The 71255-nt window shown below is 44.0% G+C and overlaps 3 protein-coding genes across 7 annotated transcripts; 2 read left to right on the plus strand and 1 right to left on the minus strand.

Moving 5' to 3' along the window:
* The first annotated feature begins 2971 nt into the window (after positions 1–2971).
* Positions 2972–33596, plus strand: TAC3 (tachykinin precursor 3). Of its 2 annotated transcripts, XM_053372103.1 has the most exons (8): positions 2972–3115; positions 3182–3248; positions 13519–13656; positions 23898–24006; positions 25243–25272; positions 29156–29209; positions 30114–30188; positions 33227–33596. In XM_053372103.1, exons 3-7 carry the CDS (start codon positions 13543–13545, stop codon positions 30185–30187), a joined length of 381 nt encoding a protein of 126 aa, XP_053228078.1. In that variant the 5' UTR covers positions 2972–3115; positions 3182–3248; positions 13519–13542; the 3' UTR covers position 30188; positions 33227–33596. The 2 variants fall into 2 exon arrangements, with proteins under 2 accessions (XP_053228078.1, XP_053228068.1); XM_053372093.1 differs by lacking the exon at positions 2972–3115 and having other exon boundaries at positions 3150–3248.
* An 8946-nt stretch (positions 33597–42542) lies between these two features.
* On the plus strand, positions 42543–50797 carry ZBTB39 (zinc finger and BTB domain containing 39). 4 transcript variants are annotated; one of them, XM_053371953.1, is made up of 3 exons: positions 42548–42654; positions 44163–46044; positions 48802–50797. In XM_053371953.1, the coding sequence occupies exons 2-3, from the start codon at positions 44277–44279 to the stop codon at positions 48999–49001; spliced, it is 1968 nt and encodes a 655-aa protein (XP_053227928.1). In that variant the 5' UTR covers positions 42548–42654; positions 44163–44276; the 3' UTR covers positions 49002–50797. The 4 variants fall into 4 exon arrangements, with proteins under 4 accessions (XP_053227899.1, XP_053227928.1, XP_053227907.1 ...); XM_053371932.1 differs by having other exon boundaries at positions 44163–46411; positions 48802–48904; XM_053371924.1 differs by lacking the exon at positions 48802–50797 and having other exon boundaries at positions 42543–42654; positions 44166–47286.
* A 1947-nt stretch (positions 50798–52744) lies between these two features.
* GPR182 (G protein-coupled receptor 182) lies at positions 52745–59673 on the minus strand. The gene is made up of 2 exons (XM_053371965.1): positions 59546–59673; positions 52745–54106 (listed from the first exon to the last, which is right to left on the minus strand). Exon 2 carries the CDS (start codon positions 54086–54088, stop codon positions 53006–53008), a length of 1083 nt encoding a protein of 360 aa, XP_053227940.1. The 5' UTR covers positions 54089–54106; positions 59546–59673; the 3' UTR covers positions 52745–53005.
* Between the last annotated feature and the right edge of the window lie 11582 nt (positions 59674–71255).

Below are 71255 nucleotides of genomic sequence, written 5' to 3' on the forward strand. Positions count from 1 at the left end.
CAAGGGTGCCCTGTGTGACTCCAAAATTCACCTCCCCTCCCCTCTCACCTTCTGTTCTACATTCTTGTTTCAGTGTGCAGTGCAGGTAAACCGGTTTCACCCCCTTAAATCCACCTCAGATGGAAAACTGAGGGAGCTGGTTTGCTCCTGTGAGTGATCACTGTCAAAGCAGCACTTTTGTGATGTGTGAAACTGTGAGCAGGTGAGGGTGGGGGGGAGTCACTTCCACATGTATATAAGAACATTATAGCCGCTGGGTCACATGAGCGCAATAACCTTCTCCTGTTTATGTTCCCCAGAAACTGGTATTCTGAAGCATGGGAGTTAATATACCCACCATGACTAAGAGACACTGACAGCTTGAAATGGTGGAAACCCCCTTTAAAGCAGTCCAGATGGATGGCCATCACAACGTTGTGTGGTGTTGAATCCCACAGAAAGCCAGTGTAGCGTGGTCAGAGCACTGGACCAGGGATCAAATGCTCACTCATCCACCAGGTTCACTGAATGACCTTGGCCAGTCACAGACTCTCAGCCTAACCTACCTCACAGGGTTGTCGTGAAGACAGAAATGGAGAGGAGGGAAACCATGTCAGCCACCTGAAGCTTTACTTTGGAGGAAAAGTGGGATAGAAATGTCCCAAATAAGCAAATAATAGTTCAACCACGCGCTGTGTAAAGAACTGCTTTTTGTTTTTGTGTGCCTTCCAACATTAATAAAGGTAAAGGGACCCCTGACCATTAGGTCCAGTCGTGGCCGACTCTGGAGTTGCAGCACTCATCTCACTTTATTGGCCGAGGGAGCCGGCGTACAGCTTCCGGGTCATGTGGCCAGCATGACAAAGCCGCTTCTGGCGAACCAGAGCAGTGCATGGAAACACCGTTTACCTTACCACCGGAGCGGTACCTATTTATCTACTTGCACTTTGACGTGCTTTCGAACTGCTAGGTTGGCAGGAGTAGGGAGCGAGCAACGGGAGCTCGCCCCGTCACAAGGATTCGAACCGCCGACCTTCTGATCAGCAAGTCCTAGGCTCTGTGGTTTAACCCACAGCGCCACCCGCGCCCCAACATTAGGCTTCCTTTAATGGCCATGGGTCCTGCTAGCTTGTGTCAGGGCAGAGGGAGAAATGTTTATCTCTTGCCACTTGGGATCGCTCACTAGGTAGACACGAGATCCTTCGTCTCGGGGTTCCAGGGTTTGAGCCCCATGTTGGGCAAAACGATTCCTGCTTTGCAGGGGGTCGGACCAGATGATCCTCGTGGTCCTTTCCACCTCTACATAGCTGTCAACTTTTCCCTTTTTTAAAAAGGGAAATTCCCTTATTCCGAATAGGATTCCTCGCAAGAAAAGGGAAAAGTTGACAGCTATGCACCTCTACAATTCTATGATTCCTTTGTATGCCATGCGTTATCTTAACGCACCTCTTACCAGGTCCTCTCCTACGACGAGCCTTCTTCACAGGCCCTTGGTCACCTGCCCTTTTCTCCACTTCTACAAGATCGTATGGAAGTGAAAGCTGGACCATAAAGAAAGCTGATCGCCGAAGAATTGATGCTTTTGACTTATGGTGCTGGAGGAGACTCTTGAGAGTCCCATGGACTGCAAGAAGATCCAACCTCTCCATTCTGAAGGAAATCAGCCCTGAGTGCTCACTGGAAGGACAGATCCTGAAGCTGAGGCTCCAATGCTTTGGCCACATCATGAGAAGAGAAGACTCCCTGGAAAAGACCCTGATGTTGGGAAAGATGGAGGGCACAAGGAGAAGGGGACGACAGAGGACGAGATGGTGGGACAGTGTTCTCGAAGCTACCAGCATGAGTTTGACCAAACTGCGGGAGGCAGTGGAAGACAGGAGGGCCTGGCGTGCTCTGGTCCATGGGGTCACGAAGAGTCGGACACGACTAAATGACTAAACAACAACATGGTTTTCCCAGTAGTGATGTATGGAAGTGAGAGTGGACCATACAAAAGGCTGATCGCTGAAGAATGGATGCTTTTGAATTCTGGTGCTGGAGGAGACTCTTGAGAGTCCCATGGACTGCTAGAAGATCAAACCTATCCATTCTGAAGGAAATCAGCCCTGAGTGCTCACTGGAAGGACAGATCCTGAAGCTGAGGCTCCAAGACTTTGGCCACCTCATGAGAAGAGAAGACTCCCTGGAAAAGACCCTGATGTTGGGAAAGATGGAGGGCACAAGGAGAAGGGGACGACAGAGGACGAGATGGTGGGACAGTGTTCTCAAAGCTACCAGCATGAGTTTGACCAAACTGCGGGAGGCAGTGGAAGACAGGAGGGCCTGGCGTGCTCTGGTCCATGGGGTCACAAAGAGTCGGACACGACTAAATGACTAAACAACAACATGGTTTTCCCAGTAGTGATGTATGGAAGTGAGAGTGGACCATACAAAAGGCTGATCGCTGAAGAATTGATGCTTTTGACTTATGGTGCTGGAGGAGCCTCTTGAGAGTCCCATGGACTGCAAGAAGATCCAACCTCTCCATTCTGAAGGAAATCAGCCCTGAGTGCTCACTGGAAGGACAGATCGTGAAGCTGAGGCTCCAAGACTTTGGCCACCTCATGAGAAGAGAAGAGTCCCTGGAAAAGACCCTAATGTTGAGAAAGATGGAGGGCACAAGGAGAAGGGGATGACAGAGGACGAGATGGTGGGACAGTGTTCTCGAAGCTACCAGCATGAGTTTGACCAAACTGCGGGAGGCAGTGGAAGACAGGAGGGCCTGGCGTGCTCTGGCCCATGGGGTCACGAAGAGGCGGACACGACTAAACGACTCAACAACAACACAAGATCGTTTCAGAGGTGAGTTAACGGGGCAAAGTATCCCTGCGCATTCCCCCCCCCCCGCGCGCGCCCGCCTCCTTTCCGCGCCTGCGGTGGGGGTGGGGCGCGCGCGCAGGCGGCGCGTGGGCGGGAAGGGGGCGCCGCTCCCAGCCCCCTCCCCCGCCCTCCCCGAGAGGCGCTCTCCAATCCCCGCCAGCCAGCCTCTTCTTAAAGTGGCGCGGCGGCCGGGCGGCGAGGCACTCTTCGCCGCGGCTCCTCCGACTTTCAAGCGCGCTTGCTGCTTCTCCTCCTCCTCCTCCTCAAGCGAGCCGAGGCGGGGGCCGACAAGGCGCTCGGAGAGCAGCAGCGCCGTCCTTCGCTGCCGCTGCCCTCAGCCGAGGCAGCGCTTGCCGTCCGCACGAGAGCGCGCGCCGCGGACTTCCCGCCAAATCGCCCTCCTCCGCCAGGTGGGTGATTCTCACGGCCCCGTGGCTGGGAGGGGGGGCGGGGAGGGGGCGGCCGACCCCAAAGTGCGGGAAATGGGTTAGGTATATCTATAAAGTGCGGGGCAGGAAGTTTCAGAGCTCACCGAACTTCATGGATGACGATGCACCATCATTACACGGATGGGGGGGCAGGATCTTCTAAGACAGGGGTGGCCAACTCCCAAGAGACTGCGATCTACTCACAGACTTAAGAACTGGCAGTGATCTACCCCCTTTTGGGGGGTTCAAAGTTGTTGAGCTTTTCTTTAGGGAGGAGGAAAGCCCTTTTTAGGGGTGCCGGGCAAAGCTTTTTTTTAGGGGAGCCAAAGTTACTGAGCTTCGGGGGGGGGGGGGAGCCAGTGATCTATCACAAATGTCCAGTGAACTACCTGTTGGACATGCCTGTTCTAAGAGAACTGCCACTTTTCTCCTCCTGGCAAAGTTTTCGGGGCTTTGCAACCAATACTGTGTAGTAATAGTATTAATAATAATAATAATAATAATAATATACTGTGTAGAGCACAGGGCAAAAATTCAACAGAAGTTTCCCCATCACTGAGTTTCTGTCATGAGGGAAGCTCCACCTGTTGAATTTCCACTTGCAAAGAATGTGCTCAAGTCTGGGGGACATGTGTGTGTGTTTGTGGCAGGGTTTGCACCCATGCAACTCTTTGATCTCCCCGTCATATTCTCTGCTTCAGCATGCATTTGAGATCGCTGGGTGATGCTTAATAAAGGGAGATACACAAATTAGTCGCTTCCTAAAATCTGCTAGCCATCCTGTCGTATTCTCCATTAGAAGAGGTTTATGGTTGCTCCGAAGTGTGGGGAAATGTGGGTTCTAATTTGCGTCAGTGGCTCTGACTACACATTGAGGGCACATTTTCCCTCAAAGAATTCTGGGCACTGTAGTTTGCCCCTCACAGAGTTGCAATTCCCAGGAACCCTTACTAAACTACAGTGCCCAGAATTCTTTGAGGGAAAGAACATGCTTCAAATGTGCTTTAGAGATATAGTATGGAACCAGTGGGTGGGAATCAGTCATTTTGAATCAATTGCCACAGAGCATGAAGATGCCATATGCATATGTAACAGAGGGAATGGCATGTCCACGCAGATGTGTCCTTCTCATACACCTTGAGAAGTGAAGCTTTTAAATCCCCCCCCATGCTTATTTCCATGTGTATTACATACCAAAACCCCAAAACACCCCCCCCACACAACAACACTGGAGAAGAGAAGCTTAAGGGGAGACATGGTAACAGTCTTCTTCAAATACCTGAAGAACTGACACACAGAAGACCAAGCAGAATTTCTCTATCTCTTGGTTTGGGCTAGAATTCATTGGTGGAAATTGTAGGGAAACAGATTTCAGCTAAACTGTAGAAAAAATGACTGTATGGCTGGGGAGTGGATTGCCCTGGGAGGTGGTAGCCTGTCATTCACTGGAGGTATTTACATAGAGGTAAAAGATGCTGTAGCATCCAGGGTATATGAGGACCCCTTTGCTTTGCCCAAGAGACCCCCAGAACAGGCAATAACCCTGAGTCTTCAAGGAGAACCATGCACAGATATGGAAGATATACACGGCAAAGGTAAACATAGATTTGCTAATGGGTATATGGTCTAAACCACTGAGCCTAGGGCTTGCCAATCGGAAGGTCGGCAGTTCGAATCCCCATGATGGGGTGAGCTCCCGTTGCTCGGTCCCAGCTCCTGCCAACCTAGCAGTTCGAAAACACGTCAAAGTGCAAGTAGATAAATAGGTACCACTCCGGCGGGAAGGTAAATGGCGTTTCTGTGCACTGCTCTGGTTTCGCCAGAAGCGGCTTAGTCATGCTGGCCACATGACCTGGAAAAACTGTCTGCGGACAAAGGTCAGCTCCCTTCGCCAGTAAAGCGAGATGAGCGCCACAACCCCAGAGTCGTTCGTGACTGGACTTAACTGTCAGGGGTCCTTTACCTTTACCTGTATATACTCAGCAGGGAGGTGCAGCCTGTCCTGGCTCCCTGGCAAGTGAATCTGCATGATACATATGCTTGCAAAACACCTTTTTGTCACATTATTATGTACACATTTCAAACTTTTTACGTTAGCAGCCAAAACGTAATACAGAAGAGTAGCCAATTCAGTGCGGTGAATTGCTGTGCAAAGTACTGAAGAAGATTGATCTCTATTTTGGAGATTTTGCAGGCACAGACAATCCCATTTCTAAGCTTTTCAGAGCAACCACAAGATGGGGTATAGTTGACAGCATAGGGTCCCTGAGCAGTTGCCCCTTTTTCAGTGCCAGCCTGGTCATGCTGCCTACGGAATTTTTCTTATAAGGATGAATTATTTGGTAGGCAGGATCAAGTGCTGCTGAGTGCCCAGTTTACTAACTTGCATCTCTGGCAGGGCAGCTGCTGAAACTTTGTGCAAGTTAACTGTTTGCTAACAGACTGGCTGCATTTTAGAGGAGTAGTTTGTCTTTTGGTAGGAACTGCTTTTCAGTGTAAATGGCTGGGGTTGCTATTTTCAGGGTTATAGCAATTTTGCTCTAAGTGTGGGGAGGTGAACTGTTAGTTTACAAAATGATTTTCCTTTACTGGAAAAAAACACTTGGCATGAGACCAAGCAAGTAAGTTTTGGATACCGCCTTTAATCTGGTATATTTTGGGGTATTTCTCTATAGATTACAGTATCTCATTTCAGACATAACACACTTGTGCTTCAGGTATGTGTCTAAGCAAATGTGCAACTGGCACTGGATGGCTGACCAAGGCTGAGTTAGCATGAGGGTGGACATCAATATGCTGGAGTATAACTAGGAGCAAGCAGGAATATGGATGCAGGAAGGAGTGTGTCTGAGAGGGAAATTTTTTTATAGCAGTGTGTTTGTTCAGTGTGACATACACAATGCTTACAATAAGCAAGCATATGTATGCATCCGTGTAATGTGAATATATTGATAAGCATGGATTAAGATGTGTAAGAGCATCTATGTGATTGCACACTGCAGTTATGTAAAGACTGCAGTCCTCAAAGTTAGGCTCAGAATAACAGGATGGCAGCCAAAGTCACCAGCCCTTGCATGCTCTCTCCTCTCCAAGGATCTCATGACTATCAGCTATTTAGAATTAGGGTTGCATTTTTTAGGGACTGGTAAGAAGCAATTAGGGACGTGGGTGGTGCTGTGGGTTAAACCACAGAGCCTAGGGCTTGCCGATCAGAAGGTCGGCGGTTCGAATCCCTGCGACGGAGTGAGCTCCCGTTGCTCGGTCCCTGCTCCTGCCAACCTAGCAGTTCAAAAGCACATCAAAGTGCAAGTAGATAAATAGGTACCGCTCCAGCAGGAAGGTAAACGGCGTTTCCGTGCGCTGCTCTGGTTCGCCAGAAGTGGCTTAGTCATGCTGGCCACATGACCCGGAAGCTGTACGCCAGCTCCCTTGGCCAATAAAGCGAGATGAGCGCCACAACCCCAGAGTCGGTCACGACTGGACCTAATGGTCAGGGGTCCCTTTACCTTTAAGAAGCAATTGCTATGCATTATATGGGGCACATTCATAACACCTTTCCTATGATCAGTGCAGTGCACAAACTCAACACCAGCGAGCAGCCCAGTTGGGCACAGGCTAAGGACTCCAGAGGATCAGAAGGCCCAACACCAGCCTGCCCTGCCACCCACCACCCACCTTACTAGGGGTCTAGAACTGCTTTTGAATGGGAACAACCTTGGCTGCCCTCTGCAGTCACCACTCACTAAATTTAATAACCAAAAATGCACTGCCCTGGCCTGTAGAGCTATAAAATTCATTCCCAAACACCCCGGGGGCAGGAGGTGGGACTGGCAGGGAGGATGGTGAGTGGCAGCCCAGAATAAGGAGAAGTGGTGGTGCTGCTGTCCCCATGTGTGGTGGCAAGGAGGACAGGTGTCCTGTCCTGGTTAGGGACAGGGGCAATGTTGGGAGAATGAGGTGACCTAGTGAGAGAGGGGCATTGCTATCACTGCATGCAGAAATGGGAAAGAGTCCTGTCCTAGTCTGGAGCAGTGAGGGACTTGTCAGCAGCCCTGGGCTTAGAGCCCCCTTTAAGTCTGGCCCTGCTTTTGCATAGAAATGTACATATGTGGGGGAGGTAAGTTGTTTGCATGCATATGCTTGATTTAAAATATAGTTGTACAAGCCTTTTAATAAAAGAATACATTTATTTTTTCCAAAATAATTTAATATTTGTACAAAATAATTTAAGAGCATTAGTAAAAGCTGTCATTCCATCTCTCCTGTTACCCTGCTTAAGAAAATGGCCTGGAATTGTAAATGTATGAAATTGTCTTGTGTAGAGTCATAACATTCTGGCTGACATTAGCTCAAAGACTAAGGCAGAGGCTTTTTCAGGTTTTGCCAGAGATCCTTTAAATGGAGGCTCTAGAGGCTGAAGCCCAGACTACAAACTGCAATCCTTGTCTTAGCATCATGTCTGAAATAGGGATTGCTTGTGGGTTTTTGGCAAAGTTATCCTTATGTACATTTTGTCCCTTTAATGATGATGATATTTACACATTTCTATGTGCATCTATATCCATTACGTGGTGCTTAAATTAAAACACCATAGGTGTAAGTAAAGTTGATTGTGTGCATGCATATATGTTGTAGTTATTGCCTGCAATTTGGTGAATGACAGTATCCACATGTGAATATTAATAATCTGGCATCATTGTGCGTTTAATTTATAATTATTTTATAAATAAATAACTTATTTTATGCTGACAGTTTATGTGGTTGTTTATAACATCTCTTGATTTTTCATTCTGTATTGCTTTAATATGATTTTATGTTCCTGCACATCACCCTGGTGTTTTGCAAAAGGGCAGTATATAAATACTTCTATAAATAAATGAATAATTGTCAGTGTGTAATGTTGCATATTCACACTGGTCAGACGTACACAAGAGCAGGAGTCAGCCCACCTGGTACCGTCCAGATGGTATTGGACTCCAATGCCCATAAACCCTGAAAATTGGCCATCCTGCTGGTGCTGATGGGAGTTGTTGTCCAACATCAGCTGGAGGCCACCACATTGACTAACCCTGCATTAGAGAATGCTGATAATCTGATTTGGGTTACTATGAACCATTGCTACTGTACATCCAAGTTTTTGTAATCCACCTAGAGGTTCTTTTTACAATCAAGCAGTATATGTTGTTGTTGTTGTTGTTTAGTCGTTTAGTCGTGTCCGACTCTTCGTGACCCCCTGGACCAGAGCACGCCAGGCACCTCTGTCCTCCACTGCCTCCCGCAGTTTGGTCAAACTCATGCTGGTAACCTCGAAAACGCTATCCAACCATCTCGTCCTCTGTCGCCCCCTTCTCCTTGTGCCCTCCATCTTTCCCAACATCAGGGTCTTCTCCAGGGAGTCTTCTCTTCTCATGAGGTGGCCAAAGTACTGGAGCCTCAGCTTCACAATCTGTCCTTCCAGTGAGCACTCAGGGCTGATTTCCTTCAGAATGGAGAGGTTTGATCTTCTTGCAGTCCATGGGACTCTCAAGAGTCTCCTCCAGCACCATAATTCAAAAGCATCAATTCTTCGGCGATCAGCCTTCTTTATGGTCCAGCTCTCACTTCCATACATCACTACTGGGAAAATCATAGCTTTAACTATACGAACCTTTGTTGGCAAGGTGAACCTTTGTTGGCAAGCAGTATATACTTGTGGTTAAATAGCTAGCTAAATAAAGATATGGTACCTCACCAGTTTTAACCCTGCATTCTGATTTTCAAAGCATTATTTGTGTGTAAACTCACAGAAAAGTCTGTAATCCTGGTTGAGATGAGTTTAGAAAAGCTTTGAAACTGAAAATGGGTCTGGGAAAGTAAGAGTGATTAAAAGGAAACCATTCAGAAGGAAATGTAAAAACGATTAATTTTGTTTACAACTATTTAATTCCTATAAAACATTTTTAGCTGTATTCTCTGTCTGCTGCCTCCAAAATTGCAAACAGTTACAAATAACAAAATACTGAAATAATGTGTAACCATATAAAACCTGGCAGGAAAACAATAATAGTAGCCAGCAGATTTAAAAGATACTATTTGCAGCTGTTTAAAACAATAGCTTCCAGATTAGCTTTCTTTACAAACCATGTTTTTCCTTTTTTTTCCTGGAAGGCTGGCAGTGGTAGAGCTGAGTAGACTTAAAATGGGCAACGTATCATGTGGGTGCCATGGAGGAGACCAATGCCCTTGCTGGACGCTCTTGTCTAAAAAGATTGGTCCCAGATTGCAAAGGGCTTTAAGGGTTAAATACCACCACTTTGTAATTAGCCCCAGAAGGAAACAGGCAGCCACAGTGGTTGAACCAAACAGTGTTAGAAACTGAGATCTGAAAGCTAGGAGCTAAATGGCACCTTAAACCTAGGTTATGGGCACAACAATGGAATGTCTAGGCATGCTTTTTTATAACAAGAATACAAAGCTGAAAATGAATGAACTGCAGCTGAAATATTATGCTCATTTTTCACATGGTCTAGTCCTTCCCCTGCCCACCCCCCTAATATTCTTAAGAGGGTCTCTTCTCCAGTCTACAGAGAGCAGCTAGAAGTGGGGAGGCAGAAAAGGGTCCTCTTTTCCTTCCACTCTGCAGTTTTAATCTGAAATCTTAGGCGCAGCCAGAGCTCAGAAGCTACTTGCACTAATGAAATTCCCTGTCGCAAAATGCGCCTAGAGCAATGGGAGTTTCGAACACTGGAACCAAAATGAGAATAATACATGTGCCCTGGGACATGCCTCTCTCAGGCTGCTTCATTTTGCACCAGCGGCAACTTCAAAAAGACAGAGCACATTGCAGTCACCCAAGTGCATTTTAGGCACCCATCTATGTCTTAGAAAAGGGCAAAATGACCCATTTCCCTTCTTGAATTTTTTATTTTTAAATTATTTGTTTATTACTTTCCCCTTGCCATGCACAGGGATTCCCCCTCCCCCCAATTGTCGTTTGTTCAGGAGCACAATCAGTAAGGCAAAAAGCTTACCATAGTGCGTCCAAACTGAAATCATAAACTTCTCTCCTTGCTGGTGCTACAGTCCAGCTTTGGTGTTGTATAGTCGCCTCCAGCCAGTGATACCCTCTCAGCTAGGAACAATGGCATAAATTTCATCAGCTCATCAGCAAACCTGTATTTGCAAGCTACCACTAGCTTATCCAGGACTTTATTTTGAAGCTTAATTAGGAACACAATATTTTAAATCCACCAGAGAAGAAAACCTACTTCATATATTTTACATGAGGAACATAGAATCATAGAATCATAGAGTTGGAAGAGACCACAAGGGCCATCGAGTCCAACCCCCTGCCAAGCAGGAAACACCATCAGAGAACTCCTGACATATGGTTGTCAAGCCTCTGCTTAAAGACCTCCAAAGCAGGAGACTCCACCACACTCCTTGGCAGCAAATTCCACTGTCAAACAGCTCTTACTGTCAGGAAGTTCTTCCTAATGTTTAGGTGGAATCTTCTTTCTTGTAGTTTGGATCCATTGCTCCGTGTCCGCTTCTCTGGAGCAGCAGAAAACAACCTTTCTCCCTCCTCTATGTGACATCCTTTTATATATTTGAACATGGCTATCATATCACCCCTTAACCTCCTCTTCTCCAGGCTAAACATGCCCAGCTCCCTTAGCCGTTCCTCATAAGGCATCGTTTCCAGGCCTTTGACCATTTTGGTTGCCCTCCTCTGGACACGTTCCAGTTTGTCAGTGTCCTTCTTGAACTGTGGTGCCCAGAACTGGACACAGTACTCCAGGTGAGGTCTGACCAGAGCAGAGTACAGTGGCACTATTACTTCCCTTGAAGTAAGTCACCAGATGAGATTCTTGCAATGCCCCCTGTGTTGGCATACTCACGAGGTGCAGAATCTTGTTGCTTGACAAATATGAGCCTGTGGTTAAACAACTGAGGTGGTTACTAGTTTGCTTCCAATCCTTCTGTGGGCTGTCCATCCATTTGCCTCTTTAATGCAATTCCCTAAACAAGTGAAATGAATCTTGTTTCGCTGTCCTGTTGGAAGTTACTCCCTTTCCAATTTTCTGCTGTTGATGTTTTTGTATTGAATCTTGTTTCGCTTTAGTTTAGTTTATTATTTATATTCTAATTGCTTTTATATTATTGCTTGCATGTCACTTCAGAGCATAAGCTGAAAAGAAGCATATGCATCTTTTAAATAATTGCCAAACAATTGTGGCCAGTGTACCAAATGTTTCCTGCTACTGAGGAGGCCTTTTTTATCTTACTGTTACAAATGAGACTGTACTTCTTCATTAAATATCAGGGCAGACAGTGTTCTTGATCCATGGTGGTTCTATTAGATTGTGCCCACAATTAACCTAGGCTTGTTAATTCAGTGATGGGTTCCAAATTCTGACACATGGTCTGATTGGCTGGAGAAGTAATGCCCTTGTCTTCAGTAGAGAGGATATGTCTGACTGATAAAGGTTAATGCAAATATTATGTTGGGTTGTATCAAAGGCCGTAATCTGTGAGTCCAGATTGCATGCCACTAGGTAGGTAATTTCAGTTTGATTCGTTCTGTTCCTGAGTAGGAGACAGAAAGCAACATTTTGATTGTGTGCAAAGAGAGCAGCAGAGATGGAATTTAAGCCTAAGAATTCAAAAAAGGGAGGTAATAATAATAATAATAATAATAATTTATTATTTATACCCCGCCCATCTGGCTGAGTTTCCCCAGCCACTCTGGGCGGCTCCCAATCAGTGTTAAAAACAGTACAGCGTTACATATTAAAAACTTCCCTGAACAGGGCTGCCTTAAGATGTCTTCTGAATGTCAGGTAATTATTTATCTCTTTGACATCTGATGGGAGGGCGTTCCACAGGGCGGGCGCCACTACCGAGAAGGCCCTCTGTCTGGTTCCCTGTAGCTTCACTTCTCGCAATGAGGGAACCGCCAGAAGGCCCTCAGCGCTGGATCTCAGTGTCCGGGCTGAACGATGGGGGTGGAGACGCTCCTTCAGGTATACAGGACCGAGGCCGTTTAGGGCTTTAAAGGTCAGCACCAACACTTTGAATCGTGCTCGGAAACGTACTGGGAGCCAATGCAGATCTCTCAGAACCGGTGTTATGTGGTCCCGGCGGCCACTCCCAGTCACCAGTCTAGCTGCCGCATTCTGGATTAATTGCAGTTTCCGGGTCACATTCAAAGGTAGCCCCACGTAGAGCGCGTTGCAGTAGTCCAAGCGTGAGATAACTAGAGCATGCACCACTCTGGCGAGACAGTTCGCGGGCAGGTAGGGTCTTAGCCTGCGTACCAGGTGGAGCTGGTAGACAGCTGCCCTGGACACAGAGTTAACCTGCGCCTCCATGGACAGCTGTGAGTCCAAAATGACTCCCAGGCTGCGCACCTGGTCCTTCAGGGGCATAGTTACCCCATTCAAGACCAGGGAATCCCCCACACCAACCCGCTCCCTGTCCCCCAAAAACAGTACTTCTGTCTTGTCAGGATTCAACCTCAATCTGTTAGCCGCCATCCATCCTCCAACCGCCTCCAGGCACTCACACAGGACCTTCACCGCCTTCACTGGTTCTGATTTAAAGGAGAGGTAGAGCTAAGAAAGCATTGCTTTATTGTCTTCTAAGGCTGTGCAGAGAAATTATTTCTGTGGAGCAACAAGAGTAACTTCACATCACCACGGTCACACTAGCCAGATTCTATTTCGATAGATGATGATAGATAGATAGATGAAAGAGAATGGGAGCCTTTTTGTAGCTGGGGTTGCCTGATGCATGACATGTTCATTTAAAAGAAATTTAAACACTCACAAACGTCGTCCCCAGTTCATGTGTCTTGCTATAGAAAATAACCAGGTTTGCATATGAAATAAACATGTTTGACAGGTAATGTATGGTGGTGTTCTGTTTCTAGCTTTAGAGAGGATTCAGTATAATCTTTTTAAAAAACAAAGTGCTAGCTTTCCCAGAAATTAATTGGCCAGTCATTATGTAGTACTTATAAGGGAATAATAGGCAGTGACCTCTTGTTCCTCTTACAAATCTGGAGCGTGAAAATGGCAGTGTGCTAATTAAAGTTCCACATAAAATTGCTTGCTGTTATTTATCTGCTTTCTTTTTCTTCCCATGATGAAGGATGTGTATGTTGGTACTCCTGTGCTCCCTCCACACTTTGCAGTTTCCATTTTTCGCACTGATATTCTCCCGCTTTCTCTCTCTTTCTGAACCCTCTCCCACTGCTCCCCTTCCCAAGCTGTCGCTCCCTCAGGAAGAGAGAATGAAGAGTCCTCTTGTGCTGACAGTGCTGCTGTCCTTAATAGCAGCAAAACTGTGCCAGGCCTACTGTATTGAGTCCCAGGAGCAGCAGCTGCCCAGCGGAATGCAAACAAAGGTGAGAGTGGCTAGAATTTTGTTGGAAGAGGGGATAGGAGGTTGCTGGTGAGTGGAACGGCTTCTGTGCTGGAAAAGGATCTGCTCCAAATAAGTTCCTGCCATGGTACCAGTGCGGTTTTTAGAGCCTTGCATTTCAGGAGTTGAAACTGAACCCATCATCCACTTCGGAGAACCTGAGGACTCAAAATACTAAAGTTAATGCATAATTTTGTTTTACCCAGATAAGGTAAAGGTAAAGGGGGGGGACACCCCTGACCATTAGGTCCAGCCGTGGCTGACTCTGGGGTTGCGGCGCTCATCTTGCTTTATTGGCCGAGGGAGCCGGCATACAGCTTCCAGGTCATGTGGCCAGCATGACTAAGCCACTTCTGGCAAACCAGAGCAGCGCACAGAAACGCCGTTTACCTTCCTGCCGGAGCGGTACCTATTTATCTACTTGCACTGTGTGCTTTTGAACTGCAAGGTTGGCAGGAGCAGGGACCAAGCAACTGGAGCTCACTCCATCGTGGGGATTCGAACCGCCGACCTTCCGATCAGCAAGCCCAAGGCTCTGTGGATTAACTCACAGCGCCACCCGTGTCCCTTGATACCCAGATAGAAGCTAATTAAACAAAGATAATAATCACCAAACACTCCCCTGTTGTGACTTCTGCAACAGTAAATTGTCCAAGGCTTGGAAAAGTTATTCTGATGTTTCTCTATATTTCATGGGTTTCTTTCCAACATAGTTTTTCTTCTGACGTTTTGCAAACAGGATATATTTCAAGTTTTGACATACAACACAAAATTGGATTCTGCCCCCTGCCCCCAATTTCATTATTTTTACCTGATTTCCTACAGTGTAAAATGGAAATGAACAAACAAATAATGGAAAATTTATTATCAATGTACACTGTTTTAGAGAATCAGGAAATGTGACCATGCCTAGTCACTTTCTCAAGGCTAGAAACCTGAATCAATTAAAAAGAAATGTGGTACTGTGTAATTTATCTGTTAACTTTCATCTGCAGTTGCTACAGTTTGAAGGAGTATTGAGGTTTATAATATAGAGGAAGATCCTATTTCTTCCCTATAAAAATGTTAATTCGGTTCCCCCATAAACACACCCCATGGCAAGACATTCATACATCTTTCATCTAAGGCAGTGGTTCTTATCCTTTTTGAGGGTCACAAACGTCTTTGAGAATCTGATAAATGCTGGACCCTGCCCCCAGAAAAGTGCACATACACAAACATAAGTTTGCATATAATTTGGCTTGGTTCAGAAACCCCTGAAAGCCAGAGCAATGTACTTCAGTTGACTTCTCCTTTTATCCACAACAACCCTGTGGAGTAGGTTAGGCTGTGAAACAGCAATTGGCCAATGGGACTCGTGGCTCAATGTTGATTGAATCCTTGTATTCCCAGTCTTGAGTCCAAACTTCTAAAATGATAAACTGCCTTCCTGAACTAGTGAATTTCTCAAGAAAGTTCTGTAATGTTCAGACCACAGGAGAAAACCCAAGCAGCTGCTGAATTAATCTTGTTTGATGATAACATGTTGAGCAGGACCTCCATTACAAACCTGAAATTAAAAATAAATACTGATTCCCCTACTACTCGGTGTTTTCACCGTGACTCCTTTGGAACAGGGATTACCGTATTTTTCGCTCTATAACACGCAGCCGACCATAACACGCACATAGTTTTTAGAGGAGGAAAATCCGTAGGCATGCCACCCGTAGGCATTCCCTCCATAACACGCACAGACATTTCCCCTTACTTTCTAGGAGGAAAAAAGTGAGTGTTATGGTGCAAAAAATACGGTAACTCTCCTGAGCCTTCTTAGAGCCCAGAAGCATCTGCCTGGCCATGACTGGCTACAGAATGCTGTGCTAGATGGATGTTCATTCTGCTCCTGCAGGGCTCTTCAAACATTTCTGGCACAACTAGAACTTTGGGATTGCTTTGGCTCACAAATCTTACCAATCTATTTATTACACAAGAACAACAGGACTTAAACGCAGCAGGGGAGGTTTCCAAATTCCTTGTTAATGAGCCCTGCTTTACATGCAGTGATTTTGTACACAGATGTAACTTCTGTGTTGGAAAACCATAAGCATTCTCTGTGCGTGCCATCGTGTGAAGTCGATGTGAATCATACACATTCACTTTCTGCATTGGTGGGACTTGAGTGTACAGGGGTCTTCCTGGTGGTTTCCCATCTAGACACTGAGCAGATCCAGACCAACTTAGCTTCATGTTACTTAAGGCCTTTCCTTGGTGACCTTTTTGCTACACATGGACTCTGTATAATAGGGAACACTTGGCAAATGGCAGTTTAATTTGGTACATGCACACAATGATTCAGTGAACTAGCCACATGTGAACCCATCACAGGCAAATGTGTACATATGGTTTCCCAGCATGGATGTGGTATCTGTGTTTGTCACACATCTCCGACCCCCCCCCCAAATAAAATAAAATAATCCTGGGATCTGCAGTTCTTTAAGCTCCGTGAAGGGTAAACTTCAGTTCCCTGATTTCTTTGAGGGGAGCCATGTGCTTTAAATATGCTTAAATGTATGGTGTGGATGAGACTGAAGTAGCCATCCACCTGTTCTGTTATCTGTGATGGAACAATGGGACTCAAGTGTAAATTATGCTAGCTGAATCAGAGCAGTTATTGCATGGGTATGGAGGCTGGAAACTGTTCAATGAACAGACGAGAACAGAGAAGAAGTAAATGCAAAACTGGTGCCCTAGTTCAGGCATAGGCAAACTCGGCCCTCCAGATGTTTTGGGACTATCATTCCCATCATCCCTGACCACTGGTCCTGCTAATTGGGGATCATGGGAGTTGTAAGCCAAAAACATCTGGAGGGCCAAGTTTGCCTATGCCTGCACTAATTTATAAGAAAGAAAACGTGGCTTTGCTGGTGATTCTATCAGATGTGGACACCAGCAGTACAAAGAGAGATAACCCCAGACGTGTACCTACAACACAGGAAGCAGGCTTGACATCCCTCTGCCCCCCCCCAAACCCATAAGCGATCTTATCCATCAACTGCAGTGGTTCATAGCTTACATTTTAGTAAATAAATAACATCAAATTTCCTCTCCTGGGCACTCATTCACTTACTTTATATCAACATACTATTCAGGCATTAATATTGATTATAGTGTGCTTTATTTTGAATGGGGTGGGGAGCACTGTACTGTGATGGGAAGGGAAGCTCAAGTAAGTGAGAGAGAACGTGGCCATATGGATGGAAAAGCATGACTAGAGGCCAAGAGATTTGCAGGGTGGGGCAGACAGATTTGCAGGGCATGAAGCTCCCCATTATTGAATACTGGAGCCTTCTCCAGAAATGGCCCCTATGTTTCTAAAACAAATCATGTGCACCATAAACAGTATACAAGCTTCTTAATTATTTTATTTATTTAACAGTTTGTATACCACTTAATAACAGGGGTACCAACTTGAATAAAATATTTTTTTGGGGTGGTCAGGTAAGCCCTACCCCACATAATTGGTCACAAGACGTGGCACATGCACACCATTTGAATGGCAATGCACATCAACTTGGGGGGCGGCTCTCTCAAATATTTTATGGGGGGGTGAAGGGACCTCAGCCCCTAGGAATTGGCTCCTATGATCACAGTTATGTAGAAGAAGCCTAGCAAATTAGACTAAAATGACTCAAACTATAAAATCAGAGTTCAATTTAAAAAGCCCTGCTGAGATACAAAAAGGAATAAGTCTTCAGTAAGGACTAGGGTGTGGGTGGCACTGTGGTCTAATCCCCAGAGCCCTAGGGCTTGCCGATCAGAAGGTCGGCGGTTCGAATCCCTGCAACGGGGTGAGCTCCCGTTGTTCGTTCCCTGCTCCTGCCCACGTAGCAGTTCGAAAGCACATCAAAGTGCAAGTAGATAAATAGGTGCCACTGTGGCGGGAAGGTAAACAGCGTTTCCGTGCACTGCTCTGGTTCGCTAGAAGCAGCTTAGTCATGCTGGCCACATGACTCGGAAGCTGTCTGTGGACAAACACTGGCTCCCTCGGCCTATAGAGCGAGATGAGCGCCGCAACCCCAGAGTCGTCCACGACTGGACCTAACGGTCAGGGGTACCTTTAGCTTTAACTAAGGACTAGAAGTTCAACTGGAAGGGATTTCCAAAAAATTGCGCCCACATTACTGAATGTACGGGCTCCTTGTGGGTATGAGCTGTGCGTCCAAGTCATGGGGGGCCGCTAACAGCGACCCCCAAAGACCTCAAGGCTCAAAAGGAGAGATATACGGGGTCAGGCTCTTGGTCTGTATCCTGCTCTACTTTTGGTTCCTTGGAGTTAGTTGGGTATCTCTCAGTGTTAGGCTGTTGGTCCCTCATTGCTTTTTGTGATGGGGCCTTGTACATAATGAAACAAGTGGTTCAAAGAAGGCTCTTTGGTGCAGTTACAAAAAGTTGCTCTTTCTTTTCTTTTCTTTTCTTTTTTACTCAAAGCTGTTTCAATAACCTAAAAGCCTATACATCCTGTGGAGAATAAAATGTCGGTCTGCGATAATGACTACGCAGGAGGGAACATCTCTCCCACTGCAGTCTGAAATGAGAGCCAGTGGCGTAGCATGGGTTGTCAGCACCCGGGGCAAGGCAAGTAATTTGCGCCCCCTAACCCGTGGATTTTAGCACTCAAGTCTCTTCCGCGCCCCCCCCAGATGTTGCACCCGGTGCGGCCGGCCCCCCCCTGCACCCCCCACGCTACGCCACTGATGAGAGCTTCTATGAGCCAGTGGTCTCTTGGTAGCCAAGCGATGGCTTGAGAGCCAAGCACTTCAGTGCATCTGCATGTGCGAAGAGGTTGATTTCTACGTATTAGAGAAATTATTTAAAATAGCTTCACCGTGAAATGAAGCAAATATAAAACCATCCAAGATCCTGGCTTCAAAGGCTCATACTTTTGGCTTTGTTCACTTTTTTTTTTTGCAACTAATTTATATTGTTGAAATGTTTACCCCACAACTTTCCCCCATTTATAAAGATTTCAAAGGATTAAATCATTTGCCCAAGGTCATGAAGGCAGCCTTTAGTGGAACTCAAATCTCTCAGTCCTTAAAATACCGTAACCAAACAGCTCCAATCTAGTATAAAATTAGATGTCTGGCTAATGAGAGGTTGAGGGAGATCTGTGAACTTGATCATTAGCTGTCTTGTTTTCAAAGCTAAAGCAGAAAGTTTGGAGAGAACAATTTCTATCGCTGTCTTTCACACGCAGAGATAATGGCAGCTTCAGTATTGTATATCACCTAGATGTTATTGGACTACAGCTTCCACGATCCCTATTAGCCATGTTGGTTGGGGCTGATGGGAGTTGTAGTCCAAAAACATCTGGACAGTTCGGTGAAGGCTGATCTACTTGTGGTGCTGAATGCATAGAGCAAGCCACACAGTCTCCTGGCATTTGGAAGCAACATGCATGGTGGAACACCTTCTTGGTAGCCAAAACTATAATCATCTTTCCATATTCTAAGTCTGCTGAAGAGGCTTTTGGTGTGTAGATGGTCTCTAATCTGATGTAAAAGGGGCATTCTTTCATAGGTATGAAAAGGGGAAGTTAAAAAGAAGATGAGGTGTCCCCCCCCCAATCTCTCTTAAAAAGAGCTTTCTGCTCTGCAAATTACTTTTGTAGACAAGACCCAGCTGGAGTCTTAAGTGGCTGTTTTTGTCAAATCCCATCTGAATCAGATCTGCTGAGGATAAAAAAGCTTTGAGAAATCCAATTCAACCCTCTCCCATCACCTTCTCTTCCTGTCACATCCTTACTGTCCTAAAAGAGAAAAGAAAAAGCCTCAAATTACTGTAGCTTTAAGGCTCTCACGAAGCAATTCCACATTTTTGGATGCAGCTGACCTTCGGACCAATTTCACATTTCTCTCTCCTGGAATTACTTCACTCTTAGCATAGGCAGCAGTTTTAACCAGATTAAATTAGAGGACACCCCCGCCCTGCCCCCGCTTTATTCTTCGAGATAGATTTAAATTCTGTAACTAACGGTAGATGTAATTGACAAAGTTTTTTCACTTGAAAATTATGCTTTGATTACGGGAAATAAGGATGGAACTTCATATCCATCAAAATCTGCAGACGTTCTAGTGCTACCTGTCCAGGACTGCCTATTGGCTATCAAAGGAGATGTACAAGTGAGAGCCTTGTGACTAAGGGCTATGTTTTCTTTACATCAGAACCTTTAAGTTTGATGGCCAATATTTACTCCAAGAAGTTGGTTCTCACATGATTTGGATTTTTTGTGTGGAAGGGGGAAGTCTGGGATGACAGAAGCCATTGCATAGGAGAAGGGCAAGGAAATCATTTCCCACTGAGAGCAATACAAGGCTGTCTTCTTTGGCAATCACTCATAGCCAAGTAAGATTGTCTTCCATAAACACAGTTTTAAGAGTGAGTCTGTAAGTGACTGTGGAGGTCAATTCTGGATCCACACGTCCTTCCACAGTGGAGACATAGGTTTCCGGATGGGAGTTGATCAGGGTGAGGGTTTGCCAAGCGTGCCTTCCTCTTAGCACATTTCTCCCTTTCGTCCTGAGTTCTAGCATCTTCAATGCCCATGGCATCTTTGGTAAAGGCTGTTCTCCAATTGGAGCACTCACAGACCAGTGTTTCCCAGTTGTCAGTATTTATGTCACATTTTTTTTTAGATTTGCCTTGAGAGAATCTTTAAACCTCTTTTGTTGACTACAAGCATTACGCTTTCCATTTTTAAGTCTGGAACAGAGTGGTTGCTTTGGAAGACGATAATCAGGCATCTGTACAACATGACCAGTTCAACAAAGTTGATGTTGAAGAATCATTGCTTCAACACTGGTGATCTTTGCTTCTTCCAGTACACTGGCATTAGTTTGCCTGTCTTCCCAAGTGATGTGTAAAAATTTTCGGATACACTGTTGATGGAATCTTTCAGGGAGTTCGAGATGGTGTTTATAGGTGGTTCATGTTTCACGAGCGTACAGTAAGGTTGGTAGTGCAGTAGTTTTGTAAACAAGCATTTTGGTTTCCCTGCGAATGTCCCGGTCCTCAAACACTCTGCACTTCAATCAGGAGAAAGCTGCACTCACAGAGTTCAGGCATTATACTCCTGCCTTCTGAACAGTGGATGCCCTGCAGAGTCCCACTCTACTTTCTGACTCTTCACCTTCAAGTTTCTACATGCTATGAAGGCTGTTGTAAATATGCTGTTGAAATTCTTACACTGCCAAGTTCTGCACTTAGGCTGTCAGTACCACAGACACATCCTTTTTTCGTACAAATATTAATCACAATGTCAAAAGATGCAATGTCTGTCAGATCACAATGTCAGAAATAATAGGGCCTGTGAACAGAAAATAGAAAACAAATTTTAATTAAAAAATACTACTGGGGATGTGCAATATGTGCAAAAACAATGGAAATCAAGGGCAGTTGTTTTAGACAAAGTCTAGATACTATTGCACACAAAACCTGTCTGCTGATTTTTACATTTCAGAAACAAATGTAAGCCTTGCAACACCGACTTTTGCATCCCAAAATGATTCGTGAAGCACCATTCGGTTCCATATTGATAGAGTATTATTTTTATAAGATTGTATTTGGAAATGATGAATTCAAAGGTTGAAGATTTCACTATGTTTTGAATCTGCTCAAAACTTTTAAAGACTTGCACCCCACCCTACACCCTAAGGTTTGCCAGTTGTCACAAAAAGCAAAATGCAAAAGTTTATATGATGTTTATTCACAATGGGGGTGGGGTGGGGGAGGCAGAGCCCACTTTTACCCTCTATAACAAAGTGGGTAGATCTGGCACTGGAGGAGCCTCACTATCAATCACAGAAACACATAGGGAGCACCTCCCCACCCCCCGGAAGGCTTATATCCCATTGTATCATATTCCCTGTGTCACTATGTGCGTACTACGTAGCGTTCAAATGAGGTGTTCATAAGCTTTCCTGCTTGGGAGGGGGACACACCTGAATGCTAGCTACACAGGTGCCCTCCTCCTCAATTGCTCAGTGATGAGGTCAGCAATATAGAAATCATTTTAAAGAGATTGATTGCGGAATCATATCTTCCCCACTTCGTAGCCCTTGTTTCTTTGTGAGATGTGTTGCCTTGCCAGTCCTGCTGCTGGGATCTCAACGCTTTTCTTCCTACTGTGACTCACTCTCTGAAGCAAGCAATTTCTCTTTGCAGTGAAAGCAGCTCAGCACATGGACTTTCTCAGATTGAGGCAGGTCATCAGGGTCCTGCCTACTGTACTAGTAATGTACAAGTAATGGCAGCAGTGTATTAGAAAGGGGATTCTGTAGCAATCTGGCTTTAACGGGAGCACACGTTCTTTCCCAGGAGTTGATTTCACGGATCGACAGGAATCTGACAACAATTATTTCTTTTGTCCATTGCTCCACACTGAATGCTGAAGAATAAAATACTGGTTGTAATTTCTGTTATGCTTCTTCAGATAGAGGTTTTCTCTGAATTGTTGTAGGACAGAAGGGGTATGGGCCGCTTTAAATCACTCAGCCTTTTATATGCCCATACTCAACAGCTCAATTGAGGAATGCAAATCCACACAGAAGTAGTAAAGAGAGAGAGAGAGAGAGAGAGAGAGAGAGAAAGAGACTGGTATAGAACTCAAAACTTTAGAGTAGGTGTCAGCAACTGGAAGTCCATTGGACAAGTCCAATTTGGCTAGAAACAGAAACAGGATGGGGAGCTGAATGGAGACAGTTGTATCTGTGCCAGCAAAGCTTTCTGACTATCCATTTTAGAGGATGAAAGTTCTGGTACAATGCCTCCCTCCTCAGCCCCACCCTATTCTGGAATCTGAAAAAATGAGACTCAAAAGTCTTCATATTGATTTGCATTCAGTAGCATTCAAAAATCTCCAGTGAGAATTTAGAGAATTCCATGTAAAGCAACTGGAAAATCCAAAATCCCACATAGCTACATTAATAATTTGAGAAGTGATTGGGAGGTGTGCATGTCAAACTTTGCAACATATCTATTTAAAATTTATGTTCTTAATCTCTACCCCCTTTCCCAGGTAATGGGGAGGAATTGCGCTTCCAGCACTAAACATCCTGTTGTTTCACACCTCTTGCTACACGGGTACAGATTAGCATGCTGTTCCCACTGGTTTGGGGAAGATCCCCCTGTTCCCTTACCCATCTCCAAGACAGCCTTCCACCACAGCCTTATGTATTAGGCATTCTCATATTTTGCACTGGATAGAGTCTGTGAGCTCCCCATTTCCCCTTGTGCAACTAGCCTGCAGGTTGCACGTTTACCTAGCATTAAGCTCCAATGAACAAATTGCTAATTTCTTCCAGGTTAATAATGTGCATAGGAACCAGGCTGCAAGAAAGATTGACAGATGAGGTTTTTATAGCAAGCACTGTTAGGCAGATTCACTGCTGCCCAGCAGGCTGGATAAAGTTTGGCATTGTCTTCTCTTCTGGGCGTCTGGGGACTCTGCAATAAGGGAGCACCCTCTGGAGTATGATGGTTGTGACCAGAGGGAACAGCAGGAATGGGCATGTCGAAGCACAGAGGCAGCACTTGATGTGCCAGGGAGGAAAGGAGAAGGAAGCTTGCTCTTCAAACCTGCCATTTTTTCCTCTCCAGGGAAACCTAGCCATAGGGAGAAAATGGGATTGGTGGATGCATATCCTAGCACATTATGTGGAATAGCTTTGAATATTGAAGATTGTGAGGGAAAGTTCCGAAATAACAATGAGCACGCAGTATAGAGGAAGATGGAGAAAAGATTGGGGTTTGAGAGCATTCTGGGGGAACGACTAGAAAAGAAGGCTAACAGAGGACTAAAAACATTTTTATACTGTGTGTGAGTTCAGCTACTAGATTTTGCATTAATGCTTTTCTCCATAAACTATTGTGCAGTTAAAGCCATGGAGCAGTTCAGTTCCCCTTAATCGTGAACTGAATTCTACAGTTATTTCTTTAGCTCTTCCCACAAAAAGGTGGCAGTGGCCATCGCTGAACCAACTCTTTTGCTACATACCTGGTACAGATTGGGGAAAGTAATATTTTAAAAACTGCCTTCTCTTTGAAATTTGATACGCCCATGTTAGGGTTATTGAAGGTGACAGTGGGAATTATTTGTTTGGGGAAGATTTTAGCCGATTCTGCTATACATTGCCACATGAGCTTTGGTACTTCTTTCTCAGTTGTCTTCTCCTTTCTTTCCAACAGAAGAGCTCAGACTTCTATAAGAGTCCTCCATCTTTGCTCCGGCGATTGTATGATGGCCAAGGGATTTCCTATGAGGCACTGCTCAGACTGTCAGGCAAAGAGGAAGTCAGTAAGTCCTGTTCCCTTCACCTTCCGAATAGTTACGGCAGTTTCCCATGAAACAGAAGAGTAAATTTGGCATTTAGGCAACTCAAGTCACCTTGGTTACTTGAAAAGCCTTTTTTGTAAGCTGCTTTGAGGCTTTTGCTTACAATCAAGAGGTATATAAATTTTATGAAATAAAAATAAAGTATGAAATAAAAAAACTGAAAATGGGACATTTTTATGTTTCTCGTTCGAAGTACGTTCTATGAAGTCTACTTTACAATAGCAGTAAGCATTCCAGCAGAGAGCCAGACAAGCTATGCATGGAATAGAATAGATTTGGGGGTTGCCTTCACATATATGAGCCATCCTCAGATTTCTGTTGTAATTATTACAATCCAAGGAGCTTGAGATTTTTCACCTTCCCACCACTTCAAAATGCTAATTATTTTTTTAAATCTGCACAACGACTCTGTGTAGTAGGCTAGTCTGAGAGACAGTGACTGCCCCAAGGTCATTGAATGTGCTTAACAGCTGAATGGGGAACTGAGCTCTGCTCTCCCTCCCAGGTCCTAGTCCAACATTTGGACGAAGGGGATATTTGCAGCGGCAGCCAGAAATGTAAATCTAAGTGCAGGACGAGCCACACCTACAACAAAATGGACATTGTGTGTGAGAGTTTAATCACCTTTGGATTTGGGATGGGAAAATTTCTAGAGAGAATTGGGAATATTTCTATTAACGCAAAATGCAAGCTGTATTTCCTGGCAGGAATAACAATAACACCTTAAGATATCAAAAGATGTAACCAACACCTGAAAGTGTCATTCAGTGACAAAAGTTTTCAGCCCAATTATTTCAGAATATTCTTGATGACACCATTGGTCATCAGCAGTTAAATAGGCTATGCACTGGAATCCTAATGAAAACATGAACACACAAAGGGGAAAAAATGAAATAAAGACTTAAAAGAGGTGTAGAACACCATTTGCTTGTGTATTAGCATAATCTCTTAAAGCACCCAGTACATCAAGGGCCTTGATAAGTAAGCCCCCTGCTGACTATTAGAAAGCACACTGCTCCCTGGAAAGTAAGTTAAGTCCATAGATCTTCACCCAAAGTATTTAAGATCTTAATCTTAAATTAAAAACTCACTACTTAAGTCCCAGCAGGCATCTGTTCCACTTTACAAACCAGTCATGGCTTGGAGATGTGTATTGTGCCTTGGTAGCCCAGAACCCCTGTTCTTTCTTTTTTTCAGATCCTCAGGCACTTGCCTCTTCCCAGAAACGTAAGTCAGCTCTTATTTTGCTTGCTTTGCACACCAGGAGGTCCCTGGGCTATGGCTTGATCCCTAAGGATAGCTTGAAGCAGCTGTTGAAGGGTGAGGCTAAGGGCTCAACCAGACTTGCGCTTGCTCTGCCACTTCCCCCGGGAAAACCCAATCTTTACCGCTGAATCAGAGCAAACATCAGGTTTTCTCCAAATTGACGTTTGCTCCAATTTAGCACTAAAGAGTGGGTTTTCTGGGGGGAAACAGCGGGGCAAAGGCTTGGACCTGTGGCTAGAAAGCACAGGATGAGATGAAAAACGCTCATACTCCTGCTTTCTAGGCACAGAACAAGTGGAAGTTTGGACAAGCCCTAAGGTTGCTAGTGCATTTATGGTGGAGGAAACATTTTCATGAGAGTCACAGTCTAATAAGGTTTTTAAACCATGCGTAAAAAGCAGAAGAAGCTGAAATGGGGCTCTTTGCCTCATCTCCAGCCACCCATATCTTTCACTCTGGGGGGTTTCTGTCCTCTCTCTTCCCCTATGGTACTTGGCATTTATAGCATGACCAGTCCAGGCCAATGGCTTCACTGAAGCCAGGATTCCCAATGGCACTGCAGTAAGAGTGATGGAAGTAGTTCCTAGGATGACTGGAATAAGAATTAGGTAGAAGTGTGTGCAGGTGAGACGGGGGACAGCATGTAAGAATGATAGAATGAGACAGGAAGAAGAAAAGAGAGCAGTTTTCTGCTCGTGATAAAAAGTGATGAGAGAGTGAAAAGAAGACTTCTGACTGTTGATTAAGACTGCAATCCTACACACACTTACCCAGGAGTAAGTCCCATTTTACCCGAATAGATAGGTAAAGGATTGTTCTGTAATGCTGCAGTCCTAAACCTGGTTAGTGAGGAGTAACCTCCAATTAACTCTTTGGGCTTACCTCTGAGTAAACATGCAAAGGATTACAATTGAAAGCAATGCCCCACAGGGGGAAAAGAACCTGTTATCTTTGCCACCGTCGGTTCCAGATGATGATGATGATTATATTATTATTATTATTATTATTATTATTATTATTACTACTACTACTATTATTATTATAATTATTATTATTCCCTGCCCATCTGAGTGTGCTGCCACAGAATAGGCAATGGCAGGAGGTATGACAAAGAAAAGATGGCTGGAATCTCTTAAGATGAATGAATGCAGATGGTTATAGCACACAAGTGAGAGATGAATGTCGGGGAACAGATGACCAAAGACAGATTTCTCTCTCATATATATACATTTACTTGGCTTTCCTGCTTCACCTGCTCGCTGTGCCCACTGCTATCATGATGCAGTTGGCATGACCATGTGTTGTCAGTTACACAAACTGCTCCATGACACTTTTTTTAAACAGAAACATTATATATTAAGAAATGAATGAAGTGTTCAGCATGATACTGATATTCCATAAGTTCCTCAACTTACAATCAGCAATATCTCCCTTTCTGAGAAGCTGGTTTAAAATGGTGGCGGCAGTGTGTTATTTACAGAAACTTATTTGTGACCATTGTACTTGTGACCATTGGAGTCACCCCTGATGATCAGAATTCAAGTATCTAATCAGAGCCTACAAGAAAGGCACCCAAACACCACCATAGCAGATTTAGAAGCTATTCATTACAATAGTCCTGTTGTTTCTTTTCTAAAATCTGAAATCCAGCTGATACTTTGACCTGTTGTAACCCTCTTGTTTTAAAGGTATAATGGTCGGAGCTAAACAATATAAATTGAAAGCTTTCGCAGATGACCTAGTATTGACACTACAGGAGCCAGAATCTAGCACCAAAAGAGTATTAGAACTGATCCAAGAGTTTGGTCATGTAGCAGGATTTAAGTTGAATAAGTTAAAAAACAAAGTTCTTGAGAAAAATTTAATAATGACTGAGAGAGAGAGGTTTCAGAATGAGACAGGTTTAACAGTGGTTAAGAAGGTGAAATATCTGGGGATTAACATGACAGCTAAAAATGGGAATTTATTCAAGGATAATTATGAAAAGTGTTGGTCGGACGTTAAAAGGGATTTAGAAATATGGTCAAACTTGAAGCTTTCCTTGCTGGGCCGAATTGCTGTTATCAAGATGAATGTATTGCCAAGAATGCTGTTTTTGTTTCAATCGTTACAAATATTAGATAAAATGGACTGTTTCAAGAAGTGGCAGAGAGACATTTCTAAATTTGTCTGGCAGGGCAAGAAACCCAGAATAAAATTTAAAATATTAACTGATGCTAAGGAAAGAGGGGGATTTGCCCTGCCAGACCTTAAACTTTATTATGAATCAGCAGCTTTTTGCTGGTTGAAGGACTGGCTGCTTCTTGAGAACACAGACATTTTGGACTTAGAAGGTTTCAATAATGCTTTTGGATGGCATGCATACTTGTGGTACGACAAGGTTAAAGCTCGTAAGGCATTTAAAATCCATATTGTCAGGAAAGCATTGTTTAATGTCTGGATACAATATAAAGACTTACTTGAAAATAAAACCCCAAGGTGGTTGTCACCAATGGAGGCAAAAGCTCAAAAAAGGCTCAATATGGAGGCCAAGTGGCCAAAATATTGGGAGATTTTGGAGCAAGAAGGAGATAAATTGAAATTGCAGAGTTTTGAGAAATTAAAAGATAGAGTGCGAGATTGGCTTCACTATTATCAAATAAGAGAGGTATATAATTTGGACAAAAAAATTGGCTTCCAGGTGGAAAAATCAAAGTTGGAAACAGAACTGTTAGATCCCAAAACTAAGATACTTTCAAGAATGTATAACTTGCTGTTAAAATGGAATACTCAAGATGAAACGGTTAAATCTGCTATGATTAAATGGGCACAGGATGTTGGACATAATATTATGTTTGCTGACTGGGAACAGTTGTGGAACACAGGTATGAAATTTACGGCATGTAATGCTTTAAGAGAGAATATTATGAAAATGATATACAGGTGGTACATGACACCAGTCAAGCTCGCAAAAATCTATCACTTGCCCGATAATAAATGTTGGAAATGTAAAGAAACTGAAGGTACATTCTTTCACCTTTGGTGGACATGCCCAAAGTTTAAGGCCTTCTGGGAAATGATATACAATGAATTGAAAAAGGTATTTAAATATACCTTTCTGAAGAAACCAGAGGCCTTCCTCTTGGGCATTGTCGGCCAATTGGTGCCAAAGAAGGACAGAACTTTTTTTATGTATGCAACAACAGCAGCAAGAATACTCATTGCAAAGCATTGGAAGACACAAGATTTACCCACCATGGAAGAATGGCTGATGAAGGTGTTGGACTATATGGAACTGGCAGAAATGACTGGCAGAATCCGCAACCAGGGAGAAGAGTCGGTGGAAGAAGATTGGAAGAAATTTAAAGACTACTTGCAGAAATACTGTAAAATTAAGGAATGTTAGAATGATGTTGGATGGAAAATAAGTGGTATTGGTAAAAAGTTTTACAAGAATATGCAAGTATGGATTGATAAAGGTTAAAATATATATTTACAATAGGTGATGATATTGAGCTATGAAAAATGGTAGAGGGTAAGGATTAGCTGAAAGGACTTTTTAAATGGGAATACAAAAGGGGAGGTGTGAGGAGGTCAAAGAATTAAGGAAATGAGACTAAGGACTATTGAAAGATGGAGTTAATATTGTATTTTTTTGTTTTCTTTCTTATATTTTGCTATTATGATTTTTTCTTATATATATATGCTTTTCCTATGTGTGTTTTTTCTCACTTTTTTTCTTTAGTTTGTTATTTTTTCTATTTTGTATTGTGTGATTATATGTTTGTGTTTAAAACTTTAATAAATATTTATATATATATATAAAGTAACCCTCTGACAGTAACCCTCTTTTTTTTCTCTGTAGGAGATATGCATGATTTCTTTGTTGGACTCATGGGGAAAAGGACCACAGACCCTGGTAAGTGTGTAAGCCAAGAGATTTCACAATCAAACACACTCCTTGAAAATCTTGATAGGCTTCAATAGATTTCTTGGAAAGTACAGTAAGGGTTCTTTCTTTCAACTTTCTAATTCTTAGGCAGGGCTGTGTGTTTGATGCAGTTCTATGGAAACGAAGGAGGAAAAACCCAAAACACGGCATTAGTTTTAGAATGCAGTTTCATGGGAATCTGAGTTTTCATTTTAAAAAGCAATTACCTGGTGGGTTTGGTGGTTAAGGGCCAATATCCAGGGCTTCATCTTTTCAGATTGCATTAAACTAGATCATACAGCAGTGGAGAAGGTGGAACATGGTAAAGCAGCTACAGCTAAAAGGAAAGCAAAGAACAAGGGTAAGGGAGGAGGAAGGAGAAACTGTCATATTTGTAGTGGGTGATTTCTATTTCTTGTTTGGTCTCCTCTATCCCTGGACAAATGGAACTGCAGAAACAGAATCTGGCTATAGCTTGTTTCTTCCCTCCCCACCTTCTATAGTTGGTCCTCAGGATAAGCACACTCGTTCCTTCAGCTTTCCTCATAGAGACCTTCCATCTTAATGACCACCATTTGAGGTGTAACCAACAGGAGTGAGATGTGTCCCATCGCTAATGCATGTCTGAATCAATATACTCTCAGAAGAAACTCCATGTGCCCATAGTGGTTATTTATGACTGTCTGAAATGGAAATATTATTCACTCATAACTCAAGAGTTGAATGAAGAAATAAATTCTGCCATGTTAACTGATTGTAAAGGTTGGGAAACCGGGCAAGGAATCCTTTGATGCCATTACCTTTGAGTTAGAGGGAAGATGTAGTACTCACCAAAGGGACTGAACAGAAATGCCTCTGGGAAAAATTAACTTGCTTCATTCTCTAATTTCAGATAATCCCACAGATGTCAATAAGGGAACACTCACTGGTTTTGGCGACCTAAAGTATTCATTGAATGCAGAATGAGGTAAGGAAGAAGGGACCCAGAACCTGACTATAAGGGAGAGGGATTCTTTGAAATACTGCTTCACACACACACACACACACACACACACACACACACACACACACCAATACATGCACAAATGCAAACACAAGTGCACTCACACCTGCTCATACATTTTTCTTTTGTGGTTAAGTTGAAGTGTAGATTCCTGCCCCTCATCATAGAAGAACAATATGTTGATCTCCAGGCATTCCCAGTGCAAGTCAGAGGCACATTGCAGATGCCACAAACCTGGCACCAATGCCATCTATTCAGTACAACAGGAGCAGGGGAAAAGGATATTTAAAGAGAAATGCTCATACAAGGAACAAAGCTACTTTGATAGGTTGCTGTAGGTAGACCTAGAGACCATGACAAGTCCAACTTTGATGGGTTCACAAGATTGTAATTTACAAGTGGGAAAATTACACTAGAATTGGTTAGCCCAGTCACTTTTCTGGAAGAAAGCAATGGACAAGAAGTGGTCATGAAATTATTTTCAGAAATCTTATGACATGGTATGGCTAGTAGGAGAGAGTAAACTCATAGCTTTTTTTCCCTTTGTGTCTTTAGAATGAGTTTATCCTCTTCTCTTAACTGTATCATTTCATTCATAAAATGGGTGGAATTGATCAAGGGGTGGCTTTCAGGAGGCAATCTTTCCAACTTGGTTAAGAAAATAAAAGAGAAAGTTACATGTCCTTAAGGTAAAGGTAAAGGGACCCCTGGCCGTTAAGTCCTTATTGCAGCATAAAACTATCCTTCTTCTTCTGTTACATGAGGACTATGTTATATGCCAAAGCTGCTTTTTCAGCCATCTGGGAAAACACTTACCATCTACATCAGGCTGTTAACAGCCAACTGCAACTCCTTTTGATGCCATTTCTCCAATTAGCATAGTGAATGGGTATGTGACCTCCTTTTTTGTTAACTCTTCAGTTCCAATAATTTGGTGAATGACAGTAGTTATTCCATGAATATGAATTTGTGATGTAATTTCAATGCTGTTGCTGATAAGCCAATGACACTTAGACTGTAGAACAATGCTTTCCCTCAGAGCCACTAACTTCTAAATGCTATGCATTTTCAGGATACAGAAAAATCAAGCATTTTGGGAACCTCACACAGATGAATCAACACTATGCCCACTACTTTCTACTAGTTGGCTCCTGTGCTTCTGTGTGTGTCTACAAGAATTCTATATATTTAACTGAACACTGTTAGCATGTGGGTGTATGTTGTTGGTATAATGTTTGTGTATACAATACCTAAGTGATGCTGCATGTGTGAAATGGCTATATCGTTGGCTTCACACTTCAGACCTTGTTCCCACGTCACTTCAAACACAACTCTGAAACAGAGTTAATGCAGTGGAGTCAGTTCACGAATTCAAATTCAGTTATGAGTCACTTGGTAATAAGACAGTGACTCAGCGGCACATAATTTGTCAAAACACTTTCTAGTATGAAATGCAGCTAAAAAATTTTAAACTGTATTTAATAACCTGTGTCTTGCTTTTCTCTGTCTAAGGTTGAACCCAACGTAGGTAAAAGCCAAAATAATCAAATAAGACAATAAACCACAACCACAATAAACCACAATAAACCACAGCAACTACTAAAATCCATAAAATATGCAAATTTCATTGCCATTCAGAACTAGAAGCAAGCATTGATGTATCTAATGATGCAACAGGTGGTGGCCTTTTTTCGTGTTCCATCCTGCCAACATTGCAGATGGCAGTGGAAGTAACAAAGGTCAATTCCAGACTGTTGCTCTTTTGTGGGTGGGATTCAATACCATATCCACACAAATTCATGTTCTACAAAGTGGATTTCTTGTGCCAGAAACCTGATTCTGAGGAAATTAGGCCTTTTGAAGTAAGGAGGGGCATGTGAAAATGCACTGGGAAGTGTGGGATAACAATTGCTTGATGTCACATTGTATGCAAACAAATAATAATAATCAGTAATGAGATTACCTGGAAGCGACTGTGTACTATGCAATCCATGAAGCAGCAGGAATCTCTATAAATATGTAAAAAATGGTTGCTAGATTTTAAAGGATTTTAAAAATAATATAGAATAGGCAATAACCAAGTTTTTTTTAATATTTCAGATCCAAGATTAGTAATGAATATAGTTTGCTCCCCCCTCCCTCCCTCTGTCTCACTGTCTTTAATATTACATAATTAGTACTGAACTCAGATGCAATTGTCTTTTATGCATTTTTTTTACAGAAACCTGTACAAAATAATTAAATGCCCCTCTAGCTCAGATTGAAATCTGAATTTTTAAATTACCCACCTAAAAGTCTTGGCTACTATTTTGGACACAATCGTTGAACCAATGCTTTGATAGTTCTCATCAATAATAACGTTTCCACACTGGGTGTGCAAATTTGGCTTGCCAAGCTGATCTCACTGTTGCACATACTTGAGGGATAAACAAAAGCTGAACAAGGCAGTAGCATGGGCCTGTAGGATACAGATCAGGTGTGCACATTATGTTCCAAAAGCAGCCATCCCCACTGGAAAACTGATACAAAACTGCTTAATCTTGAGCAAGTGCCATTGAAATTCTTGCTCCAATAGAGAAACTGAAGTAATAGTTTTGGTTTAACAAACAAAACATTGGAAATGTGTTGTTCTGAGTGAAACACAAAAGCTTGCTGTGGGTTAAACCACAGAGCCTAGGACTTGCCAATCAGAAGGTCGGCGGTTCGAATCCCCGCGACGGGGTGAGCTCCCATTGCTCGGTCCCTGCTCCTGCCAACCTAGCAGTTCGAAAGCACATGTAAGTGCAAGTAGATAAATAGGTACCACTCCGGCGGGAAGGTAAATGGTGTTTCTGTGCACTGCTCCGGTTCGCCAGAAGCGGCTTAGTCATGCTGGCCACATGACCCAGAAGCTGTATGCCAGCTCCCTCGGCCAATAAAGCGATTCCAAGACAGGGAACTGTGCTGAATGTTGGAACCAATTTAACTTCAGCCTTCTCTGCCCCCCTTGATCTCTCATACAGGTATCCATGTAGGAGTGTGGACAGTCACAATGTCTGCAGGACCTCAAGAAACCAACACAAAGCTGATTTCATCCACCAAAGCCCAGCACACTCTCAACCAAACCAGAACCCTTTGGTGTACTATGGAGACCTCATATTGTCCTGTGCTTCCTTGTTGCCATGTTCTTTTCCTTAATTCTGCCCTTTATTCCAGCCTTTTCCTCACTGTAACTCTCTAGTGTTCACTGTTTGGGAATTTTGAAAGTAACCCTTCCCCATGGTGCTTTGGCCCTCTGTGCAAAATCACCCTCCCTGCCCACCCTTTTGTGGCACAGATTAAGAACACCTCAAAATCTTCTACAATTACAGGGTTTTTACTTATGACCTGCCACTGTGTGTCTCTCGTTCTTTCTTTGTTATTTAATAAAATTGTGGAGGGGATTCTGCTGTCACAAAACGAACCAACACAGTTTAAAATGGTGTAACTTACTGGCCTACAGCGCAAGTTGTTGATGAGAGTCTGGGCATAGTTCAATCATAAAAAGCTATGATCTGTGCACATAAAGTCCCTGGCTCAATTCCCAGTATCTCTGATTGAAAACTATCTCAGGTGCGGATGGCTAGGAAACACTTCTGCCTTAAGCACTGAAACACTCAGAGAATATTATAAAATCCTGGTTAGCAGGATAGAGCGTTCCTTGGTCTCACAGCGTCAGCTAGAAATTTGTCTCTTGAGCTGCTTCTTCGTGTATTTACATTCCCCAACTCTAAGTTCCCCAGCCTCCTCAGCACCACAGACTTTTGACTACCCCTTTCTGCCAATAACACAGCACCTCTGTTAATTATTTTTTCAAATGAGATGGACCTGGCCTCAGACCTGCTTGGAAGTTGAGCCAGATAGGTGGAACTGCTAGAATGTAGCCTCACTGAAAGTTAATTCACTGGAACTGGGCTCCGAAGTTTGAGTTAACCTTTTTCTATTTCCTGGGCCTGGGTAGAGGTTTTTTCTTTTCCAAGGATGGAGAACCTGTGGCTCCAGCTCCCACCTGCCCCAGCCAGTTTCGTCAGGGATGATGGGTGTTGTGATCCAGCAGTGGAGTGGTGCTGGTTTCTCATGCCTTCTTCAGCCATGCTTAATATCAGAATCCAAAAGCCTTGATGGAGCAAACTAATATTCCATTCTAGTCCTGCATTCGGTTTCCAGCGGTGGCCAGCCACATCAGCCTTCAAAATTTATCACGGAATTCATTTAAAATTACTCTACACATTTCTTTTCTGCTGTCTGTGGAGGAAATTGTCCTGTGCTAAACACCCATGGTCAGAATTGTTACCGTACTGAGCTAAATGAACTCAGCATACGGTGGCTTCATGCATTTGCATTGTAACAGACAGCACAAAAGAGTGATTGAAAGCAACCGTTGCAGATTTACCATAATTGCAAAACAGCCCTTATGTTCAACATTCTACCACTGTTCATTTTACATAAAATTAACGCACACGGCAAAGTTTGCATATTTAGTAGCCTACAGTATCTTATTTTGCTGCGTGATTCTATCACAAGTAATAGTGTGTTCTTTTTGTTCCTCCCATTTATTTTGTTTGGCAATTTATGTAAGGTAATTCAATTAAGTATGATTCACTAATTACTATTTTATTACTGTTATTTCTTTAATGCATATCAATATATCTCATAATATGCTGTTTTTGATTATGCCTGCCTGGGCTGTGAGGTACATCACGCTACTAAATGTATCTCTTAACTTAATTATTTCTGGAGGAGCCATGTAGGCAGTCTGTATTCAGTCTGCTCCCACCACTATTATGGGAAGCAGTGTACGTATGACGTTAGCTACAATCCATATCTATTCTGTATTTATCCTGTCACTTCTTATGAAAGTGATGCATTTTGATGCAGTTTTCCCCAACCTAGCTTCAATCCAAATTGAGAAAAACCTTTCTATGTGCATTCACTAATCTTATCTGCTTTGGTGTGTCTTGTTCTCTTGGCACAAGGAAACAGTTCTGTAGTAAGGATTAAAGAGTAAGATGAGCTGAGCAAGTTGTCAAAACATGGAATCTGTGGAAAGGGTTCCCCATATTATATTTGATTCCACAGTACAGAAACCTCTAAAATGTATCCATCAAATTGGGCAGGCAGCTCGCTGGCACCTACCTCCCTATACAACAAATTCAGCAAGCACAGGACATTAAAATCTTAATTTTTTCACTTGGCTCTAGAGTCCACCCATTAGAGGTCTACATTCTCAGTGATAAGCTTACAGATGGGATGAGAACCTTGTGTTTGTGAAGTAGTAGTACTGAATGTACTATAGTTCCCTCTTGGATTTATTTCCATGGAACTGCTTCTTCTCACTTCAATTTTCCATTTCCACCCTCTTTTAAAAAACATTTAAATCAAATTAAACACTTGTAGGTGAAAATGGTTCCAAGTTTCTCTCTCACCGCCCCTCAACGTTTTGCATTCCCAGTGCAACTCTTCACATCAGTATTTATGCTGAAGCCAACTGGTAAGGAAAATATAAAAAGCTTGTGGCTTTGAAATAAGTCCAGACAAATGATAAAATAATCATGGATATCAAAGAACACACTGCTTATTTACAGAGTTGTGTCTCTCGTGCATCAGAAGAATCAGTTCCCATAGAAAATTCTGCTTTTGTCTGCCCTGCTGTAGCACAAAAGCCATTCACTTCAGAAAAATTGACTTCAAAAAGAAGAAATAATCCTATTTTAGATTAGCAACAAGGGTAATTTAACAGGGGGGGGGGATGCCTATCTGATGTCTCCGCTATCTGAAAAGGTACATTACATCTTAAAATCCAAGAGACCTCCCTGGGAGTGATAAAAAAGGGGGGGCACACCAAAAAACAGTATTTACACAAAACTTCATAGGAAGAAGAATTTACACAGGGTGCTGCTCCCACACTAGGAAAATAAGGTTCTCTGGATACTGACGGGAGACTGCCATCTTGTGTGTTTAACTTTATATTGCAGCTTTGTAATAACCAGAGCAAATTGTTCGGTTGCATAAGAGGGCGCCAGTCAAATTAAACAACTAGCTGCTTCAGTACAGTATAATGATCAAAGCAACTTCGGCAAGTGCTCATCATGCTACCTAAAATGAGGACTTTTACTCATCCAAGCATTTCTGAAGGAGACAAGAGTGCTCATTATGCTAAGAAGTTTTAAATTTCCCTTCCAGTAGCACCTTAAAGACCAACTAAGTTAGTTCTTGGTATGAGCTTTCGTGTGCATGCACACTTCTTCAGATACACTGAAACTCATTTATATCCCACCCTTTTCTCCAAAGAACCTAAGGTATCATATATGGTTCTTCCCCTCATTTAATCCCCCTAACATCCCTGTGAGGTAGATTAGTCCAAGAGGCAGTGAGTGGCCCAGTAAGCTTCATAGCTGAGTGGAGATTTGAACTGTTGTAAACAAAATTTGCCCTTTTCCCTTATCCAAGAGCCCATATAGAGTCCTTACATAGGTTCCCTATTGGTAGGAGAGAATAACAGAGGCCAGCCAGAGAATATTGAGAAGCAAAGCAGCTAGTAAGCTTGATCTTTATTGAACTGTTGCAACAGGGTGCTCCCCCCACCCGCAGGAGAGAGGAGAGACCCAGAAAAATAAAGACTTTTGAAATTCCAATCCTGTAGATCAGGACCACCCCCAGAAACATCATACATACATCACAGAAACGGTGTAATGTAAGACCACCGCTCAGATACATCATACCTACATCACAAAAAGGTGGTCTAAAACAGAAAATTTGAATATTGTTTTTCTCCTGTCGTTGTTTATCTCCTGTCTGGCAGGTTACTTGATTGGATTTCCTGGGTAGCCTGGCCAGTCTTTTGTAATGATAAATACTTAGTTCCTGGGCCAGGTCACAGGCTCACACCCTATTCGAACACAGACATACCCTTAAGACAGGATTTGTGAGGAAAGAGACAATGGGAGGTTTCCCACTTTGACCTTGCAGAGAAAACATTGGCTCAGTTTAGGAATCAAAATGGTTCCAGGTTGGTCTTCCTGTGCTGATCTATGTATGTGCTTGGTTTGTACACTTATGAACATTACCATATGTCTAAGACCATAAAATTCCTATCACAGAACTCTGGTCTCCCAGGTCTAGTCCGACACTAACCACTACACCACACTGGATTTTCCAAGATAGGTTTCTCATGCACTGGCTACTTACCTACCTTATCAGAATCAGGGGAAATGTTTCTTTTGAGTCTATAGGACTTTCCTACTGAGACTGCAAACTATGCCTATTTATCTAGAACAATTATCTTTGAAATCAATGGGACTTGTTTCAGGATAGACAGGCATGCATTAGGTTGAGGGGCAAAAGCAGCAGTATTCAGTTTTAACAGACTTGTCTTGAAGTCCAGTCCAAGTTTGGAACACACTTTCTGTTTCTTTCCAAGTTTGCATAGCTTTGTTTGGTTTGCATGTGTAGTACGTTTGAAGTACTTTCAAAATAAATCAGCAGCAGCAGCAACAATAAATGCACAACGTTTCAGCAACATTCTTTGTTGCTGATGCTAACAACAGCAAACACACATTCTAGCCAATGTGAGTTTTGAATTTGAATCATATCTACGGAAGCCAAAAACATCTCACAAAAGAGCATGTGCCACAGCTGGAAACGGAAGTTCTAGTTTCATAATTCACACTGTGTGGTGCAGTCTTTCCTTTCTATGCGGAAACACCTCTGCCCCTCAATTTACACGATTGCAGGTTCACACTGAATTTCTCCTTAACAGTGAAGCATACCTGGCAACTATGCTCATCCAGTTTGCAGAATAGTGCTTGCTGCATATGGAAAATGTATCTTATAGCTCAGGGTTGGCCAATTCCCAAGAGACTGCGATCTACTCACAGAGTTAAGGACTGGCAGTGATCTACCCCCTTTTGAGGGGTTCAGTTGTTGAGCTTTTCTTAGGAAGGAAAACCCTGTTTTTTTGGGGGGGGGTTCAGGTTGTTAATGGAAAAATCTGAGGGCTCCCTTGGACAAAAAAATAATAATACCAGAGCAAAACAGCAGCCAGTAGGCTTGGTCTTTATTGAAGACTGTTGCGACAGGACTCCCACCTGCCACAAGGTGGAACAAGATGGAAGCCCCAAACAAAAGAGCCCCCAAACTTTTATTAGCTGCTAATCCCCATGCTACACCCCCCCAAACTATATCACTCATACATCATGAAAGGGGAGGTCTGGTGGCAGTAATCTGAGCATCCTGGACCCTGCCCTATGGTTCTCCTTGCCCTCCACCAAACACCCATCAAGTGTAACAAAAAAGATATTTACATTTCCCCGTTTCCCAGCCAAGTTAATCGCACCCTTTTGTCTTCACCTGGGTTTGTTATTTCTGGAATGGCTACCTCTGGCACTCAGGTATCAGGATGCCAGGGATTATCACTCAGGCAGAGGGGCTGCTGAGCAGCTGAGCTCACATGTCTATATGAATTTCTGAAGTTTTCCCAGTGAGCCAATACATAGATACATTTATCAGTGAATTCTTACATTTGGTATTGTGCAGCAAAGGCCCTTTGAATAGGTAGGAAGAAACTGTGATGAAGTGTTTTGTGGGGACAAATCACAAAAGTCACAAAAGCGATTGTGCCGATTTTGGTAGTGGGCCGCATGTGCATCATATCTGCTGGAGGGGCAACCCCCCCCAACCTATACATAAATTACTGGAATAAGGCCAAAGTTGTTGAGCTTTTTTAGGTAGGTGAAAAGCCCCATTTTTTAGGGCTGCAAGGGGCAAAAATGTTGAGCTTTCTTTAGGGGAGCCAAACTTGTTGAGCTTCTTGAGATCACCGTCTACCTGATGGACGAGCCTGTTATAGCTTTACAAGCGTTATTCAGTACTGTAGGGCACTTCCACTGGCAAGCACATTTTCCACTGTGCAGACACATGTGCAGAGGTGAGTTGCAGCCAGTCCCGCTCCCTTGGTGCAGTTTTCACCTCCCAGAGGTCACCCACTATGTGTGCATGCTGATCTCCAACACCTTGCTTGTGTCTCTCACCTTCATATAGCAAGCCAGGCCTCTGCACCTGGAACCTTTATACCCCTGTTATGCATGCACTTGTGTCATGGCCACTTTTAATTCATTTTCTGCCTCAAGGCAGTGCAGCTAGGGTCCCCAGGCCATCTGTTATCCAGGCACTGACAATGCCTGAACTTGGTTAACTGCATCACATTCCTTTAGATCAGGCAAGAGAAATTGTGGCCCTCCACATATTGGACTCAATCTTCCACCAACCCTACCAATGTGGACAGTGCCAGGGATGGTGGGAGTTGGTAGCCCAACAACATTTGGAGAGCTACAAGTTCCCCAGTCCTGCTTAGACCAAAGTCCTGGGCATTAGGTAGGGTGCTGGGATCTGCCTTAGGCAGTAGTTAGTTAAATACTGTTTTACATTTTTGCTACCATAGAAACTGGCGGCACCACATGGACTTTTCTTTTTAATGCCACACACACGATTTGGACCATCCCTGATTTGTCATGTGCATGCACACACACACTCTCCACACACAAACATGTTCTGCATGGCCTAAAGGTAAAGGTAAAGGGACCCCTGACCATTAGGTCCAGTCGTGACCGACTCTGGGGTTGTGGCGCTCATCTCACTTTATTGGCTGAGGGAGCCGGCGTATAGCTTCCAGGTCATGTGGCAAGCATGACTAAGCTGCTTCTGGTGAACCAGAGCAGCACATGGAAATGCCGTTTACCTTCCCGCCGGAGCAGTACCTATTTATCTACTTGCACTTTGACGTGCATTCGAACTGCTAGGTTGACAGGAGCAGGGACCGAGCAACGGGAGCTCACCCTGTCGAGGGGATTCGAACCACCGACCTTCTGATCGGCAAGTCCTAGGCTCTGAGGTTTAACCCACAGCGCCACCTGCATCCCTTTCTGCATGGCCTACACCTACATAAATGTAAGGTGAGAAGCAGCACATAACATCCAGGGAATGAGCTGTTTGCGTGCTTCATCCAAAATGTGCAAGTTTATGAAATACATCACTTTTTTCCAGGTGGGCAGAATGGGACAGAATTTGCAGGTGTGCATTTTGCCAAAGAGGATTTCAAACACCCCTTTCCTGTTGGGATGCACACCAGACCTTCTCCATTTCTTCAGCACCAATGGAGAGCATTGCCCTCGACTGCACAGCTAACTACTCCCTTGTTCCCCAGGCTTAATCTGACAACCAAACAAACACCTTTCAATCTTCAACAACCACATTACACCATCTTGAGCTCCAGGAAAGCGGCAACTTGCAAGGCAGGATATACATGTAAAAAGAAAAGAGGAAGAAGAAAAGTTTTTAAACATCCAGCAACTGGGGTTCAATTATCTGTACTGGGCTTCGGCAGCACAGCTCCCGTTTTCATGCCAGGGCTCAAGCTGGAACCCAATTTTTTATTTATATTTATTAAATGTCCATACTGCCCCTCATCTGAACATACTAGGGTGATTCACAACAGAAAAATAAAAAATGGGAATACATTAACTAATTACTGGTTGGCATCCATCAGTCTTGGGAGACAATGGGCCTTGGGGGGATGCAGTCAAACCATTGGAAGGTTGCAGTGCCTTCTGTGGCTGTAGTGTTCGATATGGGAGAGACATGTTTTGTTGCAGCTGGGGCAGATGAAGGTGTCTGGTTGTGCTGCTGCAGATGCACCATGACATTTCTTCTCTGTGTGTTCCCCCTCCCAGAGGCCGTTCCTCCAATGGTCACTGCTAGGGATGCACAACCTGACTGTCTCCAGGCACTGTGGTCATCTGCAAGGGATTCTCACACAGCAGGGCTGATCTTGCCAGCCTCACATTTGCGGACATCTTTGTAACGCAGAAACGGGACTGTAGAGCATATCCTTGGGGAGCCTGCCATCCTCCGTCCTGTGGACACGATGGAGCCAGTGTAGACACAAGTGTGAACATGCTTGCGTGGAGACACCAATATAGCTCCTTGCCAAAGGCACAAGGGAGTCTAGCTACACCTCTGAACAGGCAACTCCTAGGGGCTGAGGTCCCCCCACTCCCAAATATAATATTGTGCCCCCCCAGTTGATGGGCATTTCCATTCCAATGGTGTGTGTGTGCTTGTGACACGTCTTGTGATCGATTGTGCAGGGTGGGGCTTATCTGGGCTCCCCCAAAATTTCATTCATGTTGGAACCCCACCTCTGAATAAAACAAAACCAAAGCAAATCAGTAATCAAAGCAAATCAGTAACCCTCTCCAGGGCTGGATGTAGGTTTGATGAGGCCCTAAGCTACTGAAGGGCATGGGGCCCTTTATATGTCCAGCTGTCCTTTGCCAAAAACAAATTGTAGCTGCTTTTTGTGTTGAATATATGCTATATGGTAATTTATGGACCTAATAGGTCTCTAAAGCCATTTGCACATAACAAAATATGTATTTTATCAAAGTAATTGTTGAACTGAAATACAATTAAGAAGTATATTAATAGTGATTTTTTGGGGGGGGCCCTAAACTATAGCTTAGGGACGCGAGTGGCGCTGTGGGTTAAACCACAGTGCCTTGGGCTTGCCGATCAAAAGGTCGGTGGTTCAAATCCCTGCAATGGGGTGAACTCCCGTTGCTCGGTCCCTGCTCCTGCCAACCTAGCAGTTCGAAAGCACGTCAAAGTGCAAGTAGATAAATAGGTACCACTCTGGCAGGAAGGTAAACGGCGTTTCCGTGCGCTGCTCTGGTTCGCCAGAAGCGGCTTAGTCATGCTGGCCATGTGACCCAGAAGCTGTACGTCGGCTCCCTCGGCCAATAAAGCGAGATGAGCACCGCAGCCCCAGAGTCGGTCATGACTGGACCTAATGGTCAGGGGTCCCTTTACCTTTTTAAGCTATAGCTTGTTTAGCTTATATGTAAATGCGGCGCTGACCCTCTCCAACAAACACATTTAAAAAAACCATATAATGTTAATCAAGCCAAGAAGCTGGGGTGCAGGCAAAAGTGCCCCTGAGCGGGCGCAGAGTGCGCCCCCCCCCACATCAGGAAGGGGAAGGCCTTCCAGAGGCTGGGTCACCGGCCTGCTTTTGGTTTTACCTCTCCCCCCCCCCGCCATTCCCGCCTCCCCTCAGCCCCCCGCGACCCCTCCGCTCGCTCCTCAGCCGGGCGGATCCCCTCTCCCCTCCGCCGCCGCCGCCCGCCTCATCCCCCCGCGCGCCTCCCCTGCAGCCGGGGCTGCTGCAGTGCCCCCTCCGGGGCTGGGGGCGGCGCTGGGCCCGGCCGTCTCGGGGCCGGATGGAGCCTCTTGGCCGGGTCCGGAGCAGCGCCTCCTCGGCGAGGCCGGGCAGGGAGGCCGGGCCGGGGGAGCCGGAGCCCTTTGTGTGTGCGAGAGAGCCGCGGGGATGGTGCCCGCCGCCGCCGCCGCCTCCCGGGTAAGGGGCCGCCTCCCCGGAGCAGAGCAGCTCCTTTCCCTCAGGCGCCGCTCCCCTCGCACTTCCCGCCCCGCTCGCCCCTTTCCCCGCTTCGCCCTCGGCTCCCCTCCGGCCCCCATTCCGGGACGAGAGGAGCCCCTTCTCCTCCTTCGCCCCCCCCCCACGGGGCTTGCTCTGCCTCGCCTCCCTCCTGCGCCTCGCCTTGCCCTCCATCCCACACTCGCCCGCACTTTCCCCCCCTTTCCAGTCCAAATTTCTTTTCCCCTCCCACTTTGGGCCGCTCTCCTCTCCCCCCGCTCCACCTCTGGGTCTCACCTGCCCCCCAGGCCCGTTTCTCCTCCCCCCTTGCCAAATGAGAGATACCCTCCCCTCCCCATCAGTCCAGTTTTAACGTTACTTCCACATCTCCTGCACTTACCAAAAAGAGAAAACAAAATTTTTTTCCCCTTCCAGTAGCACCTTAAAGACCAACTAAGTTAGTTCTTGGTATGAGCTTTCGTGTGCATGCACACTTCTTCAGATGAAATCGTGTTCACGACCCTGACAGAACCTTGCGCCTCAAACCTATTTGCACTTGCATTTCTCTTTTTTGCAGTGATGATGTCCATCGTCGTCATCATTCACTTTGGTTACCTCATGTTGTTGCATGAAGAAGGGGCATAGAGCCGTCTTCTGCCTTAGGGAACAGCTATTAAGTGTTCTTCCATCCTGCTGTGATGCAGAGTTGAGTTTCGTTTTCATGGTGGGCATAAGGTGCCTAGAGTGCTTGAAATTGCGCTAAGATAGCATCCTTGCCTGCTTGCTTAATGCACAGAACCTTAGGAAAGAACACAAGGGAGTTTTAACATGAGTTTTGCACTGCACATTTTATTGTGTTGGTCAGCTGGGTTAAAAGTTAAAACCCACCTGGAGGCTCATAAACAAAGAGACAACAGGTTGTGTCTGGAAGGAAATGTGCAGAGGGGAGTTTATATTTCTAGTCTTTTGGCCTTCTGCCAACCAAGTTTTAAAACTTTCAGTCCAGTTGTTAAAAGGGGTTAGTAGAACTTATTTTCAAAGAAAATGTGTGTGTTTAAAAAGGAGGTTTTCTGAAAGTGTGACAAAGACTAGAAGGAAAAAAATAAACGTAGACAGGAATAGCAGTTTTGAACAACCTGAAAGGGAATGGTGTGAACTGGCAATCACACTCCCCCCGTGCCCCGCCCCCAATTTGGAGAATTACTGTTATATCTCTGATGGAAAGATAGCTGGTGAACTGGTCCCAGTATATGCACCACGCTCTTTCCCACCTCACACCCTCAGAGCATTTTGTCAAAAGCAGCTATGTTTCCTTGTAATATAAGTAATAAATGTATGGTGTTTTCTTTTTTTATTAAAATCATCTTTACTCCACCTTTCCCTTTACAGAATGTCCAAGGTGGCATACTAATATTTTAGGTTTATTATATTTTGGGCTTCATTCAAAACCAGTAAGAACAGAAACTAACTTTTCATTTTCTCCTCTCTAGAAGACCTTGCCAGGTGAGCTTCAGAGCCTGGAAGCCGCCTTCTGGTGGAGCTGAGGAACGGACAGGAGTAAACAAGAAGTGAGCAGGAGAAGGAGGTTTTCAGCAGCTGTCAAGATGGGCATGAGGATCAAGCTGCACAGCACTGACCACCCCAACAACCTGTTGAGGGAACTTAACAAATGCCGGTTGTCAGAGACTATGTGTGATGTTACCATTGTGGTGGGTAGTCGTACCTTCCCTGCACACAAAGCAGTGCTGGCGTGTGCAGCAGGCTACTTCCAGAACCTTTTCCTCAGTACAGGTCTGGATGTGACCCGCACCTACGTGGTGGATTTCATTACTCCAGCCAACTTTGAAAAGATTCTGAACTTTGTCTATACCTCAGAGCTCTTTACAGACCTGATCAATGTGGGTGTCATTTACGAGGTTGCTGAAAAATTGGGCATGGGTGATTTGCTGAAGGCTTGCCATTCCACCTTCCCAGACTTGGAAAACTCAGCCAACACGAAACAACCTTCTGTCTCAGGTGAAAGCCGGCCAACTGGCATGTCGACAGAGCCGAACCATGCCCTGGGTGAAATCCGAAACAGTGGGGAGCACCCGGGACCAGAGCGGAGTTGCAGTATGCAGAGTGAAGCACCAGGTGGCTACAAAGAAGATTCTGCAAATGAAGGCAGCCATAACTTAATGCACCAGCAGACTCCCAAAACCGAAGAACAGGAATCACCAGCACAGTTTACTGGTGCCATGAGCATTATGACACAGGCTGGTCTCAGCAATGTCAGCATGGCTGTTCAAAGCACTGTCAACTCATGTCATCCATATAAACTCCAGAACAACGGGGATTACAACAAAGGCAATTTTTTTGCTTCGGATGCATCACTGGATATATCAACAGGCAGCAACTCCTGCCCTAGCAATAGTGATCACTCCAAAGACCAGGGCTTTGGGCAGATGGATGAGCTACAGCTAGAAGATCTAGGGGAAGATGAACTACATTTTGAAGATCCCAGCGAGGAGCTAGGTGCTGCAGAGGAAGTTATTGAGCTGAGCGATGACAGTGAAGAGGAGCTATCCTTTGAGAATGACAACCGTGATAACAAGGCCATGCCCTGTCAAGTGTGCAAAAAGGTTTTAGAGCCCAACATACAGCTGATCCGCCAACATGCCAGAGACCATGTGGACCTCCTGACTGGCAACTGCAAAGTCTGCGAGACCCATTTCCAAGACAGGAACTCCAGAGTCACCCACGTCCTGTCTCACATTGGGATATTCCTCTTCTCCTGTGATATGTGTGAGACCAAGTTTTTCACCCAATGGCAGCTCAGCCTTCACCGCCGCGAAGGGGTGTTTGACAACAACATTATCATCCATCCTAGTGACCCACTTATAGGGAAGGTCAACTTGTTCAGTGGGGATTTGGCATGTGCCACCTGTGGGAAACCCCTTGCCAAGGATTTTCATATGGTTCGGGGCCACATCTTGGACCATGTTAACTTGAAAAGCCAAACATGTGGCGTGTGTGACCAGCGGCACCTCAATCTCTGCAGCTTGATGTGGCACACCCTTTCCCACTTGGGCATTTCTGTTTTTTCTTGCTCCGTTTGTGCCAACAGTTTTGTGGACAGGCACCTCCTGGAGAAGCACATGGCAGTCCACCAAAGCATGGAGGAAACCCTCTTTCGGTGTCACTACTGTGGCCAAGCTTTTAAGCTGGAAGCTGCTTACCGCTACCATGTGAGCCAGCACAAGTGCAGCTCTGGCTTGGACCTTGTCCGGCCCAGTTTTGGCGACCGACTCCACCAGCAAGCTCTGCAGAAGAGGAAGCTGACAGAGGAGTTCCTAAGTGAGGATGTGGCTCTTCAGAGCCAACCTGGAAACAGTAAGTACAGCTGCAAGGTGTGCGGGAAGAGATTTGCCCACACAAGCGAATTCAATTACCACCGGCGGATCCACACAGGGGAGAAGCCATATCAGTGCAAAGTGTGCCACAAGTTCTTCCGTGGGCGTTCCACCATCAAGTGCCACCTGAAGACACACTCTGGGGCTCTCATGTACCGGTGCACCGTTTGTGGGCACTACAGCTCTACCCTTAACCTTATGAGCAAGCATATAGGTGTGCACAAAGGCAGCCTTCCACCCGACTTCACCATTGAACAAACTTTCATGTACATCATCCATTCCAAAGATACGGAGAAAAATACAGACAGCTAATGTAGCAGTATTTGCGGAGTAAGCACTACTTGCAGGTAGCAAAGAAGCTTGTTTCTGTTTTTAAAAAACAACGTTACATTTTAATGGTCAGGCATCATCAGCATTGTACTTTATTTCCCTTTGCCTTGTTAGAGGGTTTCTTAAATCGTTGTTCTGTGAAAACAACAGCACGTTACATGTGTTACTGTTCTTGAGAAACCTGTCTGTTTACCTCCTGCTGAGTCCAGGGCTCATTATTTCAAGTCTTAGAAACAGGCTGTGCTATCCTTCAACGGATAGGTTTCACACCTCAAATCTCTCCTCCCTCCATCTCTAATTTGAGATCTTGAAAAGATTTATGCTGCTAAGATATATTAATGCTACACATCAGTAGGGATAGCAGGAGAGAAAGGGGGGGGGGGTAAAAGGAATTGTTTATGTGCTGCTATTGGGAGGGTAGAAGTTCTATAAAAACTTACAATGCAGTCCCCAGCACGCTTACTCAGAGATAAGTCCACCTTTGTTTAATGGTGACTCGCTCTCTGCCTTGTAAGTGTGCTTTGCATTCTTAGCCTTAGCTTCGTGTCAGTAAGTTTGTATTTCCCTCCCACCAGGATTGCCATATATATGGCCAGTTCTTCCTCCTGTGCAACCATGTGATCTGCAGACATTCGTGGTTGTTAGGGCTGATTTCCATGTCACTTGCTGATTTCTGTAGGTAAAAACTGTCAGAAAAAGCCACAGTAGCAGATTAGGCCAGTTGTTTTGGGGGTTTTTTTTCAGTTCGCACCCAGCCTCTGCCTTTTGCCCTTTTCCATGAAACTGTGAGTTGGTTTTACAAAGTTCCACTTTAACAAAATCAAAAGAGGGCATAAAAATGGTGTGGTGGAATGGAGGAGAGTTTTGCCAAATGTGAACATTCTGGATTTTTATTTTTTTTAAGGGGTGCCCTAGAAAGGACTCTTAGCTTTGAGTATAAGCATATAGAGGCTTTAGCAATAGTGCTGCATCTCCAACATCCACTTTCAAAAAAGAAGTGTTCTTAGGGCATCATAAAACAGCTTTGGGACTCCTTCCTTTCCTCCAGCAATATTAACTCAGTGCTGGTGTCTTGAACATTGAGATGAATGTCTCAGGGGTCACATTCTTGAAAGTCTTTGACATAGCTCTGTGGACAGTGCCAAGGTTTTAGGTTGCAGTTCTATACACAGCTGGGAATAAGTCTCATTGATCTCAGCAGGGCTTACTTCAGCCTCATTATGTGTATTATTGCACTGTTAGTTCTGTTTGAAAATATATTGTTGCCTTAAGGAAATGTCTCTGGAAGGAGGAATGACAGGTTTAGGGCAGATTATTATCTCTCTTTTTTGAAGGGGGGGTTGCATTTTAAACATTCAGCTCTTAATCATTTGTTTGGAGGGATTCATAGATCTTCTCAAAAGTAGCACTTTTGTTGCAGGGGTATCCTATTTTCCAGCACACAAACCATAGCATTTTGTTGCAGGGGGAAAAGGAATCACTCCCTCTCCTCACCCCACTCCACCTTCTAGCACATCAACTCTGACTGTGTCATGTACAATGTGGTTGTGTTGGTATCACAGGTGCTATTGGAATGAAGAGATGTAATTTTTGTGCAGCAGTGAGGCCAGTTTGAATGTGCCTTTACCACTCAGTACAAATAGACCTTTTCTCCAGGATTATGCTCTGACCAAAAAACAAACCCAAACAAATTTATCCAAAACACCCAGTTCTTCAAGTTTGCAGCAAAAGCCGGCTGTGGATGGCATCAATTTCCTAATACCCATTACATCACCAAGAAGGACAAGTCTAGTGGTCAATCCAGCATTTGACTTGATAGGATGTGTGTTTGTCATACAGATTATTTAAACTGGGAGGATAAAGAATTTGCAACAAAGGGTCATTCTTAAATTATATGTCTCTTCATCCTTGGGCAGCATGACATCACAAACATGGAGCAACATTAATTCCCCCTATCTCCATCGCAGAGCAATTATATAAACTTTTAAAAGGTTTTATTTTCATTAATATTTGTAAAGTCGTCTTTAGAGTTTGAGTGCTCTCATGCTGGAATGCTTATTTAGCCCATCATCAAGAAGTAGTGGAAAACACCATCAATTGTGTGTTTTTTTAAGTTTTTTAAAAGTTCTTTAAGGGCTGTGCACTTTCCCCCTCCAGCCTGGAACACACTTCTCTTCTTCTTTTTAATTTTTACACTCTAGCAAGGTATCCCCCCCCCCTTATTACAGTGGTACTGGATTTCTGCTAGCATATGGGTTTTTTTGTCATCTGAAATGCCTCTGGGTGTTTGTCCCTTGTGGCAATGAAAAACCATCATGTGCTTGTGTAATTGACAATAACAATTATGCTGTCTTTTGAAGTGAGGTTGTAACCTACCTTCCTTTTCCTTTTCCTGCAACCCTGACAGGTGCTTTCTGGAGGGATGCAACAGAACAGATTGATCACAGGGCACAGATCCTGACTCAGTTTGAACTACACTTGTGGCTTTATCCTATAGGTTGTACTTTATGCTTTCTAAGTGCAGTACTATGTGAAATCCAGGCAGGGGGATGGATGAGAGAAGCGAACGTTGACAAATGTAGCAGCTGGCTTGAGATCTGCCCCTAAGTTTAATGCAAACTACCTCATAAGGAGGAAGTCCTGGAGTCTTAAAAATCAGTGGTATGTACAAATAGGCTTCCAGGCTTCTGTATATGAAAACACTGTTGTTAAAGAAAAACAGAAATCCACATAATGCTGCTCTAGCCCTGACCTATGGGGGGGGGGGTGGAATGAAAAACTGTACAGCCCCAGGAATCTCAGTTCTGACAGTAATTCCAGTAGGGCAGCCTTGGTCAGGTTGCTTTGCTCTCTGCTTACAGTACCTACCTCTAAGGGTGTTGTGAAGATTGACTGCTTTGATTTTTGTCAAGGAGAAAAAGCACTTAGGCATGTCTTCTTGTTTTCTTATAAGAAAGTTGCCGTCTTCAAATAGCCCCCAGCATGCAGCAAGTGTTCTGACATATCTCTCAATTCCTTTCCTCCTTGTGGCCTCTGAATAGCAAACACCAAACAGGACACACTAAGGAATTAACTCAACAATATAGCGGACAAGACTATTCCTAAGTATAAGTAATGCTGGAAGCATTCAGTGTAAGGATGTAAGAGTTGTCAGGAATTTACTACTTCTAGTAGTACCACTAGTATTTAGATAATGTCAGGGCCACATGGCTAGACCCACAGGGCTTGAGAAAGGAACTGAAGCCTAAGAAAGCCTAAGGTCCAGCTGTGGACTAATGGCAGATGGACAGTATTTTATTATTTATACGAGCCCTGGCCAGTCAAAAAGCTTCATACTATCTATCAACTGGAGGGGCTGATGTTACACACTCTTATTGCTCCTCTATGCCTGAAGAGGGCTGAGCCCATAAAGTAGCACACCAGGCTAAGCCCCAGTCTTGGTCTCTGAAGCTCTTGGTTCAAGTTCTGGAGTCCAAAACAATAATGGATGTACTCCCCAGGTGTTGAACAGAACCATGTTTTCGTAGTTAAGATGCCTTCATTGGAAGTGATGGAGAAGGAGCTATATTGGATCTCACCCAGTAAGGACTGTTCCTTATTCTCGACTTCTAGAGCTGTTTCAGTCTAGTTCTCCAGTGCCAAACTGCATCCAATGCAAACTTGGCCAGCTTTAGAAATTCCATTAAAAAAAAAAAGCATTCTGCCATGACAAAGATATGAATCATTGTGCTTGGTAGTGTAGCTTGGCCCAAGTAACTTCACCTGTCTGCCTCAAAACACCCACACATCAACTCACCCCAAATTGTGAGTGAGGAATATTTAAAAATACCTACCTCACAAATGGAAAAGTTGTGAGGTGTAGTAAATGTCTGTAAAGTGCTTTGGAATCCTTAGGCGTGTAGAAAGACAAAGTATTGTAATTAAATAGCTTTGCTCTGTTTGCTATGCTACCATTTGTGAAGAATCCCTACCATTACCATCACAGTAGGGGAGGGTTCAGGCATGGAACAGGTGTTCCAGTCTAACACAGAAAGCTTTGAAACTAATAAACAACACTGTTTTTGGAGACTAACACTTTATTATTGCTCTTATTTTTGTGAACTCAAAACCATGCCCTCTCCCTTTTCCTCCAAAGATCCAGATGTCTTGAAATAAAAAACAACAACAAAGCAGAGCATTGTGATTGCTGTCTAACCTTTTGGTTAAGTTAATTGTAGGTACTGACCTGGTTATTTAAGTGTTTAATATCTATTTGCTGTAAAGTTTGTACATTTTGTAAAACTTTTCTTCCTCAAAGAAAAAAAAGTAGATGTCTAAAATCGTTGTACATCGGATTCTTTTATACTCCATCATTTGGCACAAAAGTGTGGTTTTTATTTAGAATAATAAAATGAAAAACTCGAGAGTTTGGTGCATTGCTCATAGTTTGTGGTTGACACGCTATGGAAGTATTTTCAGATCAAATGATAACAGAGGCTGCTCACCTGAGTCTTCTGCCTATGCCAAAGGACTTTGCTCTGGGATACTGGTACTCCTGACTTCTGTAAATTCCTTGCACAAGGAGAGGCTGTTTTGCATGCGGAAGGTTCCAAGTTCAGTCCTGAGCATCCCCAAGTAGGCCTGCAAGATACCTCTGTCCGCAACCCTGAAGAGCTGCTTCCAGTCGTGTAGGCAGTACTGAGCTAGGTGGACAAATAGTCTGTCTCTGTATAGGGCAGCTTCCTTTGGTTTCTATATTCACACATACAGACTTGTAACTGTTATATTTTTGCCAGTATTGGAGAAAATGTTTGGGTCTTTCTACCCCCTGCAAAGGAACCAATGTGTTGGGTCATTTCTGATCAAATTGGGTTGGAATTAATTTTTCCTGCCTTGGCCTGAAAAACCTTTGTCAGGGCTATTCATTCCCTTTTAGATAACATTCGAATGCAAAAGTCAACTCAATGTGTTATAAACATCCTGCTTCCTTGTCTTCCTTCCCTAAACTTTATCCAAGTATTTTTTTTTAATCCAGATGTTCACTTATGTCCTTCAGCCCTTGGATAAGAGTGCTATTTTTAAGTGATTTTTTATCTTCTAGCAGTTGTAGTAACCTCTTTTACCTTCTGTTCATATTGTTCTGAGATTATACTTGGCCTGGATCTGTTCCCCCATCACAATTCTTGTAATAAAGGCGAAAATGGCATTACGTAGGAAATGCTGAGAACATTTTGCTCAGCGCTTCCTCACATGTCCGACCTTGACCTCTAGGAAGATGTGCCTTCCTATAACCACTTAACTCTCACTTTAGAATGAGGGATCTCCAGATCACATACCCATTTACCCCATGTTTATGTGGCAGATTCCATGATAATATTGGCTAAAAATTAGGCAAAGCTAAGTCACCAGCAAACTAAAAAGCTCAACTTGATAGAGTCTATACCAGGGGTGGGGAACCTTTGGGCTTCCAGATGTTGGGCTCCCATCAGCTCCCATCAGCTCCAGCCAACATCATCAATGGCCCGGGCTGATGGGAGCTATAGTTAGGAAATCTGGAGGGCCAAGGCCTATTCACATTATTATTTGAACATTTTGGCAGCCAGGCACCCCAACCCCACCAAATCCCACCTTCATATCTTGGCACTCACTCCATGGTTGTGTAATCTCATCACATGCAAGGATCCAGTTTTTTTCATGCCTTTGCAAATACGTTTTTTGAGCTAATGATACCATGCTAAAATCTGAGTCCTTGGTTTTGTGAACAGGCCCTCAGATCCTCAACTTCCATTTTTTAAAGCTTTATTAGGCACCACTGGGCTGGAACCCTGTGAATAGGGTTAGCAGAATCTTCTTGATTCAGTGCCCGGAACGGCAATGCTCCTGGTTAACTCAGGAACTGAATCATCACGTTTTCTGACTCTACCAGAAAGGACAACGGAGTTTACCCCAAGCCAAAACTTCAAGGTGGGAGTGCATTCCCTTGGGAGATAAATCCCAGGCACCAGCATTCCCTTAGGAGAGGTCCGCAGCCCCAGCATTGCCTTTCCTTCTCCAACCTCAGGCTGGCATCCCTGGGTGTAAATGTCTCTGTGGTGACATAAATAAAAGGCTGCCTGTACACAAACTGCTAGAAGGGAGTTGTTGGTATCCTGGTTCCTCAGCCACAAGAAGTAACTAGTTGGATGCACATAAAAGGACCTTGGCAGTCCTTGTCCCATCCTTGCAGGGGCAGAATTACAGTCTTTGTGCCATCTATTTAATGATCAAGACACCCTCATGTTTTTAGAATGTAATTTTCATTCAAAACTCTCTACAAATAAGAGGAAATTGACAGAAATCTGTATCTTCCAAATAATCATAAAACTACAGGGTAGCAGAAATCAGAACATTTATTTCCATAGTTATTTTTTTGAGGTGGGGGATTGGATGAGGGTTACTAGAAAACACAGGGCACAGCAGCATATAATCACCACATTTCACCCTGTATGGCCCTGCTTTCCCAAGATTTCAAGAAGCACTGATGTGTATGCAGGGAGGTTCTTACTGAAGACTGCCCTTTGCTAGCGAGAGAATGTCTGAATACACAGGATCATGTTGTGGAACCACAGCAATAAACCAAATCAAGCACACTTTTAATTTGGCAAGGTGTTCTCTTTTGCTATGACAATGGAATGTTGGGTGTTAGAAGAGGAACCTTCGCCCCCCTTTCGATCCATTTGGTCTTTGGGGATGTACCTGACCACAGCAGAGATGAGCTTCCCTTTGAAGTTCTTGCTCAGGAAGTTGTACAGGATGGGGTTGACCACGCAATGGAGAAGGGTGAAGCAGTCTATGATATCGTAGAAGAAGTAGAGGAAGTCCAAAAAGTGGCAGTGGAGGAAGATGCTGGTACCTTCGAGCGTCAGCAAAAGCAAAACCAGGTGGAACGGCAGCCAGCTCACTAGGAAGACGGCAATGTAGGCGTAGATGACGCGGCAGTGCTTCCTGCTCTCAGGCTTGTTGCTGCGCTTGATGTGCCTCGCTGTCAGTATGTTGAAGACTGCCATGATGGAGAAGGGAATGAGGAACCCAATGAAGGCAGTGAGCAGGGTGAGGGTAATGGCCCAGATGTCGTAGGTCTCCAGGGGGGCCATGAAGAAACATACTGGCTCAGTGCTGTCAATTAACTCCATGTGGGACACCTCTGGCAAAGGGACGATGGCAGCCAAGGCCCATATGCAGCAGCAAGCAATGCGTCGCACCAGGTGCTGGTGTCGGTGCCAGAAGTGGGAGGAGGTTGTCAAGGACACATAGCGGTCAACGCTCAGGCAGGTGAGAAAGAAGATGCTGCTGAACATGTTGGCAAAGTAAAAGTAGTGGGTGAAGTGGCAGAGGAAGCTCCCCCAGAGCCAGGTATAGTCAAGCATGGCTTGCAGCATCCAGACCGGTAAGGAGAGGATCACTCCCAAGTCTGCAATGGCCATGTTGAAGATGTAGAGGTTGACCAGGTTCTTGTGGCTTCGGGTCTGCCAATTTACCCAGATCACCAGAAGGTTCTCCACCAGCCCCACCACAAAGATGATGAGGTAGAGGACAAAGAGGAACACCCGCTTCACGCTCTCATCCAGCCCCAATCTGCAGTAGCTGAAGGTGTAGTTGAGCAGGTGGGCAAGCTCTGTCAAGTTGTGGTACTCTCCGTATTCATTAAAAGGCAAGAGGTGGTCGGGCTCTCCCATTTTGGGTCAAAAAGTTAACTGTAAGAAAAAATGGTGGAGAGACTTCAGTACTAGTAGATCTGGGCTGGTTTTTCCACTGAACCAAATTAAGGAGGAGTAATCAATACCGGAAAGTGTGATATGCAGATATGCATTGCTCATTAGCACAGTTGTAACCCTTTGCTATGAATCCACATCAATTATAAGCGGTTTTGTGTGTGTATGTGTATAGGCTCTGATTATTAAAAGAATGGGTTGCTGTTTTTTTTCTATCCATGTGAGTCACTAGGACTCCTAACTGATTTGGGATTTTAAAGGTTTATTTATTTAGATAAGAAGAATGTCTAGTCCAATATTCCTTTTCCTATGATGTAAAGGGACGTGGGTGGCGCTGTGGGTTAAACCACAGAGCCTAGGACTTGCCGATCAGAAGGTTGGCGGTTTGAATCCCTGCTATGGGGTGAGCTCCCGTTGCTCGGTCCCAGATCCTGCCAACCTAGCAGTTCGAAAGCACGTCAAAGTGGAAGTAGATAAATAGGTACCACTCTGGCGGGAAGGTAAACGGCATTTCCGTGTGCTGCTCTGGTTCACCAGAAGCAGCTTAGTCATGCTGGCCACATGACCCGGAAGCTGTATGCTGGGCTCCCTCGGCCAATAAAGCGAGATAAGCGCCGCAACCCCAGAGTCGGTCACGACTGGACCTAATGGTCAGGGGTCCCTTTACTTTTACCTATCATGGGAAACCATATAACCATGGGAATCCTGCAAGCTTGGCCTGAATGCAATAGTCCTATCACACTCATGTACCCCATTCACTGCCTTTGATACCTGAAATGAGAGGCCTTCAGTGAGATGGGTAGATAATTTACAGCCTTATCCTCCATGAATTTATCTTAACCACCTTAAAAAACCATCCAAGTTGATGGCCATTACCACAACTGGTGCTGGCCAATTCCATAGTTTTAATGTGTGTGTGTGTGTGTGTGTGTGTGTGTGTGTGTGTGTGTGTGTGATATTTTAATGTAGTTCTATGTATTTTAGTCAAAGGCAACTGTATTTTCATAATTGGTTTTGTTCTTGTTATTTTGCCGTTGTTTTTTAGTTGCTTGTGACTCACCTTCTTGAAATGAAAGGTGGTATATAAATTCTTTTATTAACTATGATGACTACAGCTCTGCGCTGTGTGAAGAACTCTTTTTCCCTGTCCTGAATCTACAACCCTTCATTAGTTCTAATATGTGAGAGGGAGAAAAACGTCTCTTGATTCACTTTCTCTACACTATGCATAATTTTATATGACCCTCGCATGTCTCTTTTTAGCTGCCTTTCCCCTGTAAGTTAAAGAGGCCCAAACATTGTAAGCTTTGCTCACATGGGACTTCCTCGAGCCCTTTCATTATTTTGGTCGACTCATTTCTGCAAATTATATTATACTACAACAGCAGCTTCCATTTAGGCAAGGGTGGTCGGTCAAAGTGCACTGGGCAGACGGCCCTCTGCCCTTCCATCCCAGAGTTATCCTTTCCCCAGTGGACCTGCGACTCAGTGGCAACTGAGAACGCTGTGCAGCGACAGATGAGTGTGTGCCTGAGGAGCATCACTGTCGCAAAGAAACACGGGGCTTTGGAGAGGAGTGCTGGCTGCTATTGAGAGAGACAGAGGGAAAAGTGAGGCAATGGCAAGGAAGCAAGAAGAAGCAGGCCAATCGGGGAGGTTCAGCAGCAGAGCCTATGCCCTGCGTAAGGTACCAGGCTCAATTTCGGGCATCTCTAAGGAAAGGATCTGGGGAGAGAGCTTACAGCACTTAGCACATTTATATATAAGCAGTGAATTAGCTGTTAATTCATCTCTCTCTCTCTCTCCATCTCTCCTGACTACTTACCGCACATTGCTACAGTTAAGCTACAAACCACTCTAGAATTATGATTCATTTGATTTAATGCTCAAAGCTAAATCAAAAGGCTTACAGAGATTATAGTGCTGCCTCTTCAACAGGGTATGTAGATAACTCAGTAAAGAGCAGCTGTTAGTGAATAGGTTTAGGTACTTACTCGCAAAGGCCTTGGCTAAGGTGAACTATAGTTCCCAATATAGCCCTCCTATTGCCCTTGCAACCTAGCACCTCCTGCCCTAACTGTTCCCCTATGAAAAATTTCACTGCACACCACTGGCCACTGGGTTGTGTGCACCTGGGTTCTACTCAAAGCAGACCCATTGAAATTAATGGAGGTAAGTTAGTTGTGCCCATTAAGGTCAATGGGTCCACTTGGAGTAGGCCTAACATTCACTGCAGCTCATACTTCCCAGTCATGGAATTCTGCAAAGTGCAGCTTTGTGAAAAAGCTCAGGGATCTCTACCAAAAGATTCTCAGAATCACGATTCTCAGAATCAATTAATTAGGGTTCTCAGAATCAAGATTTCATGGAACAATAGCTGGGATAGCTCAGTCGGTAGATCTGAGTTCAGGTCGTGGGTTCAAGCCCCACATTGGGCAAACGTTTCCTGCACTGCAGGGGGTTGGACTACATGATGACCCTTGTGGTCTGTCCCTTCCAACTCTACAATTCTATGATTCTAGGAACTCCTGAAATTAATAAGGAAAGCCACAACAGTTCAGCCATATGCATATACTGAGGGCTGTAAATATGCCCTCAGTATAGCTTTTTTAAAATCTCCCCTTGTCTCTTTAAATGCAGATAAACCTGAATACTGGAAAAAATGGTATTAGGAAACTGTGGATAATATAATCAATAATATCACAGAATTGCAGAGTTGGAAGGAACCCTAAGGATCATCTAGTCCAATACCCTACAGTGCAGGAATATGCAGCTGTCCTATACAGGGATTGAATCTGAAATCTTGGCATTATCAGCACAAAGCTCTAGTCTAACCAATATAATCCATAATCAAACAGTTGTCGTCCTACCCATCTCTTAAGAGACTTAAAGGTAAAGGGACCCCTGACCATTTGGTCCAGTCGTGGCCGACTCTGGGGTTGCGGTGCTCATCTCGCTTTATTGGCTGAGGGAGCTGGCGTACAGCTTCTGGGTCACGTGGCCAGCATGACTAAGCCGCTTCTGGCGAACCAGAGCAGCGTACGGAAACACCGTTTACCTTCCCGCCGGAGCGGTACCTATTTATCTACTTGTACTTTGATGTGCTTTCGAACTGCTAGGTTGGCAGGAGCTGGGACCAAACAACGGGAGCTCACCCCGTCACGGGGATTCGAACCGCCGACCTTCCAATGAGCAAGTCCTAGGCTCTTAGGAATACATCATTGAGCTTGTATGTTAAAATGCCCCAGGTTTAAATAAGGGTGGCTGCTAGACCACATTCATGCACTGTTATGTATGCATCTGTTTCCTCACTAACGACATTTATATTTCACATTTCTACACATGCACTCGGTGCACCTTCCAATATAAAACTATGGCTTACTCCAGTTGGCTGTTGATTCTCCAAGGTTTAAAGGCAGTCCTGCAATCTGCAATCCTTTATCTAGAGATGACAGGGATTGAACGAAGGACCGGAGTGCTGAGCTACAGCTCACACGGGCAGCTCAGAAAACGGTCAACATTATTTTTAGCGCCCATTCTGAAAATATCTTCAGCAATCTTTCCCAGGACACGAGAGCCTTTAATCGAAGATGGTGCCAGAAAATACAAGCCTGGGACCTTATACGTGCAACCTGCGTGCTGTGCTGCTGAGCTGTGACCGTCAAGTTTTCCCACACTAATACTGATTTTGGAAGAGGCTGGTTCTCAGACACTGACAAGAGAGCACTGATTGGTTTGTTCCTAGCAACAGAAAAACCTTTTATTAAAGCGGTCCAGATGACAGCTTTTTATAAGATCGGAGGTGTGGTCGGTGAATGGTTGGCTTTTGAGTGCCAGACAACTCTTCCTTTATGCAGGAATAGGACCAATTCCACACCATAAACTTAAAGCAAATTCAACACACACTTAAAGCACTTGACTTCCATCGAGAAGACGGATATGATGGCCATCTTCAAATACCTCAAGGGCTGTCACATGGAAGAGGGAACAACCTTGTTTTCTCCTGCTCTGGAGGGTAGGGCATGGACCAATGGCTTCAAGTTGCAAGGAAGGAGATTCCAACTAAACATCAGGAAGAACTTTCTGACTGCAAGAGCAGTTCGACAGTGGAATGGTCTCCCTTGAGAGGTGGTGGAGTCTCCTTCGTGGAGGCTCATAAGCAGAGGTTGAATGGCCATCTGCCATGGATGCTTTGGCCGAGATTCCAGATGGATCCTTGAGTCCCTTCCAACTCTACAATTCTATAATTCCATGATCAAAGAATCCTGAGAACTATAGTTTCCCCTCACAGGCAGTGCCGGATTTAAACAAGCTATAGCTTAGGGCCCCACTCTCTTGCCCCCCCCAAAAAAAATTAAAATAAAAAACAACTGGATGTACATTTCCAAAATATAAGATAAAAAACAAATAAAACCTACATACAGCAACAGTGTTTTGTGCTGTGTAGGCTCCTATTTGTTATGTGCAAATGGCTTTAAATACCTATCAGGTCCATAAATTACCATATAGCATATATTCAACACAAAAAACAGGGACAATTTGTTGTTGACAAAGGACAGCTGGACATATAAAGGGCCCCATTACCTTCAGGAGCTTAGGGCCTCATCAAACCTAAATCTGGCCCTGCAGATGACCGCAGTGCCTGGAGACAGACAGACAGGTCTGGACTGCTCTCTGCCACTAACTCTTCCTGCTCACTAAGTCCTATTACCTCTTCAGCTTCTGACACCTCCTCCTCCCAGTCTGTCACAGAGCTATAATTCCCAGCATCCCTAACAAATCACAGTTCCCAGGATTCCTTGGGGGAAGTCATGCACTTTACTTGTGCAATGGATGCGCTTTAAATGTATGGTGTGGAACTGCCACAATTCTGAAGTAGGTTCTGGCTTGGTGAAAGGAGAATTCGGTGCATCTCAAAGGCTCACTTTTATCAAATAAAAGGTATCATGCTGCAGACGGACAAATGTTATCAAGAGAGTTCGAAAGAGGCTTTACTTCCCTTTTCAGGCACACATTATTTTGACTCACAGTCACTTCTGGTCAAACAGATTTTTGTGGGTTGTTTAAAATGATGCCAAGTCCTGCCACACCTGTTTAACCGTGGGACACGCAGCGATTCCTCTCTCAAAATCCCTCCTTTCACTCTCCCCAAAAGGACAACAATCCCTGCCTGCCTCCAGCCTTAGAAAAAGATTCATAACTTGGCAGCCACTGCAAACAAATAAATAAAATAACTCGCACTTTCTCCAGGCATTTGGAGGAAGGAAGGGAAAGTTGCTGCTTCTTTAAGCAGACAGAAATCTGGCATCTGTAACAGAGGTGTCTCTGGGAGGGTCTCTATATAAGCTTAGATGCTGGTGAAAAGTTTTGTTTCTGGAGAAGAGATGGAAAACCTGAAGTTTATTTTTATGCCTTGCTTACCTTATTGGAAGCCAAAGACGATCCTTTGCTGCGCTGAGATGATGGACCTCTGGTCTGAAGTCTCTCAACTTGGTAGCTCAGCTGGGTCTATTGGTGCAGTCTTTCCAGGAATGTGTGTTTGCTGCTGGCTGCCTCTACTTTCCTCCCTCTACACAGGAAATGAGCATCATAGCCTGCTATCCTGAGAGCACAGGCTTTGGTGTAAAACGAGCTGTCAAACACGGTCCCATCCCTTGGACTTCCCTTTTCTTGAATGCAAGCAGATTTGGCTCAGATGGCCTGGCAGGCACCAAGGACAGATATGAGTCGATTCAGGGAGGCCCGTGACAACTTTCGAAGAACATCCGAGGATGCAGATTTTCCTGAGGTCGATTTCCTTTCTCTGAACTGCTGTTTCAAAGCTTGCCTCCCTGGTCAAAACCACAGCCTGCAAAGACAGGGTGAGCTGGAGCATCCATAACAATGCAACCAGAGTGCACTGGGTGTTGCTATAGGGTCAACAAGAATGTCCCCTGTGATTCCAGCTGCAAGTCATTTTCCTTCTCTTTGGCCTCTGTTTCCCTGTCTGCAAAATGGGAGGCCAATAATGATTCCTTGTGCGCTTTATGCCAGGGGTGGGGAAGCTTTGGCCCTCCAGATGTTGCTGAACAACATCTCCCACCAACACCAGCCAGTATGCCAATTGTCAGGGCTGATAGGAATTGTAGTCCAACGACATCTGGAGGATCAAGCTGTCACAGACTGGCTGGATGGAAAGGAGTGGTGGGAGGCACCAGCTGGGGAACTCCCAAGGGAACCTTCAAGGTAAGAAGGATCAGAGCCAGAGGACTGGTGGAGGGACGATGATGAGTGGTCAGAGGGAGAGGAGACAGCAGACTGGGAGGAGGAGGTGTCAGAAGCTGAAGAGGTAACAGGACTTAGTGAGCAGGAAGAGTCAGTGGCAGATAGCAGTCCAGACCTGTCTGCCTGTCTCCAGGCACTGCGGTCATCTGCAGGGCCAGATTTAGGTTTGATGAGGCCCTTAGCTACTGAAGGTAATGGGGCCCTTTATATGTCCAGCTGTCCTTTGTCAACAACAAATTGTCGCTGTTTTTTGTTGTTGTTGAATATATGCTATATGGTAATTTATGGACCTAATAGCTATCTAAAGCCATAATGGGATCAAAATAAACAAATTATGTATTACATGAAATCAATCAGAAGGCATAAGACTCATACCCTTCGTCTATTAGATAACAGGTACAACAGCTTGACCTACATTCAACTGGGCTGCACTGCAGGCGGGAGCTGCATGCTACATGTTGCCATGCAACCTGTCCATGCAGAATGTAGGCACCCTATATATAGAAATGAGCAAACCAGTGATATTCTAGGGAGCAGGCTAGCAGGCGGGGCCCATGACTTACATCATAGGAGCCTACACAACACAAAACACTGTTGGTGTATGTAGGTTTTATTTTATTTGTTTTTTATCTTATATTTTGGAAATGTACATCCAGTTTTTTCCTTTTAATTTTTTTGGGGCCCCCCAAGAGTGTGGGGCACTAAGCTATAGATTGTTTAGCTTATTTGTAAAACCGGCACTGGCATCTGCAACGGATCCTCACATGTGGGGGTTGACATAGCCAGTCTTCATGTCACATTTGCAGCCATCTTTGTAACAGGAGTTGGTCCGGAGCGCTGCCTGAAGCCAGCTCCTCACAGAGACAGCTGATTTTGCAACTGGCCTGTGGACCACACGATACCTGACCTGATGCTCCTAAGTTTAAAATACCACTAGATCTTGTAGAGGAGTCATCGTGGCCCAAGGGTAGGGTACATACTTGGTATATTTATTTTTATTTTTTATTTTTTATTTTTTTATAAAATGTTTATTAAGGTTTTAGAAAACATATATCACATATAACAAAACAAAAATATCAACAACAAACGAAAAATACACACTTAACAAGAAAAAGAAAAGAAAAAAAAGAAAGGAAAATTCCACTTTTTAAATTTCAAAAATCCATATCCCTCTTTCCTGACCTCCTCACATCCCCCTTTTTTGTATTCCTCTTTATTCCGTCAAATTCAGCAAATTCTAACCCTTTTTCCAAACTCGTTTATAATTATATATTTCCAGTTATTATGTCTCTAATTTCCCTTATCTTGAACCTTTGCACCACCTTATATATTTTGACATAATACTTATTCTAGTCATACCCCCTCCTTTTTCTTAAAATTCTTCTTTTCATAACTCTTTTAACCATATCCCAAATGCCATGTTACCTTCAAATCCCACATCATTTTAACACTCAAATATTTTACAATATTTTTGTAGATAGTTCTTAAACTTTTTCCAATCCTCTTCCATCAATTCTTCTCCCTGGTCACGGATTCTGCCAGTCATTTCTGCCATCTCCATATAGTCAATCACTTGCATCTGCCAGTCTATTTAAGGTCCCAGATTCAAACCTTCTTTCATTCCAGATAGTAGATCTGGGAAAGACCTTGGGGGGAGGGGGAGAGGAACATTGTATTTTGATTTATATTTGGAACTGCATTTCACCAGAAAAGCTTAGCTTTTCAAAAGTATGATGAGGTAAGAAAGACTTGTTGATTGGAAGAGCAGCAACATGAGGAGATGCAATGGTCCATCTCATTTGAGCTTGATTAATTCAGACGACTCTCTGCTCCGGGTTGTTCCAGTCACACCTGATCTGGAGGTGTGGCAGAATTAACTGTCCCACAGTGGAAGCTGATTGGAAGGAACTAAGGCTCATCAGCCTCCACAGTGGGCAGGAACCATTGATTATGTACTTCACAGTTGTCTCTTGGCTTGCAGAGTCTGGTAATCACTCACGTTGGTCTCCTGGAGAAAAGGTGTAGTGGAATAAGAGGGAAACTTTGCTGGATCAGGCCAAGGATCCATCTAGTCCAGCATTCTGGCCAGCCAGATGTCTTTGCAAAACCCACACGCACATATAAAGCAGGCATGTCCAAAGTCCACTTTGGGGGCCTAATCCGGCCCACCCTTGTGGCAGTTTATTTCCTGAGGTAAAATCCTAAAAAAAACCCTCAACAAGTTCAATCCTTTTTTTTTTAAAGACACATACAATAAAAACCATAATAACAATAATAACACAATTTGACAATTCAGATTTGAATACACTGATATACCTACGACTACACCTTTTTAAACAATATTTTCCCACCTCTCTCTCCTCCCCCTACTTCCCACCACTATCCACCTTATCGCTTAAATATTCATTCCAGATTTCTTCATATTTTTCCATTCTTATTTTGCATCGACATGCAATTCGTTCGTATGTAGCTAATCTGTCCATATTATCAATCCATGTGCTCAATGGAATCTTTTTGCGGCTCTTCCAATTCATCAAAAGTTTTTTTGCTTCTAATATAGCATGGTACATCCATTATTTTTGACCCCCTGAAATCTCCCAAGTTTCTGGAATATAATTTAGAATTAAATTGAGTTCCCCTGAATAACATTTTCTTTTTATTACTCTCGCTTCAATCCTAAAAAAAGTTTGGCCCTTTGGTCGGCCCTCATGGCCCTTCACGTCATCAGATCTAGCACTCTTTGAAAAAAGTTTGGAGACCACTGGAAAATGGCCTTTTTCTGGCGATTGCTCTCCAGCAACTGGTATTCAGGAGTCTCAGAACACTGGAGGGTCCATACGGCCATATAATCCATATAGTCTGTATACCAGGGATGGAGAATCTGAGAACCAGGGGACAACGCCAGCTCCCCTAGGCCTTTCCATTTGGACCTTGAAACTCTCCCCAGGCTACAGACCTCTGCGAATTTTCCTCACTCCCTTGCAAATGCCATGTTATAGGGGTAAACTGAGGAAACCCGGGAGAGTTGGCGGTATGATGTTGCGTAGTATGTCCTAGAAAGCAAACTTTAAGTTATTAGGTGGGGACAGACTCAGAGCTAAGCCCAGGGCCGCTAGGATTGTGACACAACTAATCAGCAAAAGATGATGGCTCTGCACTTTCTGGTAGGGAAGGGGAGGTGAGGAAGGGACTTTGGCTTGGCTCCAGCAAGGGGCCAAAAGGCCTTTATGTTAGAAACAATTGCTGGAAATCTCCATTTCAGGCGAGGTCAACAATCAGATCGGAAGGAAGTCTCGGCTGGAACAGGGAAGTGCAATTGCACAGATAAGTCAGGCCTTTTAAACAATAAACCAAGCCTGGAAAACAGGTATCCTGGGTTTGCGACAGAACAACTGCCCCAGGAGCTGGCACCGACTTATTTAACCTATACCTTTGACTGTGTCCCCTCTCCCCAACCCCTCACAGTAATTGTCCACAATTGGGACTGGTTTGGAGAACACTTGAACTGCTATGTTGGGCCTCGTACGGTTCCTGCAGGCTGAGGGATCACTTTATTTCTCATGACTTGGTTCCGTGCAGCTGAGGTTAGATCTACACAGGGAATGGGGCAGAATTCTGCAAGGGCAAAGTGGACTGCATCATTTTAGGCAGCTTTGTGGCTCCTCGTTTCAGGCTCCCCTGGATCCAGAGATCAGTTTCCTCTCTGTTTGGAGTAGATATAAAATGAGAAGCTTTTTCTGTTATAAAAAAGCTGCTTGAGAAGGGTTCTTTCTCCAAGGCCCTGACAGATAGCAGGTTATATAAACTGCCTTCAGGAAGAGAGAAAGGAAGGCGCGATAAGAGAGGCTGAGGAAGGCGACTTCGTTTCCTTGCCTTATCATTCACCCCACTCCCATCCAAACTGAACCTTGTCAGCACTTTGGTTCCATGTGAAATCTTGCAAAGGAATAAGGTCTCTGGCATCCTATTCGAAGTGCATTTTCACACGTGCTACCTGGTGGGGCAGCCGCCTCCCCAAATGACCACTGAGAGGGGCAGATGGTGGTGGCAAAGGCAAACTGGCCGAACACCTAGGCTGGCATGAGTGTTGCACTGCCAATGGGGCAGTCAGCTGGGGACATCCATGGTCACAGATCCTCTTCTGAAAAAAACAATACATTTACACAACAAAATAGTGCCTATTCCTGATGTTTAGCATCAGGGCAGCAGAAGCAAAAATCCATATTACAGTGGTACCTCGGGTTACATACGCTTCAGGTTACATATGCTTCAGGTTACAGACTCTGCTAACCCAGAAATAGTGCTTCAGGTTAAGAACTTTGCTTCAGGATGAGAACAGAAATCGTGCTCCAGCAGGGCAGCAGCAGGAGGCCCCATTAGCTAAAGTGGTGCTTCAGGTTAAGAACAGTTTCAGGTTAAGTACGGACCTCCGGAACGAATTAAGTACTTAACCTGAGGTACCACTGTATTCCAGTAGTCATGATGGTGCTGCAATTTAAGCGTATTTCGAATGAGCAACTACACATGCTCAGAGTTTTCCTTTTCCTGGAAAGCTGTTTTGTATGTTTCATAACACGATTAGTACTCCAGCGTATCAGGAATGCTGAAGCAGTTGTAAAGCACGGAATGGCAATATGTATATTATTTTTATTTATTAATTAACTTTGTTAGTCACTTTATCTTGCCTAGGACAACCCAAAGTGACTGTCAGGGAACTGCCATTGGAGCCTAGAGTGGAGGTAAGGCTCCCTAACGATGCAGGAGAAGGGACCAGCAGGGAGAGAGAGAGAACTTTCTTTGAGGAAGGAAATAGGAGGAACACCAGGAAGCAAGGGGGGACTGTGGAGAGAGGGCTCCAAGACTCTTCCACAGAGAGCAGCGGGGAGAGCCCAGGACCTCCGTTGGGCACGCCCACTCTGCGCAGGAGACTTCCACGCAGAGAGGCTAGGAGGAGACTTGGGGTCAAAGAATTTTTATGTTGGAAGAAGTTCAGAAAACGCCCACTGACGGATTCTGCCAGCGACTGACACAGCCATGGAGAAAGGGCTGTCCAGCCAGGGAAAGGTTTAGCCAGGCAACGTTGCCTAGAGCTGCAGCACCCTTTACGCACAAGCAACCCCGAATTCCCTTTACAGTGACTTACAACCAAACAAAAAACTCCACATGGATACATGAAAACCAGGGGGGTGGGGTGGGGAGAAATACATTAAAAACATTCCACCCACTTCTGAAAGTCCACAAATAATCCAAAGGCCTGGTTACAGAATAAAGTTTTTGCCTGGCACCTTAAGATATCTAATGAAGGCACCAGGCGAGCCTTCCTGGGGAGAACATTCTGCATATGGGGGCCACCACAGAAAGGGCCTGTTCTCGGGGTTCCGCCCTCTGGACCTCTCGTGGAGGAGGGCCTCAGATGATGGCTGTAGGTTCACCATCAGTTAAGATGTGCCCTAGCTTTTCCATTCAGTCAGCCATTATATTATTGGTCTGATCAGGAAAAATGTATTTTTCAGATAATTAGCATCTGGTACGGAAAGCCAGTACAGTGGTACCTCTGGTTACGTACTTAATTCATTCTGGAGGTCCGTTCTTAACCTGAAACTGTTCTTAACCTGAAGCACCACTTTAGCTAATGGGGCCTCCCGCTGCTGCTGTGCCACAGCCGCACAATTTCTGTTCTCATCCTGAAGCAAAGTTCTTAACCTGAGGTACTATTTCTGGGTTAGCGGAGTCTGTAACCTGAAGTGTATGTAACCCGAAGCACCACTGTAGTTGTTACTAGTTTGTCCATACTCTGATCAGATTCTGTCTGGCTCCATCCATACATTCAGCTGCCATATTCTGCCTTGCTCTGCTACAGTCCATTTGCCTCTTTGTGCCCATCCCCACACCTGCTAGTCTCCTCCAGGCTCCACCCTTCATCTGCCTTGGCTCTGCCCCGTGTCCCAATCTAGAGGACCACCACCACCACCATCATCATTTTAAAAATGGAGGTTGACGGCATTGCCTGGTCCCTTGGAGCTCAGGCAGTAAAGAAGAGCAGAACCTAGAAGCTACAGGATGGCGAATGGTAGATTGGGAGAAGATTCTGGCTAAGACTGATGTCTCAGTGGCAGGGATGGACAAATGTCTCTGTTTTGTTTTCTTTCAGCTTCTCATTTTCCCAGTCTTCAGTTCTCCACATTGCTGCATTAGTTTGCATTTTTTAAGTCCTCGTGAATATTCACCAGCATTTTATTTCAGATTTCTCCTAATGGGCACAGTTTTACATGCAATTTTGTCTAATACACACCTTTTTTGGGCAAACAATTTCCCCTAAGATAAAGTATTTCATATGCTATCTTCACAAATACGTACCCATTTTTATGTGTAATTCCCCTAATTTACATATACTTGTAAACATTATTTCGTCAGAGAACTGAATCACAAAATTCAGAGAAATGCAAATTTTGGAGAATAGCTGTGTTTGCATGTTGTTTTGGAAAGTGGAAATTATGTAGATTCACACTGAAACCCCAAGCAAAGCCAGTTTCTCTCCTCTCTCCTCAGAGTCAGTGTGGTGTAGTGGTTAAGAGCGGTAGTCTCGTAATCTGGGGAACCGGGTTCGCGTCGCCGCTCCTCCACATGCAGTTGCTGGGTGACTTTGGGCTAGTCACACTTCTCTGATGTCTCTCAGCTTCACTCACCTCACCGAGTGTTTGTTGTGGGGGAGGAAGGGAAAGGAGAATGTTAGCCGCTTTGAGACTCCTTAAAGGGAGTGAAAGGCGGGATATCAAATCCAAACTCTTCTTCTTCTTCCTCTCCTGACTCAGCAGTGAATCTTGATCAGGGTGAGGGACATGCCAACCCCTAGATGTTGGGCTATGACTCCCATCATCCAAGACCATTGGCCATGCCAGTGGAGCTGATGGGAGCTGGAGTCCAATGGCAGCTGGTGGGTCACAGATGTTAATAGCCACCCCTGATATTAATTTTCCCGGGGGGGTTGCTGTTTGCTTCTGCCTCCTCATCCTGAGATTTGAGTCTTTCTCCTGGGAAACCCTAAGAAGAAGGCAGGCTGAAACTGTTTGGCATTTCATTGGGGTGGAGTGAAAATGCCACTAAAGATTATGTCAATCAATCAACCCATTTCTAAGACCTTTCGTAGATTTTCTTTTCTTCTTTTAATTTGGTAGGGAGCCAGTGGCCACCTTATCTTTAAAAAACCCAAAATGTCTTAAAGGAAAAAGAAGTGCAGAAGATCCCGACGGAGAAAAAAGATTTTTTGAACGCCCCAATTGAAACAGAAGAAATAAAAGAGGTAATAAAGGAATTGAAAAAAGGGAAAGCTCCAGGATCAGATGGATTTACAGCCAGATATTATAAGGAAATGAGAAGCACCCTACTTGTACTATTGAAAGAAGTAATAAACAACATATTAAAGAACTGTGAAATTCCGGAAACATGGAAAGAAGCCTTTATCACACTTGTTCCAAAACAAGATTTGGATTTGACGCAGGTCAAAAATTATAGGCCTATTTCGCTGTTGAACAATGACTATAAAATTTTTGCGAGTATATTAGCAAAGAGAATGAAAAAAGTGTTGCAAGAATTTATACATAAGGATCAAGCGGGTTTTCTTCCTGGCAGACAGATGAAAGATAATATAAGAAACATAATAAATATATTGGAATATCCGAATGCCAGGAACGAAAAACAAGCTATTTTAATCTTTGTGGACGCTGAAAAGGCCTTCGATAATATATCATGGAACTTTATGTTAAAAAATCTAGAGTATATGGAAGTGGGTAAGGAATTTTATAATGGGATAAAGGCAATATATACAGAACAGAAAGCGAAGCTGATAGTAAATAACTATACTACAGAAGATATTAAAATAACCAAGGGTACAAGGCAGAGATGCCCACTGTCGCCATTATTATTCATTATGGTGCTGGAAGTTTTGCTAAAATCAGTAAGAAAAAATGAAGATATAAAAGGGGTGTCTATAGGGAAAAATGAATACAAAGTTAAAGCATTCGCGGATGACGTGGTAATGACAGTAGAAGAACCAGTGGAAAGTATTGAAAGAATCTTAGAAGAAATAGAACAATTTGGACGAGTTGCAGGATTCTATCTCAACAAAAAAAAGACGAAAATTATGGCTAAAAACATGAATCAAGAATTAATTGAGGAAATACAACAAAGGACAGAGATAGAAGTGGTGAACAAAGTGAAGTATTTAGGAATATGGTTAACCCCCAAGAACATTGATTTGTTTCAAAACAATTATTTACCTATGTGGAATCAAATAAAAAGGGATTTGGAGGTGTGGGGAAGACTGAAATTGTCCTTTTGGGGGAGAATATCTACGATAAAAATGAGTGTGCTACCAAAGATGTTATTCCTTTTCCAATCACTGCCGATAATCAAGGGGGCATCAATTTTGAAAGAATGGCAAAAAATAATTTCAAGATATATCTGGCAGGGTAAGAAGCCAAGGATTCAGTTTAAGCTATTAACAGATGCAAAAGAAAGAGGTGGCTTCGCCCTGCCAGATTTGAAATTATATTATGAAGCATCATGCCTCTGTTGGATAAAGGAATGGATTAAATTAGAGAATGGTTAGCTGTTAGATTTAGAAGGATTTGATAACAGATTTGGTTGGCATGCTTATCTATGGTATGAGAAGAAAAAAATTCACAAAGATTTCGAAAACCACATCTTCTGAAGATCATTGATAGAGGTGTGGGAGAGGTATAAAAACTTGTTGGAACCTAGACTCCCCCATTGGATTTCACCATTAGAAGTGATGAGTGTGAAAAAAATTAATATGAGGGGGAGGTGGATAACATATGGAGAAGTGGTAACAAGAGAGGGGGGGAAATGGAAAATGGAAACTTATGAAGAGGTGAAAGAATCTGTTTACGACTGGTTACATTACTTTCAGATTAATGAAATGTTTAAAAAAGATTGTAAAATGTGTGGGTATGAAGGTAAAGAATCAAAATTTCAAGTGGAGGTATTGAATAATGAGTATAAAAATCTGTCTAAAATGTATAAAAAGATGAAGAGGTAAAAGCAATAATGATACAATGGGCAAGAGACTTTGGTTATAATATACAGTATGATGATTGGATGAAATTATGGAATGAAAGCTTAAAATTTACGGCATGTACTGCGTTGAAAGAAAATGTAATGAAAATGTTCTACAGATGGTATATAACGCCAGTTAAACTGGCCAAAATGTATAAAACATGCAATAAGTGTTGGAAATGTAAAGAAAAAGAAGGTACTTTCTAGCATATGTGGTGGGAGTGTAAAAGGGTGAAAGACTTCTGGGAAATGATATACAATGAATTGAAAAAGATGTTGAAATATACGTTTGTTAAAAAACCAGAGGCCTTTCTATTAGGAATGGTAGGAAACGAAATTAATAAGAGAGACTGTAAACTGTTTCAATATGCAGTGACTGCTGTAAGGATACTTCTGGCCCAAAGATGGAAACAGGAAGAAATTCCAACAGTGGAAGAATGGAGAAGGAAATTGACTGAATATGCAGAATTGGACAAATTGACTGGGAAGATTCGATATCAGAAAGACCAAAAGTTTATCGAGGACTGGGGGAAATTTACAGAATATCTGAAAAATATATGTGATGTACAGACAACGCTTTTTGGTTTTGAAGAGACTCTGTGAGATAGTAAGAAATATTGCAAAAAAGAGAGTAAGAGGAAAAGGAGTTGGGAAAGGCAATATCATGTTTAGAAATGCGTCAATAAATAGAAATTTTACGAAAGATTGACAGAGAAACTGAGGGAAGTCAAAAATTGAAGAATGAGTGCAAAATAATTTGTTGATTGTATAAAATTTGTTTGGAAAATGAATAAAAATTATTTTAAAAAAACAAAAACAAAATGTCTTAAAATATTACCCCCATCTCAAGTTTCCGAGTATCCCGCACATGATGGATGCGTGGTCTCAAGAAAGCTTTCAGCCCAGTTGTAGCTTAAACCCTAAAACTTCAAGTCAAACTCTCTTTAAACCTGCCAACCCTGTACAATCCCAGTCCCAGTTTTGTGAAGATAGCACAAATTGTTGTTACATCTGTCATAAAGGTAAAGGGACCCCTGAACATTAGGTCCAGTCGTGACTGACTCTGGGTTGCGGCGCTCATCTCGCTTTATTGGCCGAGGGAGCCGGCGTACAGCTTCCGGGTCCTGTGGCCAGCATCATTAAGCCGCTTCTGGAGAACCAGAGCAGCGCACGGAAACGCCATTTACCTTCCCGCCGGAGCGGTACCTATTTATCTACTTGCACTTTGACGTGCTTTCGAACTGCTAGGTTGGCAGGAGCTGGGACAGAGCACTGGGAGCTCACCCCATCACGGGGATTTGAACCGCCGACCTTCTGATTGGCAAGCTCTAGGCTTTGTGGTTTAACCCACAGCACCACCCACGTCCCATACATCTGTCATAAGGGTGTGCAAATATGACAAGTTTCGGTTTCCCATATTTTCAGTCTTTAAGTTTAGTTCCCCTCATTTTCAGATGAGCCTGTGTGGGTTTTTCTTTAAAAAGTCCACATGAAAATTCTCCAGCATTTTAGAACTTCTTCTAATGCACATACTTTTGCATGCAATTCTGCATAATAGAATGTATGTCGCTAATATATGTGCATACTTTACTCCAGCATATGCATTGTTGTACAGAATGTGTGGCTGGGGAACCGCATTGCAAAATCTGGAGAAATAAAAAATTCGAAGGATATCTGTTGTTTCGCATATTGTTTCAGAAAGAGCGATTTCCTTAACTTTGCCTTTAAATGTGAGTTGAATCAAATTGCACCCCCTGTCCCTAGTGCCTCGATCACAGTTTCCCCTGCTTGG

Source organism: Podarcis raffonei, chromosome 2, assembly GCF_027172205.1.
Source record: "Podarcis raffonei isolate rPodRaf1 chromosome 2, rPodRaf1.pri, whole genome shotgun sequence".
Lineage (NCBI taxonomy): Eukaryota > Metazoa > Chordata > Lepidosauria > Squamata > Lacertidae > Podarcis > Podarcis raffonei.

Excerpts from the sequence above, each read along its gene's own strand:
- GPR182 (XM_053371965.1), bottom strand. The coding sequence starts at position 54,088 with ATGGGAGAGCCCGACCACCTCTTGCCTTTTAATGAATACGGAGAGTAC.
- TAC3 (XM_053372103.1), top strand. The coding sequence starts at position 13,543 with ATGAAGAGTCCTCTTGTGCTGACAGTGCTGCTGTCCTTAATAGCAGCA. Across the intron at positions 24,007-25,242 it reads GTCAGGCAAAGAGGAAGTCA|ATCCTCAGGCACTTGCCTCT; the intron begins GTAAGTCCTGTT and ends TCTTTTTTTCAG. Across the intron at positions 29,210-30,113 it reads GAAAAGGACCACAGACCCTG|ATAATCCCACAGATGTCAAT; the intron begins GTAAGTGTGTAA and ends CTCTAATTTCAG.
- ZBTB39 (XM_053371924.1), top strand. The coding sequence starts at position 44,277 with ATGGGCATGAGGATCAAGCTGCACAGCACTGACCACCCCAACAACCTG.